This window comes from Antechinus flavipes, chromosome 1 (assembly GCF_016432865.1).
Source record: "Antechinus flavipes isolate AdamAnt ecotype Samford, QLD, Australia chromosome 1, AdamAnt_v2, whole genome shotgun sequence".
Lineage (NCBI taxonomy): Eukaryota > Metazoa > Chordata > Mammalia > Dasyuromorphia > Dasyuridae > Antechinus > Antechinus flavipes.
In genome coordinates, this window is record NC_067398.1 from 488,978,658 (window position 1) to 489,050,746 (window position 72,089).

Sequence of the window (72,089 nt, forward strand, 5' to 3'; positions counted from 1 at the left end):
ACAATATCGTTGTCGAAGTGTATAATGATCTCCTGGTTCTGCTCATTTCACTTAGCATCAGTTCATGTAAGTCTCGCCAGTCCTCTCTGTATTCATCCTGCTGGTCATTTCTTACAGAACAATAATATTCCATAACATTCATATTCCACAATTTACCCAGCCATTTTCCAATTGATGGGCATCCATTCATTTTCCAGTTTCTAGCCACTACAAACAGGGCTGCTACAAACATTTTGGCACATACAGGTCCCTTTCCCTTCTTTAGTATTTCTTTGGGCTATAAGCCCAATAGAAACACTGCTGGATCAAAGGGTATGCACAATTTGATCATTTTGGGGGCATAATTCCAGATTGCTCTCCAGAATGGTTGGATTCATTCACAACTCCACCAACAATGCATTAGTGTCCCAGTTTTCCCGCATCCCCTCCAACATTCATCATTATTTTTCCCTGTCATCTTAGCCAATCTGATAGGTATGTAGTGGTATCTCAGAGTTGTCTTAATTTGCATTTCTCTGATCAATAATGATTTGGAACACTCTTTCATATGAGTGGTAATAGTTTCAATTTCATCCTCTGAAAATTGTCTGTTCATATCCTTTGACCATTTATCAATTGGAGAATGGCTTGATTTCTTATAAATTTGAGTCAGTTCTCTATATATTTTGGAAATGAGGCCTTTATCAGAACCTTTAACTGTGAAGATGTTTTCCCAGTTTGTTGCTTCCCTTCTAATCTTGTTTGCATTAGTTTTGTTTGTACAAAGGCTTTTTAATTTGATGTAATCAAAATTTTCTATTTTGTGATCAGTAATGGTCTCTAGTTCATCTTTGGTCACAAATTTCTTTCTCCTCCACAAGTCTGAGAGATAAACTATCCTATGTTCCTCTAATTTATTTATAATCTCGTTCTTTATGCCTAGGTCATGGACCCATTTTGATCTTATTCTGATATATGGTGTTAAGTGTGGGTCCATGCCTAATTTCTGCCATACTAATTTCCACTTATCCCAGCAGTTTTTATCAAATAATGAATTCTTATCCCAAAAGTTAAAATCTTTGGGTTTGTCAAACACTAGATTGCTATAGTTGACTATTCTGTCTTGTGAACCTAACCTTTTCCACTGATCAACTAATCTATTTCTTAGCCAATACCAAATGGTTTTGGTGACTGCTGCTTTATAATATAATTTTAGATCAGGTACAGCTAGACCACCTTCATTTGATTTTTTTTTCATTAATTCCCTTGAGATTCTCGACTTTTTATTGTTCCATATGAATTTTGTTGTTATTTTTTCTAGATCATTAAAATATTTTCTTGGAAGTCTGATTGGTATAGCACTAAATAAATAGATTAGTTTAAGGAGTATTGTCATCTTTATTATATTCGCTCGGCCTATCCAAGAGCACTTAATATTTTTCCAATTATTTAAGTCTGACTTTATTTGTGTGGAAACTTTTTTATAATTTTGCTCAAATAATTCCTGACTTTCCTTTGGTAGGTAGATTGCCAAATATTTTATGCTATCAACAGTTATTTTGAATGGAATTTCTCTTTGTATCTCTTACTCTTGGATTTTGTTGGTGGTGTATAAAAATGCTGAGGATTTATGGGGATTTATTTTGTATCCTGCTACTTTGCTAAAATTATGAATTATTTCTAATAGCTTTTTAGTAGAATCTCTGGGGTTCTCTAGGTATACCATCATATCATCTGCAAAGAGTGATAGTTTGGTTTCCTCATTGCCTACTCTAATTCCTTTAATCTCTTTCTTGACTCTTATTGCAGAGGCTAGTGTTTCTAATACAATATTGAATAATAATGGTGATAGTGGGCAACCTTGCTTCACTCCAGATCTTACTGGGAAATGTTCCAGTTTTTCCCCATTGCATATGATGCTTACTGAAGGTTTTAAATATATGCTCCTGACTATTTTAAAGAAAAGTCCTTTTATTCCTATGCTCTCAAGTGTTTTTATTAGGAATGGATGTTGAATTTTATCAAATGCTTTTTCTGCATCTATTGAGATGATCATATGGTTTTTGTTTGGTTGGTTGTTGATATAGTCAATTATGTTAATAGTTTTCCTAATACTGAACCAGCCCTGCATTCCTGGTATAAATCCTACTTGGTCATAGTGTATTATCCTGGGGATGATTTTCTGCAATCTTTTTGCTAATATTTTATTTAAGATTTTAGCATCAATATTCATTAGGGAGATTGGTCTATAATTTTCTTTCTCTGTTTTCAGCCTACCTGGTTTAGGTATCAGTACCATGTCTGTGTCATAAAAGGAGTTTGGTAGGACTCCTTCAATCCCTACTTTTTCAGATAGTTTATTTAGCATTGGAGTTAATTGGTCTTTAAATGTTTGATAGAATTCACATGTAAATCCATCTGGTTCTGGGGATTTTTTCTTAGGGAGTTGATTGATAGTTTGTTCTATTTCTTTTTCTGAGATGGGAGTGTTTAGGATATTTACTTCTTCCTCTGTTAGTTTAAGCAAGCTATATTTTTGGAGGTATTCTTCTATTTCATTTAAGTGTCGAATTTATTAGCGTAAAGTTGGGCAAAGTAACTCCTAATTATTGCTCTAATTTCCTCTTCGTTAGTGGTGAGTTCTCCCTTTTCATTTTTAAGACTAACAATTTGATTTTCCTCTTTTCTTTTTTAAATCAGATTTACTAAGGGTTTGTCTATTTTGTTGGTTTTTTCATAGAACCAACTCTTAGTGGCTTCAATTATTTCTTGAAGAATGTTCATTGTTTCCATGACACTATCCATCTTATCTTCTGACATCCCCTTTTCATTTTATCTTCAATCTTTCCCAGTATAAGTGTAGCTTCAGTATTTGACCTTCTAGTGAATAGCCAGAATTAATTTAAATATTGACTGATTTGATCTCCTTGATATCCATGAAACTCTCAAAAGTCTTCTTCAGTATCACAATACAAAAATCTCAATTCTGCAATGCTCAGTTTTCCTTATTGTTCAACTTGCAGGTAAACATAGCTATAAAAACCCATAACTTTTACAAGATTGTCCTGTATTGACAAGGTGATGTCTCTGCTTTTTAGTATGTTGTTCATATTCCTGATAGATTTGCTTTCAAGAAGAAAGCATCTTTTAATTTCATGGATGCAGCCACCATCTGCAGTGACCTTTGAGCCTAAGAATGTAAAATATGACACTGCTTCCATTTCTTCTCCCTCTGTTTGCCCAAAAGAAATAGGATTACTTGCTAAGATGTTAGAGTTTTGTTTATCTTAAGCTTCAAGCCAGCTTTTACATTCTCCTCTTTCATCCTCATCAATAGGCTTTTTAATTCCCTTTTATTTTCTTACATAAGAAAAATATCATCTGTATATGTGAGATGGTTATTTCAGTAACTATTATTCTAGCTTTTGATTCATCCAGCCTGGCATTTTGCATGATAAACTCTGAATGTAAGTTAAATAAATAACAATTCTTATCCAATCTTAAACCAATCAATTGTTCCATGTTCAGTTCTAACTGTAGCTTCTTGGCCCGCATACAGATTCTTTAGGAGACAAGTAAAATGATTTGGTACTTCCATATCTTAGAGGACTTGTCACATCTTTTTGTGATTCAGATAAAAGACTTATTGTAGTAAATGAGACACAATAGATGAGTTTTTGTGTTTTGTTTTATTTTACCTGCCTTGCTTTTTCATGAATATTGGAAATTTGGTCTCTAGTTACTATGGCTCTTTGAAAACCAACCTGCTATTTTGGTAATTCATAGTTTACATATTGCTGAAGCCTGGCCTACTGAATCTTAAGTATAATCTTGCTGGCTTGTGAAAAGCAAACTTTTTTTCAGTGATTTGAACATTCCTTGGCAATATCCTTCTTAGGAATGAGATATAAACTGACTTTTCAAATCCAGTGGTTGCTGTTGAGTTTTCCGAATTTGCTGATGTATTGAGTGCAGTATTATAACAGCCATTTTTTAGGATTTTAAATAGCTCACCTGGGATTCCATCACTTCCACTAGCCTTATTGTTAGCTGTGCTTACTAAAGTTTCTTTCTCCAGGATGGCTTGCTCTAAATCAATAACCATTCCATTGTGTATACATTATGTTTATAGTTCTCTTGTGTATTTTTGCCATTTCTTCTCAGTTTCTTCTGCTTCTGTTAAATCAATATCATTTTTATCTTTCAGTATGCCCATTTTTGCATGAAATGTTCCTTTGACATCTCCAATTTTCCTGAAGAAATCTTTTCTTTCTCATTCTTTTGTTTCCTTCTGTTTCTTTGCATTGCTTATTTAAGAAAACATTCTTATCTTTTCTTGCTATTTGGAATTCTGAATTCTTTTGACTATATCCTTCCCTTTCTCTTTTATCTTTCACTTTCCTTTTTTTTTTGTCTCAGCTATGTGTAAATCCTCATTAGACCACCAGTTTACTTTCTTGTTCTTCTTTATCTTTGGAATGTTTTTTATTGCTACCTCCTGTACAATGTTGCAAACCTCTGTCCATAGTTCTTCAAACACTCTATCTACGAGATCTAATACTTTAAATCTATACATGCCTCTATTTTATATCCATAAAGAATGCTAAATAAGTTCTAATCAAATGATCTTATAATTTCCCCCACTTTCTTCAATTTATGTAAAGGGCTAAAACTCTGAATAGGTGCACTTGAATCAGACAACCAAGCACTTAAGGCTAATTATCTGTTAGACACATTTCTATTAGTATGTTTAGAATTTCTCTTCTCTCAGTTAATGCTAGCTCAATGCTTGGGGTTAAGAGAATTGTCAGTAAGGATTAGAGGGTAGAGTGAGAGAGTTGAGAAAACTTCACTTAGCCTTGGGATAAGGAGGAGAAAAGTGTAGAGATTCTGGACTCTACAATCAAGGAAGGATCCTTGGCAAAACTACTGGCAGTTTTGTCTATCTCCTTCACTTCTCCTCCTAAAGACCAAGGACTTTTGCTTAAACTGACTCTGACTGATTCTGAGGTCTCCAGGGAGCTAACCCAGACTTCACCTTTCGTTCCCAACTTGTGAATCAAGACCCTAATTTTACTGAAGTCCCCAGTGACCAGGAAATAGGGTGAGTATTTTAATAAACAAACAGGAAAGTTTGTTAAGGGCTAAACTAGTAACCTTTTCTAACTGAAGTGGGGCAGATATTAGGAAAAGATTCTCCCCCACCCCCAAGTCCATCCCCACCCCTGACCCAAGCGAGCGCTATAGAAAGCATACTTAAGTTGATCAAGGGACAAGGTTTGCTTGTAACTTGGGAGCAGATCACTGGACTCTTGGATATATTAGAATGCATGCCCCCTTGGCATAAAGAAGAAATAGAGGCAGATAATTGGAAACTAGTAGGAGATTAACTATGTGAATACAACAAGGATAAAGATCCTGATTCAATTTCTAAGGAAACATTCAATATATACAACATAATAAAATTGGCCTTAAAGAATCCCACAAATTATAGAAAAAAAGAAAAGTTTTAAGAACAGCCAGATGAGGAAGTGTGAGGAAAAAGAAGAAGACAAAGGACAGATTAATGGCAATATCACCAGAGGGCATGAGGAGTTAAATGAAGTTGAAGGGCATGGTGATTCTAGCTCTCACAGCCCAGCTTCAACTCCACCTATACCAGAGGAGGCTGTTGACTCTCCCCCATCAACTTCACCTTCCGGAATGGAGGGAGGAGGAGTAGTGGGAAGGGCAGTGATACCACCAGCACCTCCCCCCAGCAATCACTCCCAACTATGACTAGATGGCAAAGGCACTACTTAAAGCTGCAGAAGAAGGGCAGGATAGAAATGTATCTTGTGATTCAACAGTTTAATTCTTCAGGTCAAGAAAGGAGAAGATACACTCCTTTTGATCTAGAAATCCTCAAAGACCTGAAAAAGACTTGCACTCTTTATGGGGCTGCATCACTTATATTAAGATGTTATTACAGAATTTGGCTTATGAAATCTTAACCCCTAGGGACTGTACATCTATAGCAAGGACATTCTTAGAATCTGGACAAAACTTGTTGTGGCTTTCTGAATATAGTGAGCTCTATAGGATAAAAGCCCCAAGAAATAGTCAAAGTGGAGTTAATGTACCAATGACCTGTGAGCAACTAACAGGTGTAGGTTTTTCTGTAGACATTTCAGTACAGATTAATTACCCCATAGCAGCATGTGAACAAATTGCTTCTGCCTATGCTGCTGCATAGGGTTTTATCCCAGGTAAACAGGACAAAGGAGAGGCCTTCACATAAATAGCACAAAGGCCAAATGAACCCTTTGCTGATTTTGTGGGACATTTGCAGACAGCTGTCATAGGAACTATTGGTGAAAATGCAGCAACAGAAATTATGATTAGGAAATTTGCTAAAGAAGTTACTTAAAGAAGTTTTATTCCTATAGAGGAGATCATAAAATGCTATGCCACAGTGGGCTTGAATGCCTTTTATAGCCAAACTATGATGCAGACTTCCCAAGATCCAAACATGGGAAGACAGGGTCCTTTTGGCAAGGGACTTCCAGAGAGACTCATCAATGCTTTCAATGTGGTAAAGTAGGGCATCTGAAAGCTCAATGTTGGTATAGAGACAGTGAGAAAACAGGGTGGGAGAACAAGACCCAATGCCCCATGTCTAAAATGCATCAGAGGTCTCAGAATGTAGACTGATTCAGGGGAATGGGATGAGGGGCCCAAGGCAAAAAACACTTGGGGCATAATGGCAGCTGATGCTACACCTAGAGAGCCTTTAGAAGTTCAATACCCAGACATGACCAATCAGCCAAGAAGCAATCTCATGGGAGAAAGGGGTTACACAATCAATCCAAGAAGCAACAAAGACATTAAGACACTCCTCCAAAAACAAAAGAAAGAGGGAGCCACAGGTAATCCTAGAGAACTTCTAAATCTAGCTCTTTATACTATCAACTTCTTGATTTTTGACAAAGATGCATTGGCTCCAGCAGACAGGTTTTATCACCCACCAGAAGGACAGTATCCAGTGTGAGCAGCTCCATTGTCTTTAGATAAAATCTTTTACAATACCATGTTGATTTATATTGTTTGTTATACCACTACTTGCATGTACAATTTATGTTTGTTTCACCACATTGAACCTGCACTGGGTGTGGGGAGAATCATCACTGCTACCCTTAGCTTTATTGCTATGTGGTTGTGTAATATCTCCCATGCTTATGTGTTTGTGTATACCTTTTTCTAGTAAGACCCTTCAGCCCAGAAACCTGCTAACAATAACTGGCTTGACTCCCCACTTCCCTTTGGTGTTTTTTAATCTCTCTTCCCAGTCAATGGGGGAGGGGGAGCATGATCACCTCCTTTTTAGTGCTTTCACCTCCCTTCCTGAGAAGTCAGGCAGGGTGTGATCACTTCCTTTTTGGGATTCTCACCTCCCTGAGAAGTCAGGGAAGGCATGACCACCTGTGTTCTAAAACAAAAGAAAGGGGGAGATGTAAAGGGTTGAAACTCTGAATAGGTGCACTTGAATCAGACAACCATGAACTTAAGGCTAATTACCTATTGGACAATAACTCTATTAGTATGTTTGGAATTTCTCTTCTCACAGTTAATATTGGCTCAGTGCTTGGGGTTAAGAGAATTGTAGGGGGTAGAGTGAAAGAGACAAGAGAACTTCACTTGGCTTCAGGATGAGGGGGAGAAAAATGTGGAGATTTGTGGAGATTCTGGATTCTGGAATAAAGGAAGGATCCTTGGCAAAATTCCTGGCAGTTTTGTCCATCTCCTTCTCTTCTCCCCCTAAAGACCAAGGACTTTTGCTTATTCTGACTCTGGCTGATTCTGAGGCCTCCAGGGAACTAGTCCGGACTTCACAAATTTACATTTGACTTTTTCAATAAGAAGCTCCAGATCTTGTTTTAATTGCTTATACAGAGCTTCTCCACTTTGGGCTGCAAAGTGTATAATCAATCTGATTTCCAAATTGATTATGTGATGATTGATATTCATGTGTAGAGTTGTTTTTGGAGGGGTTGTTGATAAAGATGTTATTATTACTAGTGAGTTGTCTGAAGAAAACTTCATTAGTCTCTGCCCTACTTCATTTTTTTTTTACTTCAAAGACAAACTTGCCTGTTATTGTAATTATCTTTTGATTTACTGTTTTAGCATTCCAATGGCCTATGATAAATATGACATATTTTTGGTGTTATTTCTAGGAGATATAGGTCTTCATAGAACTGATCAACTTTGGCCTCTGACATAAATGAGTGGAACACTGATTCTATTACTATGATATTGAATGTTTTTTCTTGGATTCAAGAAGATACCATTCCGTTATTTTGAGATGATGCTTCAATACTGCTTTTTTTTTTTTCTACAAGGTCATATTTATACCAGGAATGCAGAGCTGTTTTAATATCAAGAAAACCATAAACATAATTAACCATGTTAATAAGAAAAATAATAAAAATCACATTATTATATCAATAGAAAACAAAAAAGGCTTTTCATAAGATACCGTATCTATTCCTGTTAAAAATATAAAAAGGAATGAATGGATCTCTCCTTAATATTATAAATAGCATTTATCTAAAACCAACAATAGAATTAAATGCTATGGAGATAAAATAGGAGTCTTTTCAATAAGATTAGGGATAAAGCAAGAATATCCATCATGACATTATTATTCAATATGGTGCTGGAAATGCTAGCTACATCATTAATACAAGAAAAAATAAATTGTGGAAATAAGCATAGTGAAAAATGAAACATTATCATTGCTATTTTTTTCAGATGGAGGATTGTTAGAGCACTAGACTTTAGTCAGGAAGGCCTGAATCCAAATACTAACTGGGAAGATTACTTAATCTGTGTCTATCTCAGTTTCCATATCTATAAAATGGCAATTGTTAGTGATTGTTATTTCAAATGTTTCTGTGAATCATATTTCTAAATGATACATGGTTAAAAGATGTAAACAAAGTTTTTAGAGGAAGAAATCTGATTTATTGATATTTTGCTTGAAAAAGTATTCCAAATCATTAATAATTTCCTGGTGAGAGAGAAGATTATATCAGGTATTTCAGGGCCAACTCACAGAAATAATAGATAGAATGTAGAGGAGCAGCATGTAGACTGGCATAGCTCTATTATAGAGTATGTAGAAGGAGAGAGTGGAGTGTGAGAAGACTGGAAAGGTAGAAAGAGTTTAGTTTGTAAAAGGTTTTAGATGCCAAAGACTTTATCCTAGAAGTAATAGGGAAGCACTGAAATTAGTCAAGTAAATGTATAACATGATTACACTTTTGTTTGGAGGAAGGTCTCTTTGGCAACTGATGGAGAAATAGTGGATTAAAGTACAGGGAGACTTGAGACAGGGGAATGAATTAGAAAACTATTCAGATATTTTAGATGAGAGATGGTAAGGGCTTGAACTGAATTGAGTGGTATTCTTTGAGTAGAGAGAAGGAGATATTTAAAAGAGAGACAATGAAGATAGAAACAATAAGAGTTGGCAATGAACTGGATATGTGGTTGGATGAGAGTGAGAAAGAATCAAGGATGGCATTGATTTTGAAAACTTGGATGATTAGTTGGATGTTGATACCCTTAATAGTAACAGGAAAGTTCAAAAGAAAGGTATGTTGAGGGAAGGGGAAGACTAATGAGTTATATTTTGGACATGTTGAGTTTGAGATACCTATGGGACATGCAGTCCAAAGTGTCTAATTGATGCAGACTGAGAGAGACTGGCGCTAGAGGTATAGCTAGAGGAATATTGATCTCAAGTCTAGTGAGAACTTTACAAAATGTAGAAATCTTCTTAACCATTTTATTAACAAAATTATAATCATTATGTTTATAAAATATAACACCATTAACAGGTTACAATATGCATAGAGACTTATAAAGAATGCAAAACAGCATACAATTAAATTGAATACACGTGTGTGTTTATTTGTAAAAACCACAATGATTTTATACATATTACTGATAAAAATGTTGAACAGCCTAGGATCAAATAAAAACCCCAGTAATATTCCATTGAAAATCAACTGAAATACTGATTACAATCCAACCTAATAATGCTGTATTGACTAGAATGGGTACAAGTTAAATATGTTGTATTCATTATATTCATGGGACAATAAGGATACTAGGTTATTGAGGTAAAACAAATTATTAGTACATTGAAGAAAATAATGTTGACTCATTAAAGCCAGAACAAAGATAGTAGCTTTATGAGTAGAGAAACTTGAAAGATTTTATAAAGTTAAAAATAACAACATTTGGTAATTGATTGGATATATGAGATAAGTGTGATTAAGAGTGAGGAAGAGAGGGTGAAATGTCAGAGCTGGTTTTGAAACTTAGCTCCTTTAATTCTAAATCCAGGATTTTATTTTTCCATTGTATAATATTGCTTCAATACTTGTCAAATAATTCAACAAATACCCATTATTCCTTAGTACTTAACTCTCCAATGTTTACTCTAACATTATTCTATTATTTCTCAGAATTATATATTGTTATAATATCAAAATTTGTCAGTACTACATTGCTGCTAATTTTCTTCTATGCTGCTGGTCTCCCCAGGACCTGTGTTTTTCTAATTAATAAGTGCAATTAGTTTTGAAGATCCTTCATCAATACTAATTCCTGGAGGCTTTTAACTAATACTGTCCCTTCTTTTTTTGAAATTTACCCCTCAATTAGTCAAATATCTAGAAGCTACAAGTACTCAGCTCAGTTTTTGAACTGAATGAAAAGATGGATGATTTAATGCTTGCTTTTCTCTTTAGTTGTTTTCAGTCATTTTTCAGTTATGTCTGACTCTTCATGACCCCATGTGGGTTTTCTTTGCAAAGATAGTGGAGTGGTTTGTCATTTCTTTTTCTAGTTCATTTTACAGAAGAGAGAACTGAGGCAAACTGAGGAACATTTTTCCTTTTAAGTCCTATTGTTTGACGCACCACACTGCTAATTCATAGTGTTCTTAGAGTCCCCTAATACTTTTTTTGACTTCTTCATATGAACGGCTTTCTAATCATATGCTTGTGCAGTTTTTTTTTTCTTTTTTTCTTTTTTTTTTTGTTTGCTGAAGCAACTAGGGTTAAGTGACTTTTCCAGGGTCATACAGCTAGCAGTTTGCTTTTTAAAAAATTTTTTTTGGATTATATTAAATTTCTATTATTAATTTTAACCAACCTTCTCAGCCTTTAATAAATATTTTCCACCAAGCCGCTCTGCTCACCTTCCTCAATTTCCAAACATTCTTTCCTTTGACCTATTTATGTTCTTTCTTTTCTCAATACTAGACATTGTAAGTGAAAGAATGACTTTGTTTCTTTTATATCTCAGGAATAAATTTATACTATTCCCCAGGTAGACAGTGTTAATTTTCTTCAGGGACTAATTATAATTATAAAGATTTGAACAATTCCAGAGCAGGTGTTCTTAACTGATGATCTATGAACTAGATAGATAGGCAGACAGATAAACTATATTTTCATACACATTTTCAATCACAATTCTATTTTATCATGTCCATTAATATATTCTGAGAAAGTAGCCATGGATTTACCTGGCTACCAAAGAAATCCATGCCATGGTATCAAAAATAAAAAAGTTAAGAACTATTCCTCTAAAATAGAGGAAGTCTACTAGTCAAGAATGCACTAAAATCTTCTTTTTCTTATGAAACTAATATTTTCCTCCTAAAAATTCAAATGCATTTTGTTCTGATATTTGAGAATTATGATATATAATCTGTATTAGGCATAAAGTATATATGTAATGGGCTGAGGCTTGAGTTGATACACTGAGGTCCCAAGCACATGAGGCCAAATAGTAATTGGACCATACTCTATTAATATATAAGCTTGGAGAAAGAATGGCCCCCACCCACTCTTTGTGCAAGTCCTGATGTGTTGTATAGGAAATGACGATTTTGGTGGGTGGAGGCAGGGGAGTGGAAAAGGAAGGGGAAGGAGAGACTTTTGGGATTGCTATTGCCACGGCTTTTCTGTTTGTTTTCTCTTCTTCTTTTTGCTGAGGCAGTTGGGGCTAAGTGACTTGCCCATGGTCACACAACCAGGAATTGTTAAGTGTCTGAGGCTGGATTTGAACTCAGGTCCTCCTGACTTGAGGGCTGGTTCTCTACCCACTGAGCCATCTCCTCCCCTTCCTTTTCCACTCCCCTGCCTCCACCCACCAAAATCGTCATTTCCTATACAACACATCAGGACTTGCACAAAGAGTGGGTGGGGGCCATTCTTTCTCCAAGCTTATATATTAATAGAGTATGGTCCAATTACTATTTAGCCTCATGTGCTTGGGACCTCAGTGCATCAACTCAAGCCTCAGCCCATTACATATATATAATCTATCATTCTATCAAAAAAAAATCTAACAAATTTTCATTAAATGCCTCTTATGTGCCAAACTTTGGACTAGGCTGGGATGCAAAAACAAAAATAAAATCACTATTATCCTCAAGTAACTTTCATTCTTAATCTTGAAAAAAAATATCAGTGGGTATCCTGTCCATTTTCCTCTTTTTTGTAGATGAGTAAATAGTCATCAGTATTAAGATATTTTTCCTAAAAAGCTCATTTATTACAAAATAATAGCCAAATACTAAGTATCAAGAGAACCTTTCTAGAATATTTAATCCCTTTTTAAAAGTCTGAATTAGTTTACATTTCAAATTTTAAATAAGCAAGAGGAATAATAGAGTTCTTAGCTTATCTCAAGAAGGATTCTCTGGCTCAAATCCCACATCTTTTACTTATTAGGTGTATGATCCTGAACAAGTTACTCAACCTTTTTATGTTTCCACTAACTGGGATTTATTCAGTTAATAGGAGGACTGAAATTTTTTTTTGCTAGCAAAAGTTCCCAATGCTATGAAAAAATCAAATACTTTACATATTGACATAATTAAATTTTCAGGAAAAAAGAACATAGAAAAATATATTTTGCCCATTTTTATAATTTTTTTCTGTTTCTCCTCTTTCCAGAGCCATTACCAGATCCAGTTCTAGGGAGAGTCAAAACATTTAGCAGCCTTAGGGTTTAGAGAAGGAGAATTCTCTTTTAATAGTATTTCTTGTGAGTTCATATAGAAAATTTCACTCTCCATGTAGATATTAATTTTGTAATAAATTAATTTTCATGAGCTATAGTGACGGCTTCAAATCACTTGTAGTCACAAGGAGCACAACTGTCAGATCTCATCTAGGATACATGTATGCTTTATCAACTTGTGGATGTCTTAGATCTGTTGTTGCCATCAGTATTTTGCTCAGATTTCTTCCTTAGCCTGGAGTTCTCTCCTTCCTTTTCTCTATTGATCCAAGCTCATTTAAGATCTAACTCAAGACAAAACTACATCTCCAAGTGGTATTGTATTGTTGTTAAGTAGCTTGCATTTGTTCAGCACTTTAAAGTTTGTAAAACATTTTACAAATGTTAACTCACTCGGCCATCAAAACAATCCAGTGAAGTATGTCACTTATTATTTCCATTTTTCAGACAAGGAAATTGAGGCTGAAAAACTAAATGAACTGCCCTTAGTCATGCAATATGGTAAATGTCTAAGGCAGGATTTTAAAGTAACCCTTCCTGATTTTAAGTCCAACACCTTGTCTACTTTATTACCTGCATGATTAATTTCTCATTGTACTGATCAGTCTTTTAACGAGCTCCTCGCCACTTTCATATATAGCCCTCTCCCTTGATTACTTTGAACTTATACATGAATCAGGTAGACTCCTCTTCCTGAGTTCAAATCTAGCTTGGAGATATTTCCTAGCTATTTGACCCTGGGCACACCATTTAACCTTGTTTGCCTCAGTCCCTCACCTATAAAATGAAGAAGGAAATAGCAAACCACTCCAGTATTTTTGCCAAGAAAGCCCCAAAGTGGGTCACAACTAGTCAGATATGATCAGAATGATTGAACAGTAATAAAAGATTCACATTAAGAAAAAGAAGAATGTACTTATATTTGTAATATGCCCTAAAGGCTAATTCCTAAACTCTCATTCATGTGTTTGGACCAGAGCCCCATAAGGTAGCTAACAACTTCCCCCCTTAAGTTTGTTAGCTAGACTTCATGCAGAGTACTCCAATTAGCCAGTTTTAATTAGCCTTTAGAAAAGAGTATTTACTAAAGTGGTTCCCTAAGAACTCTTCATACAAAACATACCTACAAACTTGAGGGCATATTTTCTGCTTTTCACTCAACATTCCTGAAAAGAATGGTATCAAACTTGAAGAACATATATAATGAAAGAACAAATGTCCAATCACAGTTGGAAATCATTTTCTCCCTTTGTACAGATCTCAGTAAGTTCCTCTTTTACAGCAATCTGCTGGCTTCCAAAGGCCAGTACCTTTTTAGTGTCCTAGAATCAGCCTTTCTTCAGTCCTTAGTGTGTCTTTGAGAGCCTGATAGAGATATTCACCAGTCTGTACTGCTCAGAAAAGAGTAGAAAGTTTAACATTCTCTGGACTTACCTTCTCCTTATTATGCTTGAGATGTTCAAGTGACTGCTCAAGGCCCTCCTGAAATCAGAAGCTTCTGAAGCCTGATTATTTCATCAATAAATAGTCACTCTGTGATGTCTCTTATTATGTTTATATACAGCCTCACAGAGTGTGACTGTCTTCAATTATAAAATATTTCTCATTGGACATCATTAAGCTTTATCCAGTAATTAGTGATAAAGTATCAGTATGAGTGTTCCTTTTGAACATTTGAGGGAAGGCTGTTTGGAGATGCTGAATAAGGAAAAGACAAGATTACCTATCTCTCATCTAGTCGCCATGTATTATTAAGAGGATGGAGCCTCTGGTTTTTTTTTTTTTTGTTTGTTTATTATATACCTCCCTAATGTCATGTATCTTCTAAGACAGAGATACCAGGTGAAGAAAGACACCAGGAGTTATAGCAAAGCTACCCATGATCTCCCTGACAATTGGAGTCAAGGACAGCAACAACAGTTCTGCACAAAACCAAAATGGCAGTCAAATATCATGTTTGTTCTGGTCCATTAATGGATTGATCATGTCATCGGATATCATAGCCTGGAAGGAGCCAAACCAGCTGATCCTTTCATTTCCTGCAACTTATATGTGAAGCAAATTTGGGGAGGACTCCTTAAAGAAGTCAGAAAGTCCTAGAGCTGGGAGTGACATATTACTCTCTAGACCTATATGTTTTCTTTATGTGTCCCACCAGTATGGTGCTATAAGTATAAGACTACTTCCCAGAATATTAAAGGGAAGTGTACACACCTGATTTGGAAGAAATTTTTGTAATTTTTTCTTTCTATGGCTTTTTCTAAATTATTATTAGTTCTGGATGATAATTAATGGAAAGTATATCCAATAGGGTCTTGTGATCAAAATTATGAGAAATTCCAGCTCATTCGATATTTAGAACCCTGAAGGAAAAGGTTGCCATCTGACATCTCTAACCCTGGACCACTAATATGAGTAAGAGTTAGGAAAATTCCCAGCTTTGAGGATATATATTAAAAATTAGCATTGTAAACAAAGAAACATAAATATTTCTGCTTTGGTGAATAAAATGGCTTGATTCTGATTTTCCATCATTCTTGCACTTCTTTAGGTACAACTGAAATAATAAGAAGACAGCTAACATCCTTGAACAGAGTCAATTTAGTTCTGTTCAACCAACATTCATTGAGCACCTGCTGTGTGCTGAACACCATGCTAAGCTCTAGGAGAGCTGAAGCTCTCACTCTAGCAGGTGCTTGAATCTGTTTTATCAAAATGTAAAAGAAACTAGCTGAAAGAAAACCTTTATTCCATTTGATGGAACCTTGTCTGCAAAGATCCATCTGTTTAACTATTTGACCAGCAATAAGCAGACATTTGTGGCTGAGGGGAAAATGTACCACCATGGAGGCCAAGATGATTAAAATCACTAAGGATTACCTCAAAGAAATGAATTGTAATATCATGATGCTCGTTGTTCTCAGACACTAAATCTTATATTTATATCTATATATTTATATTGCACATATAAATAAAAAAACAAACCAATCTATAATGTGAATTTTTAATTTTAATAAGCTGCATATATATATTTATATGTGGATATTTGAATGTAACTAAGTTAACAAAAATCATACTGCACTATGTTCTAAACAAGGTCCTATTATGATTGTGGTTTCAAGCCTCAACAAAAATGATAAGATCTACCAGTCCTACCATTGTTTAAAACTGATTGGTCCCTCCACACTGCTGCCAATGCACCATTCATTATTCACCAGGCAGATCCTCCCCAGAAGGCCTTGGAAAACCAAGGGAAGATGGTAGTAGAAAATTACTTTCTTTCTGGCAATAAATGGGAAGGTAAGTGTCTACCCAGTCCTCACAGAAGACAGGACAAATTTCTCAAAGCACTAATGGAGCAAACATTTGATTTCCCCCCTCATGGAATTCTCATGGAGAGACTACCTAGATAGTGGAACAGGGAAAACTAAGTATACAGTGGTATTCATCAATTTTCCCTGATGTGAAACGGGAAATGTACACATGTCTGTACATATCATTTTAACTTCTGGGCCATTTTCTCACCATTCAATCTATCTTTCAGTCAATATCCTCATTCTCTCCACCAACATCACCTCGGACTCTTTCCTCTTCGTTCCTGGGTGCTGATGGAGCAGCTTTTATACTACTTCTCATGCATTATCTCTCCACCATGTTGTCCCTGTTCACTCCTCCTTTCCATCATCCCTTTATATATCAACTTCCCTAATTAGAATTTAATTTATTAAAGGCAGGGACTGATTTTTAAATTGTTTGTTAATTTTTTGTTTTTGTTTTTATACACAGTACCTGGAACAGAGCAGGATACTTAAATAAATGTTTTATCTATAAAATATATCCTTCATCTATCTCCAGCTAGTTAGTTGTTTGTCTTTCAACTTTAAACAAGGTACATTTCCTCCCTCAGTCTCAATTCCCCCATGTGTAAAACAGTGAGGTTGGTCTGTTGTAGATGATCTCTAAATTGCATTCCAGATTTAATTCCTATGAAGCTAAGTTGTTTTTGTTCAGTTATGTCTGACTCTTTGTAATCCCATTTGATTTTGTTTGTTTGTTTGTTTTTGCAAAGAGTGGTTTACTATTTCCTTCTCCAGATCATTTTACAAATGAGGAACTGAGTAACAGGGCTAATTGACTTGCCCAGGGTCACATAACTAGTAACTGTCTGTCACTGGATTTAAACTCAAGAATATGAATCCTCCTGATTCTAGGCCAGGAAACTCTATCCACGTACCACCAAGAAAAGACTAAATTAATTGATCAAACAACAAGTATTCATTTAATGCTTCCTATGTGCCAGACACAATGCTAAATTCTGAGGAACAAAAAGAAAGGAAAAAATTAGTTCCTTAGCCTCTAAGGATTCACATTCTAAATGACAAAACTACAAATAAATAAATAGGTATAAATATAAACAAGATCTATATAAAGTAGATGAAAGGCAGTCTTAAAAGAGAAGGCACTAGCCATTGAGGAGAACAGAAAAGATCTCCTAGAGGAGATAGTATTTCATCTAAAACTTTTAATGAAGGAAGCTAAGATATATAGGTAAGGGGGAAGAACATTGTAAACAGGGGCATAGGTGAGTGCAGATTCTTAGAGACAGGGAATGGAATGTCCTGTGAAAGGATAAGAAAGAAAACCATGGTAAAGTAGAGTTTGTAGAAGGGACTGAAGATAAGACTGGAAATGTAGGAAGGTAACATGTTATAAAGAGTTTCAGATGGCCGAGGACTTTGCATTTATATTTCATGCTATTTGCCTCAGTTTCCTTACATGTAAAATGAGATAATAATAACTTACCTCAGAGGGTTGAGGATCAAATAAGATGATAATTAAAAAGTACTTAGAACAGTTACTGTAAACTATTATTCACTAGCATTAGGAGAGGTAACAGATGTCATTAGAACTAATTGAGCAAGGAAGTAACATGGTCAGATATATGCTTCAAAATCTTGGCTAAATTAAAGAGAATAAAGATTTTTATGCAAGTATTACTTATTCACCACAAATTTCTGTAGTTAATGATCTTAAATGCATTAGTACATACTGGGGAAAGTAGTTGCGTTGGGAGGAGTTTTGACTTGTATTCTTTTTACTTGGTCTTACTTATATAACCTAAGTCTAAATCAGAAAACATATATATAGGACCTGGCTGCAGAAAAATGCCCCATCATCAATAATGATAAACAGTCAGAAAAGTGGCCAGAAGGTATAGCAATGATCTTTTTTCCTCGAAGTGTTATTCATCATTTCTTTACTGCAAAAAGATTGCCTACCTTTGGTTTGAAAAGATGAACCAACACAAAACAGTTTACAAAAGCATAAAATGAAATGATTTGCAACTATGAATTTTAGTAGTGTTGCCAAAGGCTAATTGAATAAAGTAAAACTAAGTTCAGAAAGGAGCAGGGGTGAACAAACTGGGCAGTGTGAAATGATAGAGTATGAAATGAATTTGTCTCAACTAGACATTCAACGGTGTTATGTTAAAAGAATACCCATTGTATATAAAGAAATGATCATTAATGATAAGCAGTCTTGTATGAAATATGCTTATTATCTACAACTAGAATACCCTTCAAAATAATATAGGAAGATAGTGACTATTTTTTTCATACTCTCTTCTGAAATGGAAAGGTATGATTAAAACTGGCTCATTCTATCTCCATCAACTTAATTAGGTAAGAGCTTTTTTTTTTTTTTTTTTTTTTTTTTTTTTTTCAATTGAATCAATCAAAATGGTGAATGGCTAGAGCCTGGACAACTCTTTGAATTAATCAAAACCATTGTGTTAGAGACTAAGTCACACCCTCTTATACTCTCTCTTAAGAATTCTTTTCACCTTTCCTTTACTGTATTTGATGATTATGTACTATTTTTGCTAATATTTGCCTTCAAGTTAAATGAAGTTTACCAAGCACTTTGAGTCACATTACCAAGTAACCTGACTTTGAGAAGACACAAACCTTATTCCCCAAGAGCTGTACCAGCCTCACGCCACATGGGCATTTCTCAATGGTCTCATGATCTCTTACATATTATAAAGGTTTGACATGTCTTTGTACAAGTTGCAGAGGTATTATATGTTAACAGAGGATGTTACAAAGATATTACTGTCAATAATTAATAACTACTGAGCCCATAGTCAGGAAATATTTCATATTAGTTGCACAGAAAGAAACTATTAGACCAAAACATATATAAAGAAACTATAGACCAAAAAGAGTCACCAATAAATACTAAGAAAAACTATGGCCTAGACTGCCATGCTTTATTCTTGGGAAAATAAGGAAAGGCATTTCTAAACCTTGAAAAGCAGGAATTACACAGAAAGTGGAAAGAGAAGTAGAGTATATTCTCCATTTCTAAAATGTACAGAGCAGACAAGGCAAACTGAATGAGTCTTATCTGGAACTCTTACTTGAATGAGAAGCAAGTGATTGATTCTGGATCTCTGGATCTCCTATCTAACTCTTCAAATCTTGTCATTTGGAGAAGCATGATGTAACATTGAGCAAAAACTTTAAAATTAAAGGACCATGGCTCAAGTCCTAAACCCTCTACTTACCCCATGTGAATTTGGATGTTACTTGATATTATATAGTTTCACTATCCCAACATTCCTTGATTCTATTCATGTGGCACTCCCTTTATAGAGAAAAAGAGAGATAGCTACCTATTTCTTTGTATATGCTCTATGTGAATTTCAATGACTGAAAAATTAAGGGGGGGTCATATATATTTATATTTGAAAGGAATCTCAGAAATCTGGCCCAATACTTTAGTTTGACCAATAAGCAAAGTAAATCTCAAAAAGATTGACTGGTTCATGCAATCACATAAGTCAGCTACAAAATTATGACATACAGAACAAATCTGTGGAGATTAACCACTTCAAATTTAATTAAGCTTGTCCATAGAATACTGTTAGAAAATAATAGCATTCATATAATGCTTTAAGGTTTGCAAAGTACTTTACAAGTATTGTTTCAGCCTCATGGAAACCCTGAGAAGTGAGAAAATTGAAGCCAACAAAGATTAAGTGACTTGCAGGATCACATAGTAAATGTTTCAATACAGATTTGAACTCAGATCTTCCTATTTCCAGGATACAGGGCTTGTGTCCACTATGTCACACTCAGAGAAACAATGTTGGAAGCAAGAGAACCCATGCAGAGTGTCTTTTTCAGATTCCTGAGCATACTCATTAGAGTCACTTCATACTATATAATAAAGAAGAGATGAGGGGGAATTGTTCTGATTTGCTAAATGCAAGGAAAGGAGGTAAAGTGGAAATAGCTGGGTAGTGCTTTAAAAGTAGACTCCTGTTCTTATAATGAATGTTAACAAGTATTTGGAAAATATATTGAATAACAAAATATTCTATTTTCAACCAGTTTTTGGCAGGTCCAGCAAATGATGGTCAGTGTTAAATGGAATACGAAACTAGATGAGTTTGCTTTGGGCCATACAGAAACCTGCCATTCTACAAAATGGCTTCTACGTTCATTGGGACCAGGGGACTTTGGAATTCAAATGTTATTATAATATCCATTAACTGGTCAGAAACACATATTTGAGGGAGGGTGTGAATGAATGGGTTTTACTGCTTTCAAGGGCCACTGTGTTAGATGGAATTTAAATCACAAGCCACATCAATTACAGAAAGAATATATTCAGTTGCCTGAAGCTTGTCTTTTTTTACACACTTTTTAAATGTTTGTGTGCCAATATGTCTTTCTATTCTGCCAGTGATTTTTTTACCTTTGGTTTCTGTTGTGGGGAAACTTGGTGAGAGTCACTTCAGAGAATTCCTCGGCAAGCAAGAAAAGAAAAAAAAGACATTGAGGTTTGTTGGGGTCGGTGACACTGGAAAGCACAATTTTCGGTGAAAAGAGATGCCAGACTGCAACTAGAAAGCTAATGGAGAATCAAGGTCAGGTACTCTTAATTGATACAACTGAAAAATCATTAAACTTGGAGTCAGATCATCTTGAATTATTTGGAAAATTGTTTGGTCACATCCTCATATCCATTCATTATCCTCTATAGCTGATTCCTTTGTCCCCTTGTCCTATCTATCACCCAATACACCTTGTTAACCCCATTTTGGGATAATTGAAAACTAGAGAAAATAAAAAAAAAATTGTTGACTGCATCCAATACAAATTTTTGTTCAAAATCTCAATAGAACCATCACTGAAGAAACACAATTTCCATATGTCTCTAATCACTTTCCTATAACGCTAACTACAGAAGCTATTTTAAACTTTTGAATCCTTCTTCAAACCTCCCACTGTACTTTCTGATGCTATCCTTTCATCACAGGACCTTACCTCATATTTTTCTTAAGAAAATTTGAGATTATTCTTCAAGAACTTTCTCTTCTCTCCTCGTCTCACATCATTCTGGCATCTTCTTCTCCTGTCTCCTCCTTCATCCCATCTCTGCCAAGACAAACTGCTCATCATGTACTCAGCTCCAATCCTTCCTGTTTTCCCCATGAGGTTGCTTAACCTACCAACCTCAATTTGTCCCAAAATTTTCTCCCTTCCTTCCCTAATTCCTTCCCTAGTGCCTAAAAACACATTTTTATATCCCCTATCCAAAAATAAACAATGAAAAATACATCTCACTTTATCTGATCATCTCTACAAACCGTGGTCTTATATTTCCCCCCTCTTTCTCATATAAACTCTTGGGGAAATTCATCTGCATAACTTCTCTACTTCCTCTTTTCTCATTTACTTCAAAATAATCTGTATTCTGGCTTCTGATCTCATTGTTTACTGAAATTTCTTTTTCCAAAATTATTGATGATATTAAGATTTTGTCATTTTTATGTTTAATGGTTTGACCCAACCTCATCCTAATTGACCTTTCTGTAAACTTTAACCATGTTAATAATCTCCTTTGGATATTATTTCCTTTCTAAGTTTGCATAACAGCCCTCCCTCTTTGTGCTCCTACTACCTGTCACTGCTCCTTATAATTCTCTATTGTTGAATTTTCATCCATGTAACACCCATTAAGTATGTATGTCCCCCAAGGGTCTGTTCCTATATTCATCTCACCAGCTCCCATTCAGAGGTGGCACAGTGAATTAAGTACTGGGCTTGGAGTCAGGAAGACCAAAACCAAATATGACCTCAGACACATATTAGCTATGTGATCCTAGGCAAATAACTTAACTATTTTTGCCTGAGTTTCCTTATTTATGAAATAAGCTGGAGAAGTAAATGGCAAACCACTCCAGTATCTTTGCTAAGAAAATTCCAATAGAATCAAAAGAGTCTGAAACTATTGAACAACAGCAAAAACAATGATTGTAAAATTTATGTGTCTAGTCCTAATCTCTCTTTCTAAGGTCACATCAAAAATGTTTTTAAGACATTTAAATTTGATGACCCATATGACATTTTATACACAAGATGTTCAAAATAGAATATATTATATTTTTTACTAGTTCTCTGTTGTGCTTTCACTTTGCTCATTATTTTTTTTATTTTAAGAATTTGATTTTCCTCCTTTTTTATCATATTATCCGACTATCTCATCTTGTCCATCATCTCAAAGAATCTGATTTTAGCTTTGTCAATTCTATAGTCTTTTTGTTTCTGTTTTATATATGTCTCTTCTAATTCTCAAGATTTATTCTTTTAGGTTTATTTTGGTTATATTTGATTAATTTTTTGTTTTTAATTACACAATCATTTTTAATCCTCTCTTTTCTTGTTTTGTTAATGTGTATTTTCAGAGATAAAATTTCTTGAAAGGACTGCCTTAACTGTATCTTATAAATTTTGGTATGTTTTCTCATTGTTATCATTTCTCTTTCATATGCTTATTAAATGCATCTTTGACTGATTCTTTTTCTCTATCATTATTCAAGATATCATAATTAAGTCTCCATTTAGGTCTACATTTTTGCTTGTGTTTCAAATATTAATTACTACTGTATTGCACTGTGACCTTTAAAGGCACGTTTAGTATTTCTAGGTTTTATTCCTTATATTTATGATTGTCTATATTTAGCACATGACTGATTTTTTTGTAAAAGAGCCATAATGTCAGAAAACATGGATATTCATCAATATGTCCATGCAGAAAACATATAACTTTTTCAATTCTAAATGACACTGTTTGTTTATTTTTCTCTGTGTGTATGTGATTATGTTTCTATAAGATTTGTCCAGTTCTTTACAAAAAAAGACTGCGCTACCAAAAAAAAAAAAAAAAAAAAAAAAAAAAAAAAAAAAAGACTATCATGTCTCCCCCAGGATAAATTCATCACCTAAAATCTCATCCTCATGGAAATATAATTCAGCTTTGATAATCAATTTATTCTCAGAAGCCTCAGCTGTTTTTCCTGTCTGATCACAGGGCTAGAGGGCAAAGCAATAAACTCTTCCCAAAGTCATCTTTATGAAAGGGCTCAGAACTTTACAACTAACTTTCCTTTCCCCATCCATCTATTCTGCTTGATTTCAACTCCACCAGTATTTTACAAGCAAGGTATCCTCTAGTGCAAAGCTTCTTAAACCATGAGTCACAAGTCCATATGGGGTAACTAAATGGGGAGATTGTAAAATTTTGATTTATTATTAGCAAATGTTTGATTTGTATACCTATATACTTGGGTCATGTAAAAATTTCTTGGGCAAAAAGAGATGACAAATGAAAAAACTTTAAGAAACTGTGTTCTACTGACCCTGTCTCTCCAGATCTTTACAGCTGCCTTTTGTGCATTATATTTCCCCACTAGAATGTAAGCTCCTTGAACAAACATACTATCTTTTTTTTTTCTTATTTATATCCCCAGAACTTAGGTCTGTTCCTTCAAAATAGTAGGTGTTCGATTTTTTTTTTATTGCTGTAAAGTCTCCTAAAATTATTACCTTACTATATATCTTTTTGAAATTTATTTAACTTTTCATTTATTAATTTAGGTGTTATCCCACTTAGATGATAGTTTTAGTTTTTAAATTCTTTCATTGACAATAGTTCCTTTAAACATAATTTTTCTGTTTACTTCTTGAATTGTGCATGTTTTTCTTTATCTGATTAAAATACCTCATTTTTTAGATATACCTAATTAATTTTTCTCCAAGCTTTTCATTTTTTCTTTATTACTTTATTTTTTAGATGTGTACCTTATATACAACATAATTGTTAGGTTTTGCTTTCTTGTCCAATAATCTCTTTTTTTTCCTAATGATATTTAATGTTTCAACTTAAGTCTATCTTTTTCTAATTTCTTTCTTTCATGTTAATTTTTATTCTCTTTAAATTTTGTCATACTTTCATGCTTCTCCTCCCCTGCTTTTCATGACTTATTCCAAGAGTTTTTTTTAATTTATTAAAATGCTAATTTCTCTTTATTTTTAAATAAAATTCTTTTCTTCCATCCAGCTAAGTGGATGCTTCTTTGGGTTTTTTTTTTATCAGATCTCTTATTTTAAGCAATTTTATTTTGCTAATTCTTATCTAGAATATTATCTTTTTTTGTTTTCCTCATTATTATTTTCTTTTCTTTTTTATTCTAAGTCTATTTTGTTTTATTCAGATGATATGTCATTATTTGTATCTTTATTCTTTTCTGTGTTCCTCCTGGTGGTAAAATCCCCTTCAGTGCAGCATTTATGTTATTATCCTTTAAATTTTAAGTTATTTTTTTTCTTCTTCTCTGTCTTGTTATTAAACATATCAAGTCATGAAGGAAACAAGCACTATAAAAGTTTTGTCATAGAAGTCTCTTTCTCTACTTATTTGTCTTGGCTCTAACTCTGTGCTTACCATGATCACTCTACATTTTTAAAGCCAAGTTATCTTCTCTTGGGTTCTTTATCTTACCTAATATTCTGGGTGATTATTAAATATCCTTGTGAAATCTTACATCTCCTTTCTGGAATTCTGATGCTATGCAGAAGAATAAATTCTTTCTCAGAAAAGGTCTTTTACTGCAGATTTTCTACATATAGAAACTATTATATCATTCCTTCTTCTTCCTGTGGATATATCACCTTTCTCACTAGAATATTTTTTTCTTTTTTTATTAAATGATTTTTTTTTATTTTCAAAACATATACATGGATACTTTTCAATATTCACCAAATTTTCCTCCCTTCCCCCAACCTTATCTCCTAGACAAGTAATCCAATATATGTTAAACATTTGAAATCCCTTTATACATATTTCCACAATTATAATTCTGTCCAAGAAAAATCAGCTCAAAAAAGAAAAAAAAGAGAAAGAAAACAAAATGAATGAAAATAACAGCAAAAATTGTGAAAATACTATGTTGTTATGCACACTCAGTTCCCAAAGTCCTCTCTCTGGGTTCAGATGACTCTTTTGATAACAAGACCATTGGAACTGTCCTGAATCATCTCTTTGTTGAAAAGAGCCACGTCCATCATAATTTATCATCTTATAATCTTGCTGTTACCATGTACAATGATCTCCTATTTCTATTCACTTCACTTAGCATCAGTTCATGTAAGTCTCTTCAGGCTTCTCTGAAATCATTCTGTTGATTGTTTTTTGTAGAACAGTAATATTCCACAACATTCATATACCATAACTTACCAGCCATTCTCCAACTGATGGGCATCTTTTCAGTTTCCAGTTTCTTGCTGCTACAAAAAGGGCTGCCACAAACATTTTTGCACATATGGGTTTCTTTTCCTCCTTTAAGATCTCTTTGGAACACAAACCCAGTAGAATAAAAATCCACTGCTGCATCAAAGGGTATGCAGTTCAAAGTATGCCCTTTGAACATAGTTCCAAATAGCTCTCCAGAATAGTTGAATCAGTTCACAATTCCACCAATAATGTATTAGTATCCCCAGTTTTCCCTTCCAAAATTCATCATTATCTTTTCCTGTCATCTTAGCCAATCTGAGAGGTGGTCTTTATATTTTTCTTGAACATTAGCTTCCCCCTTATCTTTATATTCTTCCCAGCTAATACTTACCAAGCTATTTCTTTAGTATTTTTCTCTCCAAAATATTTTTCTTCTTGATGGAAAACTAAGTATTTCACTCAGACATTTACTAGCTATGTGACCCTGGGCAAGTTATACTTAACTTCTTTGCCTCAATTTTCTCATCTGTAAAATGGACTGGGAATTGAAATGGCAAACCACTCCAAAAGGTCTGTCAAGAAAATCCCAAATCAGTTAATATAGAGTGGGACAAGACTGCACAACAACAAAAACATGACCCATTTTTCCCTGTTCCTTGTTCCTTTTCTCCCCATTCTCACAATTTTTCGCCCTCCTAATACCTCCAAAAATGACACTGATTCACTTTATAGGCAGTCAGGGGATTTGATTTATATAGGATTAATTCAATTATTCATTTGAATCTAAAAAATCCCAGAAAGTTCCCTGGTAATGGAGTCAAAAGATATTACAAATGACTTCTTAGGTAAAGAGCCATCACAAGAATGTCTTCTATTTGGTATGATGTTAATAATCAAAAGGAAAAAGATGGACCCTCTTAATTTTTTCTCCTATTTCTTTTCCAAGGAGAAAAATAACAGACTCAAACACTTGGATCAAAAAATGTTAAAGAAGGATGTAACATACACACTCCAAAAAAGTGAGAAAGTCATGATTAGATCTAGTTACCTTCAAGACATTGGAGCCAATAAACTCAAATAAGGCATATTACAGAACATTTCAAGTTTTGATTTCTTCATTCCTGTCCAAGATCACTGAAAAAAACATGAGTAATAGAAATGATATAGAAAACAAGCAAGATCCGATTTTCAAAATGTATTAAGAAAAGAATCTGAAAATTATAAAAAAGAGAAGTTTAATTTTTCTTCCTTATAAAATTCTAGATCGTGCTATTAAACAAATTGTTTGGGGACTTTGGAAATTAAAGTAGCAATATACAGCTTCCTCAAGAATAAGTCATGCTAGGAGAGCCTTATTTCCTTCAGTTTTTTTTTTAACTTGTTTGTTTTTAATAGAGCTACAGCATAGATAAAGCAGAGTGCTGTACTAGATACAGTTTCCCTACCTTTCAGCAAAACAAGTGTTGCAAAAATATGTGTACTGAGGAAATCCACAACCTTTTGTTAGTATTTAACTTCCAAAGTGAGGGAGGTAATAGTACTTCTGTTCCTTAATCATATTAGGTCACATTAGAAATATGGTGGCCTTTCAAAAGGACATTGACAATCTAGAGTTTACCTAAAAGAAGATGACTATGGCAATTTTGAGACTGGAAATCATGAAATATGAAATGCAATTGAAGGTTTTGGATATATATATATATAACCTGGAAGAAAAGAGGACCCAATAACTGTCTTAAATATTTTAAAAGTTCTCATATAGAAGAGATCCATGAGGATGATTAATAGATAAAATTACAAAGAAGCAGATTTGAATTCCACCTAAAGAAAAATTAACAATTAGAGCTGCCTAAAAATTAAATAGATGATGATGAGGGGACTGGAAATCATGAAATATGAAATAGAGTTGAAAGTTTTGGAGATATTTAGTCTGAAAGAAAAGAGGATACAATAATTGTCTTAAATATTTTAAAAGTTGTCATATAAAGGAGATCCAAGATGATGATTAATCAGACAAAATTACAAAGAAGCACATTTAAGTTCAACCTAAAGAAAAATTAACAATTAGAGCTGTCTTAAAAAATGAACGTAGTAGTGAATGTATTATCACTATCATCACTAGAGTCAGTCTTCAAACAGAAAATGAATGGTCCCTTTTCAGAGTTGTAAAAAAGTTCATGGCAAAAATTTTGGATGATAGAATGTAAGTCCAACATGAGTCAACAATAATACATTAAATTTAGAAGGCTAACATGGACTTGACCTCTTTTGATAAAGACATGGTATCCAAAGCAAGGGAAGTAGGAGTCTCATTATATTCCCATGTGGTCATACTCCATCTAAAGCATTGTGCCCAATTCTGGTCATCACTTATCATCAAAAATGTTGACAAGATAAAGGTGACTGAAGTGATGAAGATACTTAAGACTATATTGTGTACTGATATGTTGAAGCCATGTCTTTTTGGTCAAGTAATTTATTCTTTCTGAGCCACAATTTCTACCTCAATAAAATGAAATTTGACTTTATTACATTATTGTTATTCTATCTACAATAATGTAATATAGTCAAATTTCATTTTATTATATTATTTTATATATTTAATTATGGTATACGTTATTGTATAACATTATACTCTGCATATATTATACAATACATACATATTGGGTGTGTATTATATATATATTATATTGTATACATAATTGTGCATATATTTTATATATATTACATATAATACATTTCTATATTATTTGTGTTATATACAATATTATATGTTGATTATATCCTCTCAATTCCCTTCTGATACTGGATCTATTAGCCTGTATTTGGAGGGATTTGGTATGGAAAGTTAGGAGGCACAAGTTAGCCAGCACCAATTATTTTTAAAAATATCCTGAGAAAGGGAGATCAGACTTGTTCTATGTGCCCATAGGGGGCAGAACTAAGCCAAATCAGTAAAATATACATGGAGGAAGATATTGTGTAAATGAAAACATTCCTAACAAGAGTTGTCCAAAAGCACAGTGAGCTGCCTTGAGAAGCAGTGTATGACCTCTCAACAGAGGTTTCAGAGTGAAAACAAAGATGTCATACAGAGGGATTTTGTGCAGCTATGCATTAGCCTGAGAAGCTAGAGTTGCTTTCCAATTCTAAGATTCTTTTTTCTGTATGAGTTTCACTTTCCTTATCTTGAAAATAAGGAGGTTGGATTAGATGACTTCTAAAGTCCTTTTCAGCTGGTCATCCTGTGATCCTACATGAACAATTGTGTCATAGAGGACAAAGCCTTGACTTTGGAATCATTTGATTCAACAAATCTTTATTAAGCACTCTATATATACAAAAATGTACCTTACTGGGGATAGGAAGGCAAAAACACAAGTCCCTTGGGTATAAGGAGCTTGACGCAAAGACCCACCTCGAATTCTTCCTATTTTTATGAGCCTTGTCAAGTTATTTAACTGCCAAGTCTGTTTTCTCAATCATAAAACGGATATAATAGCACGTGTCTTCCTCATTTCACTGAGTTGTTCTGAGTAAATCAATTAGTAAATCATGAGGCAATACAAAAATAAATCATCTTTATTATTATACCTACTAAATTGCAACCCTTTTAATATTCTATATTAAATAGATACATTTATATTAAATGGACACATTTCTTACTAGTAAAAACTTAGAAATATACCATGACCCTCACATTGGTTTCTCAAGATAACACATACTTTTTAAAAATTAACTTTTAAAATTATTTTTTTCCAAAAGACTTAGGAGGATTGAAGTTAATAAGCATTAGAGATGGGAACTGGGTTACCTTGTAATCTTCCTCTTGACCCTGTGCCCCCAGATTATTTCTTTTTCAGGTAATTAGAGTACACATGCAGAAGCAGTACCAAATCTTCATAATTTCATGACCTGGCCAAGTTCTTTTTTTAATCTTTTATCCTTTATTTTTTTTCCTTTTATTAGCAGAGCTTAGAAAAAAAATGAGTTTTAATTGGTATTATTGAATTGTCCTTCCCATTCTCAAAATTGGGTTTTATTCAGAAGTACAAAAAGAATCCTGTTTCTAAATGATCAAATGTACTTAAAATCTAAGTATTCCTCTGTATCCTCCAGCTTCTAGTTTTTGTTTTTTGTGATAAACAAAATGTAGCATAGGATCTTTTCTAATTTCTGTTTGATTTTTGAAAAATGTTGGTGTAAACATAATATTTAAAGTCCACTTCAATTTGATCCACATCTAATAAGATAATATGTACTTTTCTATGATTATCCCATCTTTTTTGGAACCTAGCCTATAGAGTATTAGAAAGTTTCATTTTTACTCAGCTCATAGGAGTGATGGAAACAATCCTATATAACAATAATAAGTCAAATTTGCATAGCATTTTAAAGTTTGCAGAGAGGTTTGTATGCATTACTATTCATTCAACCCTATGGATTGTTATTATTATCCCCATTTTGCAGGTGAGGAAAATGAGATTCAGAGAGGTTGTATCATGAATTTAGTAAGTGTCTCTGGTAGAATCTGAGCCCACATCTTTCTAACTCTAAGTCAATTATTTTATCCATTATTCATACTGCTTCCTGGTCCAGAAAAACTTATTAAGCAAAAGTTATCCCAATCCTTGCTTATTCTCCATGAGTAATATTATGGTATATAAATGGGTAAAAGAATAGCCTTAGATTTGGTAAGTTCATGCCCTCACTCTTGACAATCTTTTACATGACTTCTCAGTAAAGAGGATTCTAGCTTGAAATCTAGAAGGAAACATAGAGGTTATTAAGTCCAGTTTTTTTCATTTTAAACATGAGGAAACTGAGGCTTGCAGGTGATGTGACTTGCCCAGACAATTCCCTAAAACTTTAATTTGCTGGTTTGGTATCTGTGGAGAGAGTTTCTATACCAATGGAGGAAGTTTCTATACCAGGAGTCCCTATCCAATAAAATCACAGGTTTAGACCAAAAGAGAAACAAACAAAGCTGTGGTAAGTATAGTTAGTAAAGCACAACTCCCATTAGTTTCAATTAGTTCCAATTGACAGGAAAATTGTCAGGTCTCTAAAATGATGCTTCATAATATGTTGGTAATTTTCCTGTTGTTGGCTAAAAACTTAAGTGTGGCAGTGTTTACTTAGTAGTATTTATACACTTTTTTATTAAAAATGAGAATCTTAAAACCAAGATTTTCAGTTAATTTGAGGAATAAAGATCATGAGGGATTTACAATGTAATTGTGAGGACAAGCAGCACATCCCATAGACCAGTGACAGAAATAAGAGACTTTCTGCCAGCAGGGAAGAAGTTGTCTAATGAGGGAAACTCCCCACTTGATCTAATTTGGAGCCAAAAAGAGCTTTAGGAATGACTAAGAATTAATCTTTCTATTTATCCAGAGTGAAAGGAGACAATTAAGTGTAAGAGAAATAAAATGTAAATGGGCAGATTTTTATTTCCTCTAAAGCAACATTCTGAGTTTCTAACAGATTAAAGCATATAAAGTCAGCTTTAGTTTTGTCACTTGTTTTCTGCATTAGGCTCTGAAGGAAAAGGCTATTAAAGCAGGATTTTTGAGTTGGAATGGTCTCTAAAAGGCATGTGGCACAGACCAAACATGCATTAGAATCTCCTATACAACTGTCCAAGAAAGTGGTCGTTCAGTTTCCACTTGAATATTTTGAAAAAAGAAAAATTCATTGCCAATTAAGAAGTTGATTCCACTTTTGAGCATCTCTAATTAACAGGTTGGGGGCATTAAGTTAGTGCAGTGGATAGAGTGCCAGGAATGGTATTAGGGAGACATGAATTGAAATCCAGCTTCAGACACTTATTAGCTATGTGACCCTGGACAAGTCACTTAATCCTGTTTACCTCCATTTGCTCATATATAAATGAGCTAGAAAAGGAAATGGCAAAACCACTCCTGTGTCTTTGCCAAGAAAACTTCAAAAAGGGTCACAAAGTGTTGGATAAAAATGAAAATGATTAAATAGCAAAAACAATTAGCATTGTTTTATTCCCTTTGTATAGAGTTAAGCATTGTTTGTCTCAACTATATTTCCTAGTTCTACCCTCCAGAGTCCAATAGAAAAAGCCATAATACTCTTTCCTATGAAACCTTTCGAATATTTGAAATATCTGACAATTTGTGCCTCCTCCCATGGCTATGGAAACTTATCCCCATAAAAACCACTTTATGGAGCTTATCCCCAGGGTAAAATGACAAATTATATCCACTGGTGAAAAGTGAAACAGCCAAAAGGACAAATGGGAAAGGAAAATAAATGGGCAGAGAGGCAGAAAACAAAGATCAATGTTCCTTTTTGATTGTGCACCTATATCAATAAAAAACATTTTTAAATCAAATGAGCATACAAATAAATGAATTTATTTTTATTTTTATAAATATGTTACTAACATATTAATGGATATTTTATATAATAGAACATAAAAAGCATAAAAATTAAAAGGATGAGATTAAAATATTTTAAAATTTATTCAAACATTAAAATATTTTATTTTCATGAAGATTATTATTATTAATTACCATTAATATTGTTCATTAGAGCAATGCAATAGAATATGCTTTAAAATTATTAAAAATTTTGGTTTAGCCCTTTATGATACAATGATACAAAGTTCAGCTTCTAACACTTGGTTTTTATGGTTAGCAAAGTAGAAAAAGAAACTTCACAAAGAAATATGGATCCAAATAGAAGAAGTGCATTGTTGACTATATTTACAAAATTATGATACTTATTTTTTAATTTCATTCTCCATTTATGCAAAGGCTTTCATTGAAATTAGCCAGTAATTTTTTTTATTACAATGTCAATTATTTGTTCTTTAAAAAAGAATTAAAGTTGCATTTTTATACTTTCAATAACTCAATTGACAAAAACTTACTATGGGGTCAGGCACTGTGGAAGGTTCTGAAAATATAAATGCAATGGATTCAAAATAGAAGTATGTTGGAGCCAACTCAAGCTGGTTCCCCAGATGCAATTTTTAAATTGCAGTATAAGCATTTGCACCCAAGAAATGGACAAATCAGGACTAAACTTACTATTTTGTAGATTGTCTAGTCATTAGAAAAGTATGGAGAAAATGTTAATGCAGGTGAGACTTAAAAGTGTATTGTATGCATAGTTTTAATTGTTTTATTTGATTTTTCCCAGAAAGATAATTGTAAAACATTTGCCAGCATACTCCTGGTTGAAAACTATTGAAATTCTTAGCTTGGGAAAAAAATTGAACAGATTTTAAAATTCCATTTTCAAATTTCTAAGTGCTTAGATATGAGAATTCTTATGGGTGACATATTGAAATATTTTTTCAGCAACAAAAGCTTAATTTTAAAATGTCTTGCCAGTCATGAAGACTTCATAATATCATTAGCTAATATTTCAAGACGTTAAATGAGTGAAGTTCATTGCTAACAAATAGACATAAATCCACATTTCAAATAATTCTAATGTTTTTTTTTTTTAGTTTGCCAATCTCTTGTCAGATCTGATTACATCATTTTCTTTTTCCTGATGATGTAGTTCTACCATTTTCTTCTTTGATAGTATTATTAGTATTATTTTAAAATTTACTTTTGCAGAAATCTTAAACAACCTGTCCTTAACTAGTTTAGTTAAAATTAAATCACATTATTCATAAATATACTTACCTGAATACATGTAAAGTAAATACATATCAATACATGGACTATGGCACTCTCATTTGAATGAATATTGATATTTCCCTATCATGGAATGATCACTATTCCTTCATGACCCCTCAAATACCATATATATTATGACATCTGACATATGGACCACGTCAGGGTACCAGTTTCAAATATCAACAAAGCTTATTTCTCTCTTATTTTTAGATAAAGTCAGTTTGTTTATACTCACTTTTTTGAAAACATGAATTTGTCCCAAGGAAATTGATATAATAGGGAGCAATTAGAGAATAACTTGATATCAAGTTTTCTTTATGTAGTCTTTCTTCCCCCATAAAACAGTGAGAATGCAGAGAAATGCACAGCTTCATAATAATTCACAAGCTACAGAGCTTCTAAAGACCAATTCTATAATCAAACATGTCATATTTATTGTATGTCTTTAGTTAGAGCAATATGCAGAGGAGAGGTGGATGACACTGTTTCCTAACAACCCCATGCCCTCGGGTCTCTAATATTTGCTCATTTTCATAAGACTTTGACAACCTTGCTTTTGTGGGAACCAGGGCACAGGCCAAGTAACAGCCTGACAATATGAACACTATCACTATTAATTGAGTATGTATATCTTTCTTAACCTTTTAACATATATAAAACTTTTCCACCATTTTATTAGGTTATTACCTTTTTTTTAATGTGTTGCTAATGATGTTTTTGAGCATTGTGTCCCTAGTACCATAAGCCCTTTTAATTTATATTGTTCAATTGTGCATAGCACAGTACTTTGGGGGAACATACATGTTTCATTATAGCACAACAAAATATACAAAGAAGTTCTAACTTTATTAATTGTACCCAAATGAATTGTCTTGAATAGTCTCTGAAATATATACACCCTACTTTGAAGACTACTCACTTGATGAATAATTCATTTTGATCAAAATAAACAAAGTAAAGCAAATGTGTTCATATCCTTAGAAATGTTTCTTCTTAAAATATCTGTTATTGTTTTCTTAAGTGATATGAGAGAGAGAAAAAGAGAGAGTGAGAAAGAGAGAAAGAGAGAGAGATCTCAGGTTTCTGTGAGGTTCAGATGAAATAAATGTAATAATATTATTAATAATTTTATAATAACAAATACTTAATAATTCTTTGAGCATTATCATTTTATCTGACTTGATGTCCCCACAGAAGGGCAACAAAAATGTATCAAGATGGAAATATTAGCTTATAATTCTATGACTTAACAGGGTTCAGCAAGTTAGCCTCTGAGGCTCCTCTTCTACTTCTAAATCATGACCTAATAATTCTACATTTTCTCTATATCAAGAGAATCCATCTTATCTTCTGGTCACATATTGACTTAGAAAACTACAAATGAACATCATCTCTACTACATTGCACTTTTTAATGTTTCAACATTTCTCAATTTCATTTTAATCTGGATGGTCAGGAGTCATAGGGTATGAGCATTTCACCTCTACTCTAAATTATTTTACCTCCTTAGGTAGAGGCAGATATTAGAATCCCTCTACTTTCCATCTCAGAAATAAACATGGTAAGGTAGTAAAACTTACCTCAAACTACCAACAGAGAGATAAATGAATTTCACTTTTATCACCATTTTTACTATTCTACAACTGCCAACTTATAATTTAGATTATCCTTTATCTCTGTCCTGAATTTCTGTGATGACCTCCTCAATAATTTCCACTCCTCAAATTTCTCTTCATTTCTGTATACTCAAATCACGAAAGTAATTTGCAGCAAGGAGAAATGTGACTATTTCACAGCCCAGCTAAATAAACTGCTTTAGCTCTCTATTGTCTTTAGGCTTAAATAAAAACTTCAAAAGGGTATCTTGCCTGGTGCCCTAAACTGTTGGTAACATCCCTCTCCAACTATCTGATATATATTTTGCATTTATTCTATCACTTACTTATGCTCTTAATTATGTACATATGCACTTTTTCTTGATAGAAAGTAAATTTCTGGAAAATAGGGACTTTGGGGGGTTGGTCTGTTTGTTTTTATATTCTAAAACACAGTAGGCACTTAAAAACAGTGGTTGATCAGTTGCTTAATTGACCTAACTCCTGATAATCACAGATTTCTCTAGTTTCTCTTTCTAATGTATAGACTAAAATCTTCGAGGTTTACTTTAACTTTGTGGTATCATGATTTATTTACTCTCCATTTGTGAAGTTGTGTATATAGGGAGTTGTGAAGTTATATAGGGAGAATACAGAAACTCAATGATATTTTTTATTTAAGAAAACTTTCTTTTTTCAACATTATGATAATTTAAAAACATATAATTGCTCAAAGAAGGAATACAGGCTCAATATATCAAGAAAATACTGGCTTTTGGATCAGGAGAACCAATATAAATCCCCATTTTGGCACTGATTGTGCAACTTTAAGCTTTTTGTTTAATTTCTGAAGACCTCAATTTCCTACTTTGTAAAATAAGATATCTGGACTTTAATTTCTTTAAGACCTCTTCAAATTCTATTCTAGTCATTTATAAAAAAATTATTTATAAAAATTTATTTATAAAAATTGTTAGCATCTTGGTGAAAATTCAGTTCAAAAGGAAATTAAATTTAACCCAGAATTTCAGATGCTCTGGTCAGTATACTTGAATATTCTATCCTAATATATTTTTGAGGATACCAAATTTGAGGAATAACAAGTATTAGACAGAGATATTTACAGCTCTAATGTACAAATTGTCATGTGTCTAATCTCTAGAGAGAGCACTCTGTGCTTTAGTCATAAAGATATTCTCAATATTCTCTTGTTCTCCTGTATTTCTGAGTCAGGAATAGTTGTTGGTCTTGCAAGCAGATCTTTCCCTAATTGTGTCTATTTGTCATTCACAGCTGAATTTATGTATTCCTAACAGATCCCATACAGGGAGGGGGAGTTCCATAAGCTATACTTGTTCTTGATCTTGGCATTTCAACAATGTCCTAGCCATTACATGCCAATTAAGCTCATTTTGATGAATCTGAGTCATCTGTGGGTTATTGAACATAGCACAGAAACAAATTGCTAAAAAATTGAACAAAATTAGGTCACAGGTCACTCATGAATAAGGACTTTGTCATCTTCCTTGGAATACTTTTGCCATTTAAAAATTAATCTGTCTCATGCAATTTTAGCCTTTTATGAATTACTCATATATGTTGTCTTTGGAAAAATACTGATAAAATGTGCCATATCTGTACCTTGCCAATAAGCATAAAACAGTTTTAGTTTTATACCACAAATAGGGAAAACAGATTCATAAATGGAAATGAAGAATAAAGGAAAGATCTATCAAAGTGGTAGGTTTAAGAGCTGATAGGGACTGGTAATGAGGTCTAACTGTGTGACCTCATTGTGGATCTGGGGTGTGCAACCTAATGTCACAGAAAGATCTTGACACAATCCAAAAAAAGAATCCTAGTGTTTTAGGAGCATTAAAAATAGCAAGAAATATATTTTAGATGATAAGAAATATAATTCTGGAGGACATTTCTTACTGGCATCTAAGTGGAAAACTAGGGTTGTTTGTCCCATTCTGAAAACTGCCAGAAGAAAATTCCACAACATTTCCCATTTATTTAATCCATACTCAACTGTTTTGCATCAAGGTATATGTCTTACAGAATGCAATGCATACAGATATTGCTTTAAAATGCTTTCTGAATGAAGCCATTTTACATTTCCATAATTTAAATAAAAGTTAGTTCATTTCTAAATTGTAGAAATATTGTAGAATAGAAAGGGTAATGAACAAACCAATTATTAGTCTGTAACTCACGTAACATATCTGAGCTCTATTTTTTTCATCTGTAAAAGAGGAATAATTTGTTGGTCAACCTGGTATGACAATAGAGACAAAATCAAAAAGAACTGAATTCTAAACCTACTTCATCTGTTTACTAGATACACTACCCTGAGCAATTTACTTAACCTACCTGATTCTCACAACTTGGAGAGTTTCCATAGGAAATCAAGAAGAATGGTGAGGGCCTTGGGAGCATGTTACATGATACAGTTGAAAAAACTTTGGTGTTCAGCCTTGAATAAGAGGGGTGATATGGTAGCTATCTTCAAAAATGTTATGGTTATCATAATGAATAAAGATTAGAATTGTTTTCCTCGGTCCAAGTTGAGGGGACAGGGAGTGAATAGAAGTAAGGGATGAAGGTGCAAAAGGTAGAAATAGGCTCAATATATTCTTATATTCCAACAGAACTTATTCCAGGTGTGTGAATTGCTTTTATAGGTAGTGAACTGCTCTTCAGCAGAAATATTCAAATACAGGCTAGATGACATAAAAGAGTTTTGTTTTGTTTTGTTTTGTTTCACAGATAGGATGAATTTTTTAACCTCTAAGATCCCTTCCAACTCTGAGATTCCAACTCTGATTCAGTGAAAGTACTGTTAGCTAATAGTTCAAGTAACATCTAAAATCTAGATTCTCCATCCAGCTAGTTCAGGAGATAAGATAAGGTTCTACCAACTGGTAAGTAGCAAACATCTGGGTAAGCATATTACCTGTGTGTTAGGGAGGGTCTGGAGAGATACAGCTGCAGAAATTGGGGAGCTGAGCATAAGAAACTAGGATTCATAGGCAGAAAATCCAGTCATTGTGGGACCTGAGCTACTAAACCAGAATTTACTTATAAGGGAACATGCTGAAAGTCCAGATACTGAAAAAATTGGTAATCCAAGATGAGAATAATACAAATAAGTGATCAATCCTGATGAACACCAAGCTTACAACTACTTCTATTTTCCCAGTTTAGGATCAGGAATAGTTCCAAAGTTTCAGATATAATGTAGTTACATTGGCAAGAAATGGAAATTCTAGTCTGGCACGGTGAAGAAACATGAGAGGTGTAGATTAAGTGGGAGGCTTCTGGTGCCTTCTGAGGCCCATCCCCAGGTTACCCATGAGGAATTCCCTGGGTCAGTGAGCCTCCCACCCTTACCCTGGGGTCAGTGAGTCCACTGCCGCCAGTAAAAATACCACTACTCTGATTCTAAACGGAATTGTGCAGTTCTAAAGTGTTAATATTACAGCAACTACTAGAATAAAAAATACCTCTGCATATGCATCTCAAAAGTATTTCTAAACCAATGGGCCTCTGGATTCAAGCAATATTTGATTCAAAAGCATTTTAATTCAGCAAAAATTTATTAAATGTTTACATTGCACTATCTTCTAGGAATATGGAAGAGAAATAAGACATAATCTCTACCTTAAAGGTGTTTACAAGGAATTTTGGGAGAAAGGACATTAGTGCAGAAATGACAATAAATTTAAATAATGGCAAATGCAAAGGTGAGATGCAAACAAGGCAATTTGAGAATAATCAAGTCACTTACCAGTGAGAAAAGCAGGAAAGGCTTTTGAGAGTTGGTGGCACATTACCTGTGTCCTGAAGGAAAGAAAGGATCTCTATACACATAGTTGAGAATATTCTCTGCATAGAGAAGGAAGAGAATATTGATATAGAAACAAGAAAGTATGGAGTGTCCTTTGAAGTCTTTTTTAAAAGAATTATACTGTTGTATTTCTTCATTTTGATTGGAATATGATTAAACTGGCTTTTTGTTAAACAAACTATTACAGTATCACAAGAAGGGCCATTTTCCCCTGTGTTTTATCACTTTCAAAAAAAAAATGACATGAAATTGGAAAAATGATCAGAGGAGATAGTAACATATATATTCCCAAATAAAAAATTCTCTGGTTATGTTCTTGGATACATTTGAGAAATCATTCTTGCTATGGTCTCTCCTGCAGTGAGTTCCAGATTTCATTCAAAAGTAGATAAATTGAAATTTATCCATTATTGTCCTGAGGGTTCCTGTGATGTTTAAGGACTGAGGTGCTCAGAGAAAAGTAGTTTTCAAGGACCAAGATGGATAAATAATATCTTATTTTTTTCTCTACTTCACATCAACAGGGATAGTAGGTTTCAAGGAACCTTGCTAAAATGATTTGAAAGATTGTGTTTAGGTGGGTTTGTATTGGATATATTTCTACCCATATACATAGGTTTGGCATCTTTGTATAATACAATCACATATCACAAATTGAAATATACCTCTTATGGTATTGTATCCTCAAGAAAAACAAAAACATGATTTTTTCTGGTATCTACGTACCCCAAAATAGTCTTGAAAAACCGAAAGGTGTATTTTATTTTCATAAGTTCCAACATGCCTGTCATGCCACTGATTTATTTTAGGTGATATGGTAATGATAGAAAATCTGAATTTTCAAACAGAGGATTATTGATTCCAAAACCCTTATTTTTACAGATGAGGTAACATTCAGAGACTAAGAAAGCATAAGAAATTTGTGCACGATCAAATAACTGGCAAATATCTGAGGCAAGATTCAAACTCAGAAGAATTGTATATATCAATGAAATCAGAAATCCATTCACCTAGTTCTCTGACCTACAGCATTTATTCTAAATATAAATGCTTAGCATAGTCTGGTGTATATTAGGAGTTTAATAAATATTTATTGGTTGATTGACATCATCAGTCATATTGACTTTTATTTATTATTCTTAGATATCAATTTAGCATGACATTGCAAAACCTGGAAAATGACTGGAAGTTATAAACTAATTAATGAAAGTTTGATATCAGAGGGGAAACTTCCAGAATTTAAAGATATTGATAAGTTCAATTAACCATTGTGGGAAGTAGTAGGCTCCCCATCAGTGAATTCCTCAAGCAATATCTGGATAATTACTTTTTATGTAGATTAGGATGGGGTTTCCTTTTTAGGTTTGAGTTCAACTTGATGGCTGCTTAAATCCCCTTCAATACAGAAATTCTAAGAACTACTAAAATATCTTGCAACTCTTTTACCTATGCTTCTTACAAACCCAACGAAATATTAGACTTCTGCAATATTCCTAATCAGTTACTTAAACAATTGTGTGCTCTTACTTCATGAATTTTCTCCATATAAAACATCCTGCCACTTTTAAGTCATTTCCCTGGTTCAAAACCACCAATGACACTTTAAAACTCCTCAGACTGGCATTCAGGATCCTACTCTGCCTAGCCAACTTTATTTCCCTTATACAAATCCTTCTAGGTCTTTTCACTGTCCACTGGACACACATGATCATTCAAATGCCAAGGCTTTCTGCATGTTGCTTTTCTCCTCTGAAATGGACTTTGTTTGCTTTTCTGCCAATCCAAATCCTATTTACCCATCAAAATACAGGCCAAATCTTTTCTCTTTCATGAGACCCTCTGAAACTATTCCAATCCAGATTGAATTCAGCCTTGTCTGAACTCCTACCACATTTTCAAATAGAATAATTCCTTTTGACACTCATTCATTCACTTTAATACTTTAACAATATGTGATTACATTGGTGTGGGATATTTATTTCATGCAGAATTCAACCTGCCCAAATGAATGAATGAATGCGTAAGGCATTTATTAATTACCTGCTCTGTGTGATGTACTATACTCTGTTGGGGAAATAAATACAAAAACAAGACACCTGCCTTGTTAAAGAATTATCACAGCAAGAAAAAAAAAAGATATAAGAATTAATAATATTTTTCAAAATAAAAACCATTACTTAATGGAAAACCTTACAGTAATAAAATTATCTGTACTTAGGTAGCCTGGTCCTTGGAAAGCAAAGATACAGCCTGTTTCCTTACACTTTTGTCTTGCCTTTTGCTTTTGATCCCTCTAGAAGAGAGCTATGTTGTCGACTTTGTGCAATTCTGCCTCACTTAAATCCAATTCTCATGCAAGTCAAGATATTACCCATGACGTCACTGGTCTTCTTCAAAAAAGAAAGCGTGCACAACTATTAGCCACACTTAAACTTTTTCCAGTGCTGTATGACCTGCCAAATCTTACGCTCAATAGAATAATCTTTGAGAATGCAATGGTATTCTCCTACTACAGTGAAATATCAGAGTAAGCTTTAATATCTTATACCTTAAAATAAGTTGTAAACTTCTAGAGAACAGGAGAATGTGTTAGCTATCTTTTTTATAACTTTTCAAGATCTAATGAATGTTCTATGCATATAAAAGATATCAGTAAAAATATTTGGATAAATGACAATCACCCCTTTCTTTAACTTTATATCTATGGGGTATGACATTTAAGGTATACATTATAGATTGCTATTAAAGAGAAAATTAATTTTCCACTGGGTAAATATCATCTAATAAGCCTTTTCTGGACAGCCTTTTTTGGATTACTTTTACTTTCACTGACTCATTTTTTCTGAGATACTGACACCTGCATTATTACTTTCAGTTGCCTAGGATTATATTTAAGAATCATTCATAGCTTCAAATGGTATGAGACCTACAGGAATGACTGCCTTCTTCTTTAATCACAACAACAAAAGAATATGATACCACTTAGAAAAAAAAAAGTAGAAGTCTTCATTCCTCTCCAACTTGGCTGACAGAGAAGAAAGTAAATGTATAACTACCTTGTCTCTTTAGTTTCCAATCCATATTTCCTAATGATTATTGTCCACCACTAAGTGTTATTTTAACTGGAAGCTTCTAGACATTCTCTCATAAAGTCCTTCAAATTCCTCCTATTCTGGACATGGCTTGTACCCTGACAACCTAGGCCAGGTATGCAATCATGCATATCCATATATTGAAGAAACACAATTTCAATGTCCCCATCTGTTCTGAATGTTCCTCTCCCCCTTCTGTCATTTTATTCTCCCCAATCCTATGCTAAAAATACACTGGAATTTGAGTCATCTTAAAATTCTAATTTGTAAGAAAAGATCCTTAATTTCTAATTCTACTTGGCTTTATTTGAAAATAAGTTTCATTAATATAACTTCATAAAACTTCATAAAAAACAACATAAAATAATTTCATGTAGGCTTATCAAATGGGCATTCATTTATGATATTTATCAACAGATTATTTAATATTGTCCTGTCCTCCTTTAGCCACCTTCATATCTTTCTATAACTTTTAATATGATTTGAAAGTTCTATCTGCCAAATTCACTTTGGAGGTAAAAAGGTGAATTCTGGTAAGATGTAGTAGCATATTCACCATCTTGCTACAACCTTTATTTTTCCTTTTTAGATACAGAGCACAAAAATCAGTATTTTGTATATCTAACTACACATACCTAATTTAATATTTCAGTGGTATGTACAAATGGGAAGGAGTATGCAATAGATATACTATTACAACAGGAAATATTTCCCTAAATGTAAATGTAAAGGGATTCAATTTTCGAGCCTTTTCTTGTGGCTCTTACCTGGACTTGGTAAACAAATTTGTATTGAACTTGAAAAATGGATTTTGCATACTAATTCAGATTAATCAGGTCTGACTATGTGCAATTAAAAATTAGTAAGACAGAAGCGGACCATAAATCAAAATAAGTAACATCTTCCTTTGACTATCATAGATTAGACTTTATGCATCAATTGGTACAAAGAGGGGGAAGAAAAACCACAGTTGTTAGAGTAGGCTCCCATTTTGTCATTAAGAACTAAAGCACGTTTGCCTAACAAAATTAAATGATCCGAAGTACAAAACACATTACAGAGATCAAGAATTGTGACACCCAGGGTGCAATTCAGCCCATCACCAGAACCCGTTAAATGCCATTAGTTACCTATATTAAACAGTATTGTTATATGAGAAATGGCAAAACGATTGACATTCCCCCAATGTGTCCTTGTATCCTCTCAATGCAGGCAGCAGGTTTGTAAAAAGAAATGGGCTATGGTACTGTGAAAATGAATGGGAATTTAAACCAGTTTCATTTTCCCTCTCCATTTCAGGTTTCCAGGAGGTAGGCCAGTCTGAATAGCAATGTAATTCTGAAATAAGTATTTTATTATAATGTTATCAACCAAATAATGTGCTGCAAGATAGATGTGCTGAGCTATAATAGGAAGCAGAATGCTCAATATGCACCCGAGAGAGAGAAACCAAATTAGTTTTGGTAGACTTTGATTACCTCCAAACCTAGAATTGTTTGAATACTCAGAGATGGGTCGAGTAAATTTCCGAGTCCATTCTCTATTATGAAAGTTAGTATTTACATTGGACTGTGCTTTCACCCACTGACGAATAGCACAGAGGTTTCTTAGGTAAATACAATTAGAATATGGAGACCTGGTCACTTCACAACACATTTTGTTCCCATCAAATTCCTCACAACCATGCATCTTAATTAGAGCAATCTTTACAAGGCTCTTCTGGAAAGAAAGATGAAAGAAAGAAAGGAGGAAAGAAAGAAAAGAAAAGAAGGAAGGAAGGAAGAAGGAAGGAAGGAAAGAAAGAAAAGAAAAGAAAGGAGGAAAGGAAAGAAAGAAAGAAAGAAGAAAGAAAGAAAGAAAGAAAGAAAGAAAGAAAGAAAGAAAGAAAGAAAGAAAGAAAGAAAGAAAGAAAGAAAGAAAGAAAGAAAGAAAGAAAGAAAGAAAGAAAGAAAGAAAGAAAGAAAGAAAGAAAGAAAGAAAGAAAAGAAAAGAAGGAAGGAAGGAAGGAAGAAGAAAGAAAGAAAGAAAGAAAGAAAGAAAGAAAGAAAGAAAGAAAGAAAGAAAGAAAGAAAGAAAAGAAAAGAAAGAAGAAAGAAAGAAAGAAAGTGAAAAGAAATAAAGAAATAAAAAGTTCCATCTCTGAGGGTATAAGTAATTAAAAGTTCTCTTTGGACTTGTAATATTGAAATCATATGATATTAATAAATGTCTTTAACCACATTGGAGACATCAAAATCCACTAAGTTTCATCTATTCTTCAAATGATTTTTAAGGAATTACTTGGGAGGGAATAGAATTTCCATGTTAAGAGGTGATCGATTTTCTAAAATTTTTCCACTAGAAAGATATTCTTTGTCAGTGAAATCGTCCATTAAATTACAACTCTTCCCCAAGTAAATTCACAATTATTTCTTCCAAGAACCTATTCTACCAAATACATATAGGTCTGAGGAAAAAAAAAAAAACTGCTACAGATTTTAAGACATAGAATAGTCAGTGCCCTCCTCATTCTATTTAAATGAAATTATGGTCAATTGCTTCAAATAGTTCATTATCTCTTTGTCTATATGTTTGATTCAAAATTAACTAATTCCTTTTTCATCCATAAATTGTATTCTCTTGATTTCTTAGACTTATATTCCCAAAGAATACAGAAGCAAGATACTTAAAGTTTTCACTTAGCTCGCTTATCTACAGATTCTGGCAACAACTATATGGGTACACAGTACACAGAAGTGGGGAGAAAGTAAAGAACAAAGGTGCAAGGCCACACTTTTCAATTTGTAATACATGCCTATTTAAAGAGAAAATCTACTATATTAACTATTGAAATTTTTTTTAACATTTGTTATTGAAGAGTCACTATCCATCAAGGGTTTTCCCCATTCCCTTTCAGCCAACTTTAAAATATGGGGAAAAAAATTGAGGTACTGAACAAAGAGCAAAGAAACACTGAGATAATGTTCTACAAAGCTCTCTGGGCTTATTCTCTGTGGTTAAAAGATAAAAGCTCTGTAGGAATTATATAAATGGGTTAAAGATTTGTGAAAGGCTAACAAAGTGGACTCTGATATATGTTCATACAGTCACTTCGAGTTCAGGGTCCCAGCTGGATATTTAAACTTGAACTTGCTCCCTCATTTTGGCTCATTTATGTAATTTTATGGGCAAATATTTCACTGATAAAAAGAGTAGCTAAATTAATTTAAATGCCACTGACAAAGATAAGGACAGCCATAGCACTGCTACTACCACCACCACTACTACACTACTACTACTACTACTACTACTACGACGACGACGACGACTACGACTACGACTACGACTACGACTACAACTACTACTACTGCTTCTGCTCTTGCTACTTATGGTACTTAATACTTAACTTCAAATTTAGCTGCACACATTTACTAACTCTGTGACCCTGGACAAGTCATTAAAATCTGTTTACCTCAAACTATGTAATGGGGACAGCAATACTACCTATTTCACAGAGTTGTTATGAACATCAGAAGAGACAATATTTCTCAAAAGTGCTTAGCACTATGCCTAAAACAATGTAAGCATTTAAAAAAAATCTTATGCCCTTTCCTTTCCCTACTCTATAATCATATCTGTTATCTTTTAGAATCTGGTCAACTGTGGGGGGGGGGGAAGGGGAAGGGAGAGAGAGAAAAGAGGAGGAGGGAAGTAGACTAGATTTTCTAAACCCTCACTTATTTGACTTATTTTAATAGCTATTATTTTCCCAAATATATACAAATATAGTTTTCAACATTCACCTATGCAAAAATCTTGAATTCCAAATTTTTCAACCCTCCTTGGCAACACAACCCCTCTCATAGACAGTAAGCAATTCCAAAATAAGTTAAATGTGCAATTCTTCTAAATATATTTCCATACTTGTCATGCTGCACAGGAAAAATCAGATCAAAAAATGAAAGAAAAAAAAAACAAACAATTACAAAGCAAAAAATTATGCTTTGATCCAAATTAAGTCTTCATAGTTCTCTATCTGGATGGAGAAGGCTCTTAGCATCATAAGTCTATTGGAATTGAATTGAATCACCTCATTGCTGAAAAAGGCCAAGTCCATCACAATTGATCATAACATAATCTGGTCGTTACTGTGCACAATGTTCTCTTGGTTCTTTTTGGCTCTTGTGAGCCTTGACTCACTTCACTGACTATTAGTTTGTGCACATTTTTCCAGGCTTTTCTTAAATCAACCTCCTTGTCATTTCTTGTAGACAATATGGGGAGGGGGGGGAACAATAACACCCATGTATATTACATGCATATACCATAACTTATTCAGTCATTCTTCAACTAAGGAGAATCCAATCAATTTCAACTTCTTTGCTACTAAAAAAATTGCTGCTGCAAACATTTTTGCACATGTAGGTCCCTTTTCCTTTTTTATGATCTCTTTGGGATACAAAACCAATAGAGACACTGTTAGATCAAAGGGTAAGAACAGTTTTGCAGGCCTTTGGTTGTAGTTCCAAATTAGTTGAATCTAGTTGGATCACTCCACAACTCCACCAACAATGCATTAGTGTCCCAGTTTTCCCACATCCTCTCTAACATTTATCATTATTTTTTCCTGTTAAATTAGCCAATCTAAGAGGCATGAAATGGTGCTTCAAAGTTGTTTTAATTTGCATTTCTCTAATCAATAGGGATTTAAAGCATTCTTTTCAAATTACTAGAAATGACTTTAATTTCATTATCTAAAAAATTGTCTGTTCAAATCCTTTGACCACTTATCAATTGGAAATGGCTTGTATTCTTTTAAATTTGAGTCAATTCTGTATATAGTTTTAAAATGAGATCTTTATCAGAAACACTGGATGTCAAATTTTTTACCAGCTTTCTGCTTTCTTTCTAATACTGGCTACACTGTTTTGTTTGCACAATTTTTTTTAATTTAATATATTCAAAATTATCTATTTTGCATTTTGTAATGTTCTCTAGTTCTTCTTTGGTCACAAATTTTATCTTTCTCCACAGGTCTGAGACGTAAACTATCCCCTATTCTCCTAATGTGCTTGTATTAGCTATCACCCTTTATTCTAAATCATGAACCCATTTCCATCTTATCTTGGAATAAAATGTTAGATGGGTCAGCATCTAGTTTCCACTATATTATTTTCCAGTTATCCCAGCAACTTTTGTCAAATAGTGAGTTCTTACCCCAGAAGCTAAAATACTTGCATTTATCAAACATTAGATTATTATAGTCATTGATTATTTTGTCCTATGAATCTAACCTATTCCATTCCACTGCTCCATTACTGTTAATTCTTAACCAGTAGCAAATAGCTTTGGTAATCACCACTTTATAATATAGTTTTAAGTCTGGTACATTTATACCACCTTACTTTGCATTTTTCATTAATCCACTTGAATTCTTGACCGTTTGTTCCTCTAGATGAATTTTGTTATTATTTTTTTCTAACTCTGTAAAATAACTTTTTGGTAGTTTGATTGGTATGGCACTAAATAAGTAGATTAATTTAGGTAGAATTGTCATTTATATTCTTTTAGCTCAGTCTACCCATGAGCAATTGAAATTATTCCAATTCTTTAGATCTAACTTTATGTGAAAAATGTTTTGTAATTGTGTTTAAATAGTTCCTGGCTTTGTCTTGACAGGTAGAGTCCTATATATATATATATATATATTTTATTTTCTATAGTTATTTTAAATGGATTTTCTCTTTCTATCTCTTATTGCTGGGTTTTGTTGGTAGCATTGATAAATGTCAATGATTTATGTGAGTTTATTTTATATCTTGCATCTTTGCTAACATTATTGTTTCTAGTAAACATTTAGTTGATTCTGTAGAATTCACTAAGTATACCATCATATCATCTGAAAAGAGTGATAATTCTGTTTCTTCCTTACCTATTCTAATTGCTTCATTTTCTTTTTCTTCCCATTGCTAAAGCTAACATTTCTAATACAATATTGAATAGCAGTGGTGATGATAAAGGGTAACCTTGTTTCACTCTGATCTTACTGGGAAGGTTTCCAGTTTACCATTGCATAAAATGCTAGCTGATGGTTTTAGATAGATGCTTCTTATCTTTTTAAGGAAAATCCATTTTTTTCTAGGCTCTAGTGTTTTTAAAAGGAATAGGTGTTGTAGATTGTAAAGTACTTTTTCTACATCAATTAAGATAATGGTATGACTTCCATTAGTTTGGTTAATGAAATGGTAAATTATGCTGATAGTTTTCCTCATATTGAACTAGCCCTGTATTCTTGGTATAAATCTTACTTGCTCATAATGTATTTTTCTAAAGATAAATTACTGTAATCCCTTTGCTAATATTTTATTAAAGACTCATATCAATATTAATTACAGAAATTGGTGTATAATTTCCTTTCTATGTTTTGGCCTTTCCTGGTTTAGATATCAGCACTATATGTGTGTCTTAAAAAGAATTTGGTAGGACTCCTTGTTCCTCAATTTTTTCAAGTACTTTGTATAGTATTTGAATTCATTGTTTTAGTAGAAGTCAATTATGAATCCATATGACCCTGGAGATTTTTTCTTAGTGAGTTCATTAATGGCTTGTTCAATTTCTTTTTCTAAAATGGGACTATTGAAGTAATTTATTTCCTCAAATTTTTATCTGGGCAATCTATACTTTTGCAAGTATTCATCCATTTCACTTAGATTATCAGATTTACTGATATACAATTGAGTAAAATAGCTCCCAATCATTTCTTTAATTTCCTCTTCATTGGTGGTAAGTTCACCCTTTTTATTTTTGATACTGGCAATTTGGTTTTCTTCTTTCCTTTTTCTAATCAAATTAGCTAAAGGTTTATCTATTTTGTTGTTGTTTTTTAAATAAAACCAACTCTTAGTTTTATTAGTTCAATAGTTTGTTTTTTTTAACTTTCAATTTTATTAATCTCTCCTTTTATTTTCAGAATTTTTAATTTGGTATTTAATTGGGAGTTTTCAATTTGTTCCTTTTCTGGCTTTTTTTAATTGCATGCTTAATTCACTGATATTCTCTGTTTCTATTTTATTCATGTAACCATCTAAGCATATAAAATTTCTCCTAAGAGTGGTTTTGGCTGCATTCCATAAGTTTTGGTGTGTTGTCTCATTATTGTCATTCTATATGAATGAAATTATCAATTGTTTTTATTATTTGTTATTTCACCCACTGATTCAAGAGGATTCGATTATATAGTTTCCAATTATTTTTTGGTCTTTTTTTTTTTTTACATAGCCCTTTATTATATGTAGTTTTTACTGCATCACGAATTGAAAAGGTTAAATTTGCTATTACTTCCTTTCTGAATTTGATTGTGAGATTTCCATGCCCTAATACATGATCAGTTTTTGTGTAGCTGCCATGTACTGCTGAGAAAAGGATATATTTCTATGCCTATTCAATTTTCTGCAAAATTCTAATGATATCTAATTTTTCTAACTTTCTATTCACCACCTTTAACTTCTTGTTTCTTCTGTGGTTAGATTTATCTCATTCTGAAAGAGGGAGATTGAGATAGCTCACTTATTTTGTTGCCTATTTCTTCTTGCAATTCAGTTAATTTCTCCTCTAAGGATTTGCATGTTACATGTTGTGGCACTTGGTGCATATATGTTTAGTATTTATATTTCTTCATTATCTATGATACCCTTTAACAAGATATAGTCTCCTTCCTTATCTCTTTTAAATAGATGTATTTTTGCTTTTGCTTTATCTGAGATTAGATTTACTATCTCTGCTTTTTTTTGCTTCAGCTGAAGTATAATAGATTCTGCTCCAGACATTTATCTTTTCCCCATATGTATTTCTCTGCTTCAAATATGTTTCTTGTAAACAACATATTAAAGGATTCTGGCTTTTAATCCAATATGCCATCCACTGTTTTATGGGAGAGGTCACCCCATTTACATTCACAGTTAAGTTGACTAATTATATATTTCCTGCCATCATATTTTCCCAAGTTATACTTTTCTCTCATTTCACCCTCTCTCTTCTCCCCAGTGTATTGTTTCTGACCATCATCTCCTTCAATCAGTCTTTCCTTTTTACAGCCCCTTCCTTTTTTTTACCCCTTTCCCCTTTTACTTCTACCTTCCCTTCTATTAGCCTGTGCCTTATCTTTCCCCTTTCTGCTCCTTTTATCCTATAGGGTGAGAAAAATGTCTACATGTTATTCTTTCTTTGAGCCAAATATGATGAGATTATAGTTCAAACAAGGCTCCCTTTTTTCTTTCAATTTTAGTATGTTCTTTGTGCCCCTTCATGTGACATGACTTCCTCCATTTAACCTTTCCTTTCCTCTTAATACAATTCCTTTTCCACCTCTAAATTATTTTATATCATATTAAAGTCAACTTATAATGACACCTTTATATTTTAACTGCCCTGACAAAGATACAGTTCCTAAGAATTACACATATCTTTTTACTATGTAGGGATGTTAACAGTTTAACCTTTAAAAAAACATATTTTTTTCTTCCATTTTACCATTTTATGCCTCCCTTGAGAACTGTATTTGTAAATCAAATTTTCTGCTCAGCTCTGGTCTTTTCATCAGAAATGATTTAAAATCTCCAATTTCACTGAATGTCTATCTTTTCCCTGACAAATAATGTTTAATTTTGCTGAGTAGTTGATTCTTGGTTGTAGTCCAAGTTCTTTTGTCTTCCAGAAAATCATATTCTAAGTCCTCTGATCCTTTAAAGTGGAACCTGCTAGGTCTTGGCTAATCCTTATTGTGGTTCCTCGATATCTGAATCATTTCTTTCTGGCTGCTTGCAGTATTTTCGCATTGAACTTATAATTCTGGAATTTAGCTACAATATTTCTTGGAGTTTTTATTCTGGGGTCTTTTTTGGGAGATGATCAAGCAGCAGATACTTCCAATGAATATTTTGCCCTATGGTTATAGGATATTAGGGCACTTTCCCTTGATGATTTCTTGAAAGATGTTGTTCTATTTTTCTTTTTTTTCAATCCAAATTTATTTTATTTAAAGAAGCAGAGTAATAAAAAAGAAAAACAGAAAAGCAATAAAAAACAAAATAAAACAAAAGAGAACATTATTGTGTGCCCAGCAGAATATAAGGGAGAATTCAAAATATATGTTACAAATACCAATTTAAGAAAATATGCATATATTAGTAAAATAAATTATATTCATGAGTGTCCATTTTTCTTTACTTCGTTGTAAATTGTTCTTTTGTTCTTGGGTAGTTTTAATTTTTTCTTAAGTTTTTCCTCAAATGTCTCTCATTTGATATTTGAATTCTTTTTTCTATAAATTCTCTCTAAGCAGGAAACCATTTCACGTTACTCTTTGGAGTAGAAGCTTTTTTTTAAAACTAAAGTGTCCTCCTTCGAAGATATACCCCAATCTTCCCTGCTCCCACAATATGTTTCAATGATAGTTTTTTTTTCTTCTTTGCCATTCACTTTTTTTAATCAAAAGTATTAGTGTAAGCACTTCTAATCATGGGATGGGGAGACAGTGCCTGAAGCTTCCCTTCAGCTCTGTATTCTGATCAGGAATGCCAAAACAAGGGCTCCACTTTCCTGCAAGTGCTTTGCTGCTTCTTCACTCACCACGTGCTGTTTTTTTTCTGGCCCAGACCCCTTTCTCAGAAGGCCAGTTAGGCCTGATGTTAACAATCAGTCAAGGTTCACTCTATTGTCCAAGATTCAAACCCCAATTCGACAAATAGTCTGGGAAGTGAAAGTCTCTGTGATTCCTGCTGAGGCTCCAGCCACAACCGCTAGCTCAAGGGACCCCCACTTGATGTTTCTGCAGAGTAGCTCAGAGATATTTGCACTTAAGAGGTTAATCCTAGCCCAGGGTCTTTTTTCGAATCTTGTCTGGTTGTAACTGGAGAACTCCAGTTCTGCCCAAGTCTTCTTGGTTTTTCATCACTCAATGTCTGCCGTAAGGTGCAAATTTGTTCTATTTGTAGGGGAAATTAGGAGAGCTTGAAATTTACCAATTTACTTCGTCATCTTCTAAGAATCCTTCCCTGTTATTTGTTTCAAGACAGCTTTCAGATAGTCCAATAAATATTTCTTAGATTCTCTCTCCTGCATCTTTTGTCAGTTTTATCCAGTGTGATATTTTACATTTTTTTCTATTTTCATTTTTTTAATTTTGTTTGACTGATTCTTGATGTCATTGAATCATTCACTTAGATTTGTCCAATTCTAACTTTTAGTGAATTATTTTCTTCATCTTACTTTTTTTTTTAACCTTCTTTTACATTGTTCAATTGTACTTTTAAAGAGGTTATTTTGTTCAGGAGAGGGTTTTTTTTTTTTTTTTCCATTTCTCCAATTATATTTTTAGGGAGTTTCTTTCAGTATATATTTTTTTTCTATTTAATCAAATTTAATTTAATTTTTAAGGTATCATTTTCTTCAGACTATTTCTGGGCTTCCTTTTCCTTTTATCAAGATATTAGATTTTCCTCAAAAACTCTCACAACTCTCCTGCTATGCTCTTATTTCTTTTCTCCCTTTTCCTTCTATGTCACTTTTTAGATCCTTTCTGAACTCTTCCAAGAAAGCCTTTTAATGGTAAACCAGTTCATATCACATCCCCTTTTGAGGCTTCATCTGCTGGCATTTTTGCATTTATTTTTCTGTTTGGGTTTGGGTTCTGGTCTTCCCTGTATCCATAATACTGGGGCTGAAGGCTTCTTCACTGTGCTGAATGGCCTGGTCAAGTCCTACTTGTTATGCTGGGGTTCTGAGCCTGATAATTTGCCTTTTGTGGTTGCAATGGATGTTTCACAGCTAGACTGCTGATCTGGCTTCTAAACCAGGACAGAGTAAGCAATACTACTATATTTTGGCTAAGATCCTCCTGCTAGATTCCCTGCCTTGGGCCTCCCCACAATTGGGGCCCATGTTCCCCCTACCCAATTATGACAGACCTTTCTTGAAGTCTTTCCAAATCATCAGTTGGAAAATTATTATACTTCAGATGTTTGTGTCACTCCTAAATCCACTCAGAAACTTGAGCTAATGTTGATTCTGAGGGAAGCCAGGAAGAATTCAAACAATGTCTTGTGTACTCTCTGCCATCTTGTCTCTGCACCCTCTTACTTAATTTAAACATCATCTTTGTTCACTGCACCAAATATCCAAAATTTTAAAAGCATGTAACATAAAAAATCTCACCTGTCTTTTCCTCTTTCCTTTATGTTTGGCTCTCTTTAGGTGCCATTAAGGAGCTCGAGTTACCTTAGAACAATCAATTCACTTCTCTAAGTTAAGCTTTTCTATCTGTAAAATGAAGGAATTGTAAAGCTTTTGTGAGTCTTGCTATTTTTCTAATACTGTAATTCTGTGATGAGTAAGAAAGTAAAATATTTTATAAGATAGCAGAATCTTGTTACCTCAGTGTGGCAAATATTTATATTTACAAATTGAAATCTTCATTATTTGATCCAGCTGTACTTGAAAGGATGTTGAAAATAGGACTAAGGGTCTTCTCTGGGAATGTATAATACACTCTGGGGAGACTCCACACTGTAAAGCATGCTTTCTATTTTGGGAAATAATTAAATAATCATATAAGGAAAGAGTTACTAGACTAAATGGTGATGTAAACCCTAATTGCAAAATAGTTGTCATTTCAAGATTATATTCCATATATCATATGTCTTTACTTTTACCTCAATTGAAAATTAGATTAAATAAAAGCTAAAAATACACTGTTATTACAAATGGGTGAAAGTATTTACTTAGATTCAGAAAAAAATACCATTTACATTTGCTATTTAAAATTATAATTTTCCCTTAGTACACTGACTCACAAAGTATAATTGTTTATGTCATTATGCACCTTGCCCATGTATTTTAAATCAAAGATGACAAAAAACAGAATTTTGAATATTTAATTTATATAATATAAAATATTATTTAAGTTATATTAATTTAATTAGTATGGGATATAAAGTAATCAAATACACTAACTTTCACACCATAATTACCAAAAGATAAAAATTTGTCAATAACATGGGGATATTCTACGAAATAATGAGTGAAATGATTTCTGATTAAGAAAGTTCCTTCACTGAAAGTCTGGAAAGATGAGAAATATGATGACAAATATGGCTCCCAGGGAGCCAAAGAATCTCAGATTAGGCCTTTTAGTAAGGTAAATTATTCTAATTTTGCATATGCATTTCTCAGTTCTGAGAATCTATCTTTTTGAAGCCCTGAGTATATTCTTTTCAGTGAAATGTTTGTGTTTCAATGGTTTACTAGAATGTTTCATACAATAATGTGCTTACCACATTATAATACGCCACAGAGGACCTAAAAGTCTACCTAGATCTGAGGTTCTTAACCTAAGGTCAACAGATCAGTCTCCAAATAGATTTCAGGAACTCATATTCTATTTTGATTTTTCTAATATAATATATTTATAGGTAATATAAATATAGTTCAATAATTATATTTCAAAATAATTGATTTCCTTTGTAATCCTGTATATGTGATTTTATGTGTTTAAAAACATTACTCTGAAAAAGGGTTAATAAACTTTATCAGACTGCTAAAAGGATCCCAAGATGCACAAAAAGATTTACAAATCTGTGATCAAGATCATCAATCCCTCTAATTTCTATTTTTATCATCACCAAAGAGAGGATAAAATATATTTTGTTATGATTAGGGAAATACCATATTAGCTGTTAGGACCATTGATTGGCAGGTAGTTATATTATATGGCAGAGTAGAATCAGCTAGATGTTAATGACCAAAACCTGCCAGGGAAGAAGGGTCCAAACATTGGTGGCTCTGGGGAAGCTAGAAAGAGAAAGGGCAAAAGAAAAAGCATTAAGTCACTGGCTAGACCAGGTATTCTCAATGTACAGTATGTCTATCCTTATAGAGAATGGGTAGTTTGACATAGGAATACCAGACTATTGAGGACATATATTATCTTTAAATATTATTTTCTTTATTTTATTTCATGTTGGGGGGGGATTAACTTTGAAAATGTATTTCCTTTCCTGTTGAATAAGGGCATATTCAAAGTTATGCTGAGAGTGATGATTTGTGGGTACATCAATGTTTAGGAACTTTTGATTTGGCAGTTTAGTGTCAGGAAAGTACAACAGAAAGCAGTGAGAAGGGGGAATCCAGTGGGGCGGGGAGGGGTGGGGATCCTAGGTATCTCAGCAGGGATTCGGTCTATTTAGGTAGCCATAGAGTTGTAAGATAATCAGCCATGTGAAAATAATGTGTTTAAATTATCCTGTAAATATTAAAGATAGCAGACATAGTAAATGGGAAGGTTGTATGGAATCCAGGCTAATTTGGATTTAATTCCTTCCTCTGACACATACTAGCTGTAAGACCATGGGCAAGCCACTTAATTTCATAATGCTTTAGGTAGCAAAGATTTCAAAGTTGCAGAGAAGCTGCCAATCTTCCCTAGTAGAGGGAATTTCCTTCCCTGGGAGTTTCCTATCTCCAAAGAAATTATAGACTAGATCACTATCTCTATACCCATGATCTTATATAAATATCTTATACTGTTAATATTATTCTTCAAAAAGGTAGGAAATTGACACTAGGAAAGCTTTGTATTAGGTAAATGGAACACAGTCATAGAAGCTTTCACTCAGAAAATATACCTTTGAGGATATTAATAATAATATGCTTTGAGGTTTGCAAAGCATTTCAGATGTCATCTCACTTAATTCTCATAATCATCCTGTAAAGTAGAAGGTATTATTATACCCATTTTACAGCTGAGGAAACTGAGGCTATGAAAAAACAAATGACTTAGCTAGGGTCACTCAGCAAATAAATACCAAGGCAAAATTTGTAATTAGGTCTGCCTGACTTTCTCCAAGCCTTCTATCCACTATATGAATAGCACAACTCCATAGTGCTATAAAGTCAGTTTCCATTGTCTCATCTATAAAATGAGGATAATAATACCTGTATCAATAATAAGTATCAAATGAGATCATGGAAAGGGCTTTAAAATTTTTTAAATGCTAAAGAAATTGTGATTTTTGTCCTTATGGGGGACTCTGATTGAAGAAACTCTTCATGATCTTAAAATTTTAGTGAATTGTCACAGATCAGATTGATTGAAGGCAGATTAAGGGCCTAAGGTATTAAAGGGGCCAAAAAGTCCAACTCTTTTACTTGATTTATGATGGCTCATTTAATAGTAACACAGCTAGTATGTGTCAGTAGCAGAAATTGAGCTTGGTCTTCCTAATTCTAAGTCTGGCCCACTATATAACTGTTTTCTGCCTCTCACTCTTTGTCATCAGCATCAGCATCAATAAGAGCAAGGTAGATCTATGTCCCAGAGGAACTTGAAAATGAGACAGAATACCAAGACATGTTATTAAAGAAGAAGAATGAGACACTTTCAGTGTAATTGGGATATGAGAGGACAGTGAAATAAAAAAAACTTCTGTCCCAAAGAATAATGTGAAATGGCTTCCTGCCCAGAGAGAATTTATAGAAAAATTCAAAGAGTTTAAAAAATAAAATGAGAGGCATTGAGGAAAAACAAAAAATAAAACAAAATAAAAATTAAAAACATCCAACAAGATTATGAAAAAACTAACCAACTTAGAAAAGGAGATATAGAGTCTCAAATATGAAAATAACTCTTTGAAAATTAGAATTGAGCAAGAGGAAGTTAGCGAAGCTAGGAGAGACCAAGAAATAATAAAAGATTATAAAGAATGAAAAAAATAAAAAATTCTATGAAACATCTCATAAGAAAAACTTTACAGATCTGGAGAACAACTCAAGAAGAGAAAATATAAGAATAACTGGATTGTTTGAAAGTTGTGACCAAGAAAAAAAGTTTACACAATATTGAAAGAAACAATCCAAGAAAATCTTCCAGGAGTAATAGAGCATAAAGGAAAAGTAGAAATAGAAAAAATCCCCATATCACCTCAATGACATCCTTTCTGGAAAATGTGTAGGAATATTATTGCTAAATTTCAAAGCCTCCAGATCAAAAAGAAAAGTCTGCAAGAAACAAGAAAAAAAAAATTCAAATAAAATGGAGCTACAATTATCAGCAGCCACAATAAAAGATTGCAAGTCCTAGAAAAATATCTATCAAAAAGCAAAAGAAATAGATCTGTAGTTTAAAATATCATATCCTACAAAATTATCTATAATATCATATAAGAAAAAAGAACATTCAACTAACTTGCAGATTTTCAGGACTTTCTATTAACCAAACCCAAATTTAATAGAAAATTTTACATGTAAGAGCCAATATAAAAGATCAATTTCAAGGAACTCAACATGGAGAAATTGTTTAATTTTTAACATGGGAAATATATACTATATGATTAAGATTGACATCAACAATAGGGTAGTTAAATAGAAAGATTGGGGTAGAGTTAAAGTAAAAATAGTTATTATGTTATACATATGAGGTTCAGAGGAAAAATAGACACAGAGGCATTGGAGGGAGGAGGAGGGCTCGTAGTTCTGAAAATCCATCATCAGGTTTGGCTTAAATAGCAATAATACATGTATACAATGAAGGATATAGCACCCTGCAAACATATAAAGAAATAAAGGGGGAGGGATGGGCAGACAGGAAAGAAAAAGATAAGGGAAGAAGATAAGGAAGTTATCCATGGGTGGGTGGAGGTTAAGTAATAGCAAGGCAAGTTAAGGAGCAAAATTAAAGCAAAGAGTTAGCATGAACAGGAAAGATATGTGTGTTGGGGGGAGTGTATGTATGTGTACATACATATGTATATATAAATATATCCTACATTAACTATAGCCTGCTTGAGGATTGTTAGGGAATAAAAAGGGGGGTGGGAAAGAGAATAAAATAAAAAAGATGAGCATAGAGAACAAAGAAGAACAATTTACAAGGAAGTAAAGAAAAGATGGATACTCATGAATATAAATTTCTTCTGCTAATACACACACACACACATACACACACACATATATATACACACATTCTTGAACTAGTAATTTGTTGCTATACCTTTTGTTTTGTTTTGTTTTTTATTTCTTTTTTGTTTGTTTTTTATTGTTTCTTAAATAAAATATTTTTTTAAAAAAAGGAAATAGAGTATGAAATGAAAGTTTTATGTGAAAAAGACCAATTTCTAGAAGCAGAATAAAATTTTATTAGAAGGCTTACAAAAAAGGGCAATTAATATCAGTACATTTGAGCTAGAGATCTGTGGGCTTCATATAAACCAATGACTTGTTCTTTTTATCAACCCATGACTAGTAATCTGGTTAGTGACAAGATATAATGTAGGGATAAATCTCTGAGAGATTAATGATCCATCCTGGAGAATACAGATGAAAAGAAGCAGGCACTGCCCTGGAGTTCAAAATGTAACTGACAAGGCAGTACACATATATATGTAAAAATTATACTACAAAACTTTAAGTGTTATCATATATGAACTCAGTGAAAAGAGGTCAATCTAACCTGGAATGATGAAGAAAGGCTCCAATAACAACCATAAGCTTATATATTTAGAGCTTAATGGGACCTTAGATGCTAGCAGATTCAATTTCCCTGTTTCAAAAATGTCTTTAAAATTGTTATCTGAGAATAGGAGAGAAGTGATTTGTACTATGTTATACAACTAGTAACTATCTGAAGCAAGATTTGATCTAAGATCGTTCTCATTGTAAAACCAACATTTTGTCTACTGAAACAACCAGAGGAATGAAGGATAATAGTTTATCCTTCATTCTTGAAAAGGACCAATGACATCTTGACTTGCTCATAAATTGTATTTTAGTGAGGTACAGCTGCACAAAGTCATCAGCTTTACTCTCTCTTCTAGGGTCATCTCAGAGTTCAAAAGTCAATATGATTGGCCATGGTCCAGGATGCAGTGGATGATCTTGGTCTTTCTAATTAATGTCTTTCCCATATCTCAGTTTGTCTCAGGCAATACCCATTCAATGATTAAAGGCCTGAATTTACCAAAAAAAAAAAAATGTAATAAGAAAATAACAAAACACAGAAACAAATAATGACCTAGTTTATTATCACAAAAATATCAATCTGGGAGGGGAAGAACTTCGGAGTTTCTGGCCAGAACAGAAAGCAATTGGTATTTAATCTCATTATAAGCAATGAAAACCCAAAGGAGGAGTAACAGAGGATTGGGCAATGGGCTATGATTGGCTGGTCAGAGAAAGCAAGAATGATTTAGGTTTAATGGCTTAGTCAAGTAGTTCTATTTGAAACACAATGGGCTTTTTTAAAGCCCTTTTTTTCAGAGCAATATTTCAAGAGTACATAAATGAAAACAGAACATTTTCTGTCCTGGACAAAAATTAAATTATCCCAGCTTTCTGAAAACAAAAAAAAATTTAATTAATTAATTAATTTGCAAAAAGGAGAAGGCCTTCCAAGTAGAAGGAACATGCATAGTTTCATAAGTATATGCATGCAAAAATGTGTGATTGAGAAAATTCTTATTTTCCTTAACCTTCCTTGGCAACAGGCAACAAAAAGTTATTTGGTGTTTCATAATTTTAGCATCAAAACTGATCTATGAACTAGTACAAATAGCAGAGTCTCAAACTAAAGCTTTATAACTGGAATCTTTATTATCTCTGTATCCACCTTAATCAATACTTTCCCTTTGAGATTATCTCAAATTGATCTTGTATATATCTTTTTTTTTGAATATAGTTATTTGCATGTTATCTCCTTCATTAGACTGTAAGAGCAGTCTTTGAGGGCAAGAACTGGTTTTGTACCTTTGTTTGGCTGATTAGTTGTTGGGTTTTTTGCCTATTCTTACTCCAGGACTAAGGATAGTTCCTAAATAAGAGATTAATAAATGCTTATTTATTTGAATATGTGACCCTGAGGTCATCATTTTACTCAAAATCTCAATTTCCTTATATGTCCAATGAGAATAACTTTATTTGTATACTCTACTGGTGTGAAAAGGCTTGATGCTTAGTTCAGAAACATAAACTTTTATTCTTTTTATTAATCTTACTTAAAGAAATACTGATCCAGTAGTGTGAGGGTCTGTAAAGAAAAGAAAGAATACATAGGAATGGGAGTAGTGTTGATGAGATTTAGATTTGGGGTACCCAATGAAATTAGGGTTTCTGGTGGTCAGGGAGTTAAATAAGGTCTAAATGAGGTCTAGTGGCAGTGCAGGAAAGGGAGTTCTGGGATTCCCTTCTGGTGGCACAAGAGTCCCCTCTAAAGGAATTTACAGACCCGAAAACCTAGACTAATAAAAGAGGTTTATTATGGGGATTGGAAGTAAAGTTAAAATCTAGTTAAGGAAATAGGTAAAAAGAGGTTGGCACTGGAAACAGTATTCCAGTGGGCAGAAACTCCTAGGGGTGGCAAGAGGAGTGGCATGTTTGGAACCTCTGCAAAGATAGGGTTTTAGTTTGGCTCTTTTATAATAGGGTGTTTGGGCTACAAGCTGGAGGGGGCTCATGGGTGGAGTCCCAGGTTGTATCCTCGCTGGATTTCAGCTAGGAATAGAATTTGAATTGAATTCAATGGATTTCAGGACTGAGGCAATTCTACCCAGATAACAAAGATGAAACTCTTTGTGTTTGGGGTAGAGTCCCCTCACTGAGGCAGAGTTGAAGAAGATTTTCTCCTTTAAGGATTTTTTCAGAGTTTGGGGTTCTCTCTTCAGTGTCAAAATATGTGACTGTTGCCAAAATGAATGAAGTAAGGAGAATTACATTTCTGGAAACCGATTGATTTTTAGTAATTATTTACACAGTTAGATTATAAGTTTTCTAATATTTTAGCGCATTTAACATGCACAGATTTTGTTATTCTTAAATTTTAAATATTCCTAAAATTTGAATAAAGAGACTAAGTAGCAATGAAAACCTGAAATATGTTTAAATTTTGAAGCATTCAAAAATGTTAATTGATCACATAAATTCAGACATTTAGCAAGTAAAACATAAAGTTTTTTTTTCTGAACTAAACTTTGCATTTTTTAATTTTAATCCAGAAACAGAAATTAATAAAGTTAATACTAATTTGTAGATATTATAATTAAATTGTAAGTTTTGTCTTTGAAAATTTTGAGGATCTTGTACTAAAATTAGATTTGCTTAAATTTCTGAACCAGAAACTAAGTGGAAGGATCTGAGATAGTTTTCTAAAGCTTTATGTGTTTATCCTCCTCTCTCCATGCAGTATCACACAGAGTGAACAGCTGGTATAGTATTCTAACAAAACAAATTTCCGAAATACACAGGTAGTAAGGAGGAGAATGAGATCAGGACAACATTGTGTTTGAATGAGAATTATAAACACAGACAACATCGTTCATATGCATTCATATTCAAAGCACAATCTGATCTTCAACCAAGATTCAACTATCCCCTTTGTCTTGATATTACATATACTGTTTTGTGTAATCTGGCTTTTCTCAATTGGGCTTAGTCCAATGAAGGTTATGACAATAATGTCGGTTAGACAAAACTAATCATTAATGTTAATGTTGGTCAGGGCTAAGAATTTAATGATTGTGTGGTCCTGGAAAATTTCATGTATTTGAGAGGTGGAGCCAAAAAGATGAAGGAGAGGCATGACCTCACTTGAATTTTCCTAAATTCCCCTCCAAATAACTTTAAAATAATGCTTTAAAAATAAAATTGTGAAACAACAAAACCAACACAAAGTTGAAGTTAAATAATTTTCTACCACAGGACAACTATTAGCAGAAAATATGTCACACCAGAGTGGTGGTCAGTCCAGAGTACAAACAGACCTTGGAAATAACTGAATTAGAGGAAGCAGCAGCTTCCAGAGTTCTTAGGTTACAAATGGTTAAGAAAATCAGACAACTGGTCAGAAAAAGATTTTAGGGGACCATTTAATGGCATTTGGTTCAGGACAGAGTTGTATTGCCCATATGCCATTCCAGATAGCAGTCCCAGAGTGAAGAAAAACACTAGCACTTGCATCTGCAGAGGAACAAGGACCCTGGTCTCAATTCTGAGAAAGAAAGAAGCATTATTTCTTAGGGCTGCTGAAGAGCAGATGATCTGGTCAAATTTCTGGGGCCAAGAGGAATTCAAGTAATTGTGGCTGCAGAAGAACAAAGCCCCTTCCTGAATAAAAACCAGAGCACAGGTCAGGAGAACAGTGACCATACCTCTCCTTCAATCACACACCACCTTGAAAATGTTAAAAATTTACATATCCCCAAAATGGGTTCTGAAAACAGCAACATAAAAAACCTAAAAGTTGGGAAACTGCTCCACTCTAGGTACTGAGCGCACTTTTAAGGTAAAATTAAAAGTAAAGAAACCAGCTGGGAAAATGATCAAACAACAATAACAACAACAACAACAAAATACTAAATGTTACTATGGAGAGAGAAAAGATCAAGTCACAAATTCAAAAGAAGAAAAGAATTTGAAGACAATTACAAGCAAAACCTCAATTTAAAAAAAAAATTAATTAAACATAAGTACAAGAATTCCTGGAAGAGCTCAAAAAAGGATTTTAAAAATAGAATAAGAAGGATAGGGGAGAAAGTGAGAAAAGAAATGAGTGAGAAAAAAAAGAAAGAGTTAATAGCTTGGTAAAAGACACACAAAAAGAAATACTTAAGAACATACTACCTCATAAAAACAGGGTTGGGCAAATGGTAAATGAGACACAAAAATCTAATGAGGAGAATAAAGCCTTAAAAAGCAGAATTGACCAAGGTGGGAAAGAAATATAAAAACTGAAGGAAATAATTCTTTAAAAATTAGACTTAGGCAAGTGGAAGCTAATTGCTTAATGAGATATCAAGAAACAATAAAACAAAAGAAAAAAATAGAAAATATGTGAAACATCTCATTAGAAAAACAGCTGAGCTGTACTACCTGAAAGCCATGATCAAAGAAGAGCTTAGACATTATATTTCAAGATATTATCAAGGAAAACTGTCTTTATATTCTAGAACTGGAGGTTAAAATGGAAATTGAAAGAATCCACCAATCACCTCTCAAAAGAAATCTCAAAATGAAAACTCCCAGGATTTTACAGCCATATTCCAGAGTTCCCAGAGAGAAAATTTTACAAACATCCAGAAACAATTTCAATATCAGGGAACAACACTCAAGCAATATCAGGATCAAAAAAGATTTAGCAGCTTCCACATTAAAGTATTGAAGAGTTTGTAATATGATAGTCTAGATGGCAAAGGAGTAGTATTACAATGAAGAAAAACTTATTTAATAAAATAGTAGAGTACTTCAAATGGAAGCATATAGAATGCTCAGGTATGAATTTGACCAGCCTTTTCAGAGTTCCTCATTCATCTTTAGTGTTCACCTGTCATCTAATTCTTACCTGTGGCTCCAAGAAGTTGTAACATGAATAGCAGACTAAATCAGGTTGAAAATAACTGACAGGCCTCAAACACATTCATGAGTAAGGGAGAGACATATCCAAAGCATATGAAGAATTCTCCTTACAGAATGAGCAGATGAGAATAATTTGTTGCAATGACCATAAAGATGGCTAAAGTAAATGACATGGTACACTTAAAGAGATTGGTCATACATCAAAGACATCAAGGTAATCCACTATGACCCAGTCATCTTGACTTTTGTTTTGACACTGAACTTCAATTATTCTGAAAGAGAAAATGAGGCTCACAAGTTTGTGCAACTCAACCTCACTTAAAATACAATTTACATGCTAGCCAAGACATCACCTTTGTGATGTCATTGGTCCTCTTCAAAAACAAACAACATCAAAAAAAAAAAAAAAAAAAAAAAAGAACACCAATCCTTTAAGTTGAGAAAGTGAATATTTAATGGAAATTATCACTTTCAAATATTCCTGATGAAAAGACTAGAACTAAACAGAATATTTGACTTTAAAATATAAGACTCAAAGGAAGATTACAAAAGATAAATTTTGCAGAGAAATCACAGGAACCCAATGAGAGTAAACTGTTTATCTTTCTATATGGGAAGTTGAAATATGTAACTTCTAACAACTTTATTATTATGTAGATACTTAGAAGGTTTTTTTTTTTTTACATAAAAAGAGGGAAGAGGAATGAATACATTTTGATGATGTAAAAAAAATGAATAGTCAAGAAAAAAACATGCCCTAGGAGAAAGAGGAAAGGAGAAGAAAAATGGAGATAGGGAATGTATCACATAAAAGGAACACTGAATGAAGAATTTTTATAATGAAGAGGGAAATGGTGAGACAGGAGAAAAGGCAATGCTTGAAACTCATTCACTTCTAAATTAGTTTAAAGAGGGAAATATATGTATGTATATGTATATAAGTATGTATTTAAATACCTCCATATTCTCTTCCCTTCCCCCCCCCATCTCTCTCAATTGGTAAGACATTTATTTGACCTAAAAAGGAAGTGGGAGAGGAAGAGAGGAAGGGAAAATAGGAAAAATAAAAAGGAGGGAAAAAAAAAAGCAGTGTCAGAAGCAAAGGAGACTTTAAAGGAGGAAAAGGATAAAAAGAGATAGAAAAGGAAAAAACAGAACACAATAGTTTAGAGAGAAATGCATATTTACTAATCATAACTGTGAATATGAATACATGAACTCACACATAAAATGGAAGCAGATAACAGAATGGATTAGAAACCAGAGTCTAACAATATGCTGTGAACAAGAAGCACACTTAAAATATAGAGACATAGTGAAACAGAAACAAAAAATAGAAATATTTAAAGATAAGTAGAGAAACATCTTGCTCAAAGGAACCATAGACAATGAACTGTCAATACTAAACATATATGCACCAAATAATATAAATAATAAGTGAGATATGTCCAGAGAAAACTGAATGGGAATAAATAGAAGTACACCTTTATTCAGTTGTACATGGCAACTTCAGAAAAATTGACCATGTATTAAAGCATAAAAATCAAAAGACAAAGAGAACCAAAGGCAGAGAAATAGAAATATTAAATGCATCTTTTTCAGACTATAATGCAATAGAAATACACTCTATAAAGGGCCATTGAAACAAAATAATTTAATCTTAAAGAATAAATAGATCAAAGAACTAATCAGAGAACCAATCAATCATTGAACTATTGAACTAATAAATAAAACTAGGAGCTAAAGAATGAAGAAACAATAAAATAGAGAAAGCACTGCCCATTTGATTTGTTTTAAAACAAATAAAATTACTAGTATCAAAATTAAAAGGTGAATTCATCTCTAATGAAGATGGAATTTAAGCAGTTGTTAGGAACTATTTAGCCTAATTATATGCTAATAACAATCTAAGTAAAATAGAAGAATCTAAAATATTAATTGCTGATATTAACAAAAAATGAAATAGAACATATATATAATACTGTCTGAGAAAATGAAATTGAATAAGTCATAAGTTAGCTCCCCAAATAAAAATCCTCAGGACTAGATCTATTCCCAAGAAAATTCTACAAATATTTGAAGAACAATTGATCCCAATGCTATATATAAATTATTTGGAAAAATAGGCAAAGAGCGAGTCCAACAAATTCTTTCTATGAAACAAATATGGAGCTGATACTTAAACAAGAAGAGAAATAAAAGTACGAACCAATCTTCCTAATGGATACAAAAAATAGGAAGTATTAGAGGAAGTAAAATGGATAATTGTAGTTACATAAAATGTAAAAGGTTTTACACAAAAAAATCAATGCAACAAGATGAGAAGGAAATTAGAGAGAAATTTACAGTAAGTTTCTTTGATAAAGGTCTCATTTCTTAAATATGTAGAGAACTGAATCAAATTGATAAGAATATTCATCACTTCCTAATTGAGAGATAGAATGAATATGAAAAAGGCAATTTTCAGAAGAACAAACCAAAGCTATCTATACTAACATGGAAAAATGTTCTAAATCACTATTGATTGAGAAATGCAAATTCAAGCAACTCTGGGATATCATCTCACACCTATCAGATGACCTGATAAGACCTGAAAGGAAAATAAAAAATGTTGAAGAAACTGTGAAAAAAAAAAAAAATGGTACACTAATACATTGCTGGTGGAGTTGTAAACTGGCCCACCCATTTTGGGGAACAATATAGAACTATGCTCAAAAGGTTATGTAAAACAAAATCTTTGCCCTAGCAATACCACTATTATGTCTGCATCTCATATTAATCATTAAAAAGGAGAGAGAGAAGGACCTACATGTACAAAAATATTTAGAGCAGCTCTTTTTGTGGTGGTAAAATATGGAAAATTGAGAAGCTGCCCATCAATTGAGAAATGACTAAACAAGTTGTGATCTATAACTGTGATATTATACTATTGTGCTATAGCAAATGACAGGCAAGATGCTCTCAGAAAAACCTGGGAAAATTCATATGAACTAGTGCAAAGTGAAATTAGTCAAACCAGGTGAACACTACATAGTAATAGTAATGTGATAAGGATGATCAACTGAAAAAGACACCTACTCTGATGAAAAACAATTATCTAAGACAATTCCAAAAAATTCGGGATAAAAAAATGCTATCCACATCCAGAGAGAGAATTGATGAAATATGAATTCAAATTTCATACACATAATTGAGAAAAAAATTAAAAGTAAAAAGAAAAAGAAAAATTCATGTATTTTAGTACTTTTCTTTGCCCATCAGTAAAATGGATGTGTAAATGTTGGGGTTTTTTTTTTGCTTTTTTTTTCTGTGAGACATGAAAGGTGTGGAACAGGAAGAATCATAGGTCCTTGCCTCTATTATATGATTTAAGAAGTACCCTGAGGAATTAAATTTTCTGTAGTACCTACTTGCTATGGTTTACTTTTCCATTTGTCCTGATTTTTTTTTATTAGTTTCTCCTTTAGATTAGACAAAAAAAGCAAATGCTTTGTCTCGAGGAGATGACTGTTTAAATGCATGACATTTTGAAGGAGAAAGGGATGCTAAGAACTCCCTCTAACCTCCTAAACATAACATGTCCTTGACATGTATGTATTTGTGAGGTTTTAAGTTATAGTGAAGAGAGTGTCAATATCAGAAGAGCTGAGTTCAGACCTTGCATCCGGCATATATCAGTTAATTCTAAGCCTTTGTTTTCCCACCAATAAAATGGTATTGGAACTTGGGAAGTAATAATCCTTGCACTACTTAATAGATGTTGTTATTGTGGGGACTTAATATAATGAGGTGAGTAAAATGTAAGCATAAAAATAATAAAACTAAGCTAAATAATATTAATAATTATTAGTGACAGAAAGAGTCTATACCTTTGCAGATGATCTCAAGAAGAGGTAATTTTCAATGTGAAAGTTTAGAAACGACGAAGTATAAGTCCTGGGTGACCAAAGGGACAATATGGAGGATCAGCTAGAGTGAGAAATCTGGTGAAATACATCAAAATAGTTTTAAGCATAAGGACATAGGGCCAGAAAGCTTGAATAATGCAGAAGTTGTTAGGGCAGCAGGATGAGAAGGAAGGAATATAAAGAAGATAGTGCTATAGTTTGAGTTGTGCTAAAAGAATGGGAGGGAATGCTCAGGTAACATAAAGTTGATTATACATGAATTATTTTTATTGGTTAATTTGCCTAAGGTCAACTATGGATAAGAATTGTCATGATAAAAAAAATCTTTCATCAGCTACTCATGAAACTGAATGTTTTTTTTCTCATTTTAAATAATGTGGGCTTTAAAAAAAAACATAAAATCATAAAGTATCAGTCTCCCAGGAAGCCCCTAGATCATAGATTTTGAGCTACAAGAGACCTCAAGTCATCTTGTCCATTTCCTCATTTTACAGATGAGAAAACTAATATCTGAGAAATAAAATTACTTGCCCATAGTCACAAAAACATAAACCTGAGAGATGCCATTTAACTAGCCCCAGTCCTCTAACTTGAAATCCAGACATCTTTTCACTACACCATGCTGCCTCTGACATTGTACAGGAGAATTGATTGTCTTCATAAATAACACTGATAAATGGTCTGTAGAAGGTCTACCTGTGTAGCAATTTCAGTTATAAAAAAAAAGTGTCCCAGCAAATCACCAGTAACAAGAGAAGGAGAAATGGAAAAAGAACACAGGCATCAGTTGGAGTGGATCTAGGACAGCCATACCAAAGCATGGCCTTTTGCTAGTAACACCTTTTGCTTTTAGCACAAAATCTATGGAATAGTCAGGAAATCAGTGTTACAGTAAAAAATGCAAGGTGCTAAAGATAGGGAGAAATGAATGCAAGCAAATGATTGCAGCTCCTGAGGCACTGAGGGACTTTAGGAAACAGAGACTCTATTCTTCTGGTCCAGAGCTAATGAGCCAAAGTCTTCAGGATTCTTTTGTTTCCCCCATAGGTGTAGATGTAATTTGAAAGGAATGTCATTTGGAGGAGTAAATACATAGCAGAAAAAATTATTCCCCCATCCACTAATAGGATACCAAAAATATCCCAGGCACTCTAGCAAATGGTCCCCCAGGCACTAAGACCATCTAGTATAAAAAATAGCAACCCGACAAGTGCTTCCCAGAGCAGTAGACAGGTCGTTAGCTAATGTGTACAAACAGGAGTCATCCACAAGTGAAGATGGGGAGGAAGACAAGGTTAATGAGGGAAATGCTTTGAACAATGAAAAAGCAAGTTATAAGAAAAATGTCACAGAGAGACAGATGCATTAAGAGAAAATTGTCATCGGTTTTGTCTAAGTTCTATTTCATTTGTATAATAAAAAAAGAAACATTCTATTACTGCTGATCAATGATTCAAGATATCAGGATTATTTTTACTCTCTGTATTCCCCATAGTTGGGATAACCCATCAACACCTCCATCCTCTACTGAGATTGGATTGTTTTTTTCCATTGCTGTTTTTGCAGTTTTACAACAGAGGAACTTTTCATTAACTTCTATCAAGGGTATCCAGGCATGTTCAAGTGTAGGAATGAGAACTGATTTCTTACCCTAAAGTTCTCAGTGGCCTTGAACAAATCAGTTCATGTCTTCAGGCTTCCATTTCTTCTTTCAAGGTGTAGAAATAATAATCCTGGCTATTCTGTGGTTGAGCTAATGAGACACGGTTTGTTAATAGACTTCTGATAACAACTCTCATTTTCCTACTTAAAGTCTATAATAATGGAAAGAATTCTGATACACAACAGTCACAGAGACTTTCCTACAAAAATAAACTCTGCAATATATAAGTAAAGCCTGGTGGGCATATGTTTTGTCCCAAGAACCCAGGTCATCTTGAATATTAAATAACACATTTCATTTATCATCCATAATAGGTAGGCTATTGATAGTGATGATGATAATAGCATTTATTTAGAGCTTTAACATTGATTAAACATTTTACACATGATCTCTTTTTTTTTCCACTTAACAATTACATGACATAGGTGCTACCACTGTTTCCATTTTACAGAAAAGGAAACTGAGGCTGAGTAAGATTAAATTATTTGCCTAGGAGCTATACTTTCAATAAGTATCTGAAAGCTGACTGCAATTCAAGTCTTCCTGAAAATGATGTTAGGGACAATTTTTACATAAACTAAATTACAAAAAGGGCAAGTTGACTTCTCAAACATCATCCACAATTAGATAAGCATTTACTAAACATTTTTTGTGTGCAAGTTATTGAGAGGCGGCCTGGCATAATGAATAGAAAGCCTGCCTCAGTCACAAACTGGATTTAGATCCTACTTCAACAAACACTAACCTTTTACTCAAGATGAGTCACTAGAACTCTCAGTATAACACACAATTCTTTTATTAATAAATTAATTACTTAACTCCTAATAGAAGAAACCAGTAATATATTTTTGAAATGCCAAGACAAAAAAAAAAGAAAAACAAGTTCTTCTTCATCCTAAAACAGATACCATTCTATTTGGAGAAGCAACATATATTTATATTGGTAAATACTAGGTAACAAAGATCCAGATTTTTATTTAAAAAAAAAAATTGAAATCTGGCAAAAGAGTAATTGAGATAAGAATAGTAATTTCTATGATTTCCCAGTTAATATGCCTCATTGTGTTTTATTTATACTGCTCATATTATTAATCACCCCTACTCCCATGCTGGCCTGCCATGCTAACAAGGGTATGATTCTATTTGTGTACTCAGGACAGGATGCTTTATTATATTGACCCAAATCTCATTTATACTCCAATTAACACAGTAGACAAAACATAGTACATGCCAAGCATTCCCATTCTTTATGGTCTATACTATGAATCTTACGTGCCAAATCCAATTAATCCAAAACAGAGAGGAAAAGACATAGACTATAATTCATTCTTCTTATGCTCCAGTTCATTGACTGTTCTCATACAAGAGCTATGAAAAATTTGATACTCAAAGGATTGCTTCTTGGAGAGACTTTAGAACCATTCAAGTTAACAATTAAATATCATCTACCTTTAAGATTATAGATGCTTTCAAGTTTCACAGTAATATATGAGAAAGGAAGGAAGTCTACTGGCAGTGTGATGATCAGATTTGGACTTTTCCCACAACCAGATAAATGGATTCCTCTTTGTTCTGCTCAGTTTTGTAATTCTTCTTTCCAGAGTGAATTATACCAGCCAGTGAGTTATTTGTTTCTTCTATGTTGTTGTTAACAGGTGGCACAAGTATTTAGATGTAGGACTGGAGAGATGTTTTTCACTCAATAGAGTCCTTGCTGTGATTCTGGATGGGGGAAATCTTTCAACTTCTGCCTTTTATTCTCATTTTCTTCACTACCAGAGATTCATCTATAGTTCACCCAACAAATGTTTCTCCCATTGGGACACAAATATGCTTGTCAAGAGGTTTCTTAAGTATAAGAGATTATGATGGATATGACCTGCTTTCTCTCTCCTAACACCTTTCTTGAAATTCAAAGCACATTGCTCCTGTTCTGCCAAGATGACAGAGATGGGATCTGGCAGGAACAGATGCATTTTTATCCATAGAAACTTAAAATAAGTGCAATGGATGATATGGATAAATAGAGCCAATGACACATGACCTTGGCCTTTAAAACATGATATATGATGACCTGTCAACATTTCATAGTAGTTGGTATATAATATACTCTGTATGAGTATACATGCAGTCACCTGAACTTAAGATATTTAGAGAGAATAAATGACAGTAATAATAATAATAACAGTAACAATAAATTATACTAATGAATAATAGTATTCCAATTTCAGTTCCTTTTTTTTCTTTCCTCCTTTCTTTTTCCTTTTATTACTTTTTTCTTTCCTTCTTTTCTTTTCTTATTCCCTTCCTTTTCCTCTTTGCCCTTTCCCTTCATTTCCTTTGTCTTCTTTCATCTTTCTTTCTCTTCCCTTCCCTTGCCTTTCCTTGATTTTTTACTTTTCCTTGATTCTCTAATTAAAAGAATCCACAGATACCCAGAAAAGAAGAGTCACTTTTACTGAACTATACAATGTTGTTAAGTGATTGAGAAATGATGCAAGTGGACCCTAAGAGATCAGAAATGAAAATTAGGACTGTTCAAGTGGTAATTTACTATAGAATTTGAGGGGAAATGAAAAGTTGGATGAAATTAAACCAATAAAGTTCAACAGAAGCAAAAAAATATCTTTGCTCAGTGGAGAAGAGAGGGACCTTGAAAGTCAAGTATGATGACAGCAGACAATAGAAGAAAATAGAACCCTGGGAATGAGCTATTGTTCAGCAGTGTTCTGTTCCTATATATAAAAGTATGTGACATCACAGGGCACTCACTTTCTCATGACCTTAGCAAAACTATAATTAGAATCCTAGTCATCTGGGTCTTGCTGAAGCTTTGTTGTACATTTCAAAAACTTTGTCTTTGCTCTGACTTGAAGTATAGAACCCCTGCTTCAGTAGCACCTTAACTCTTCAGGAACAGTTGTCACCACTCTTTGAAATTTATCCTCCTGTTTTCCTCCTGACTCATAGTTTTTTCCTCCCTGGGCTACTGAGATACATAATTCATGTAGGTTTGGTAAAAAATGCCTCATTTACATTGCTCTACTTGAGTAATATTTACATGCATCTTTAAAGCAGAACAATGACTCCCAGAGCACATTACCCATTTGGCTTTGTCATCCATCATAACCAAGTCACACCATACTCTTTTATAAAGTTGTCACTTTTCAGGCAGTAGTCCTTAGTTTGGAATGAAATGTCCCTGGAACTTCTTTGTGCCACAGAAAACTAAGACTTCACAATTTCTGTTTCTAAGGAACTTTAACTCCCTAAAAGG